Source organism: Pituophis catenifer, unplaced genomic scaffold (assembly GCF_029215685.1).
Source record: "Pituophis catenifer annectens isolate HBS135680 unplaced genomic scaffold, rPitCat1.0.hap2 SCAF_8, whole genome shotgun sequence".
Taxonomy (NCBI): domain Eukaryota; kingdom Metazoa; phylum Chordata; class Lepidosauria; order Squamata; family Colubridae; genus Pituophis; species Pituophis catenifer.
Window position 1 is genome coordinate 56,705,233 of NW_027256888.1, and position 60,948 is coordinate 56,766,180.

Below are 60,948 nucleotides of genomic sequence, written 5' to 3' on the forward strand. Positions count from 1 at the left end.
ACTGGATTGAACCCATCTGAATTGAACACGTGAAACTTGCTGCTCCTCCAGACCAAGTAGAAATTCACAGTATTTTTGCTTAACACACTAAGCCATAAAACCAGATTAATAAATGCATATGCATCTCTATATTACAGTGCTTTAATAAGTTTTTTTTAAATGAAATAAATATTTGTTTCAAGCTCTTTTTTTTTTTTTTTTTTTTGCACAAGGTCAAGTAAATAGTCCATTTTAAAAGACACCCAATATAGATACTTCTCTTCCTCCTTGTTTACCTGCTAAAACAATAAGCTTCATTCTGCTATTCTTTGCATGTTAGGGGGAATTACTTTTGACTTCCTTGCTTGCTTCCTTCCGTGTCTTATTTTAAAGATCTCACAAACCCCAGGACCTAATGGGGAAAAGTAGAGGTGGGGAAGGAAAGGGAGATGTGGGGAAGCTCCAGTTTCCCCCATGAAAAACAATCTTAAACCTGTGGCACTAGGGACTACTTTAAGCCTATTTATCCTGGATCAGCTATACGTGAACTTTATCTCTGCATGAGAAGTGAGGATAGGTGAGGGGTTAGAATTTCAGGCAAAGGGTGGAATCTCAGATGAGGTAGAATGGGAAGAAAGGGAATCTTCTAAATCAGTGGTCCCCAACCCCTGGTCCGCGGACCGGTGCCGGGCCGTGGAGTACCTGGCACCGGGCCGCGCAGCGGCCGGGGGACATGAACGCTGCAGCGCAAAGGCTCCTGGGCCGTGCGCAAAAGCTCCTGGGCCGTGCGCAAAAGCTCCTGGGCCGTGCGCAAAGGCTCCAGGGAAGAGAGCCCCGCGCAGGTACGCACGTGTGGCCCAAAGCCCCCACCCCTGCGCGCGCTCAGCGGGCCACGGTAAAATTATCAAAGGCTGATTGGTCCGCGGCGATAAAAAGGTTGGGGACCACTGTTCTAAATGGTTTGTAACCCAAATGGGTAACCTTCAGGTACACCTCCAATAGTTGTTCAGTTTGATCCAACAGATCAATATATGAAGTGTGTTTCATCATGGAGTGACCCAAACCATGACATTGATCTAATTCAGGGATGTCAAACTGGCGGTCCATGGGCCAGATGCATCACGTGCAGCAGTGGTGGGTTGCTCCCTGTTCACCCTGGTTCGGGTAAACTGGTAGTGGCGGCGGCGGGAGACTCCATCCACCCGCCCAGATGTCATCAAAAACTCTCTGCGCATGCGCAGAAGTACTGCATGCTCACAAAGCAAATGCATGCACCTGCACGCTACCAATAGCAAACCGGTAGCGCTGGGATTTGAAACCCACTACTGATGTGCAGGCAACGCCCATCCCAGCTCCGTGAAGGAGAAAAATATTGCGATACATCACATGACAGCAATGTGTCACCATGAGTTTGACACCCGTGAGCTAATATATTTAAGCAGTTTGATGCAGAGCAATGCAATGGTATTAAACCTTGATAACTTGAAAATTTTGGGCTCTTCTTATCAAGGCTTTTCACACTTCTCTATTCTGATACGACATACTCTTCAGTTTTCATAGAAAGGCATATACATTGTGTCCCTGTTTGCATAAACTATCTTGATTTGTATGTCAAATAATCTTTATCCATTTTAGAACTCGCCTGAGCAAGAATTGCATTTTTTTGTTATTCTTTTGAACGTCCCTTTTTAAAGACTCTCCTTTAACAGTTTAAAAAGTTTACAAGCTTATAGTATCTTTCATAAGAACGTGGTGATAACATGGACAAACATTTATATACTCGGTCTTTATATAGTCACTTGTTTATACTATACCACTTTGCAAGTGCAGAGAATGGAGAGATTCACGTCAGGGGTGGGTTCTACTTACCTTTGCTACCAGTTCGCAATTGGAGCGTGCGCACTTCTGCGCATGCACAGAAGCTTCTGCGCATGCGCAGATCGTCCATAATGATGTCCAGGCGGGTGGGTGGAGCCTCCCACCACTTTTACTACCGGTTCGCAAGAACCAGACCGAACCAAGAGCAACCCACCACTGATTCACATATGATAAAAGCTACTGTGAATGATAATTAAAAGGTGACAAATAAAAAATATCAGATAAGTATTTATGACCTGAATGTTATATTCTTAATTTTAATTAGTTGTGAGTGGCCAATGGGTGGGTGTGAACATCCTGCCTCTTTCCATTCCTCTCTACCTTCCTGCTAAATTAAGAAACAAAATGAATGTGTAAGAATACTGTGATAAGGTGACTAATTCAGCTTTTAAATCTGATTTAAGCTATTTCACAAAAAATGCGTCAGAAAGTTTAGCGCCACCAATTGCTATGATATCATCCCGTCAGAAATTCCGTTCTTGTAACCTTCCAGAACTGCTGTTTCTTACTTACTTACTTACTTACTTTATTTGATTTATATACCGCCCTACTCCCGAAGGACTCAGGGCTGTGAACAGCCAAACAGTAAAAATACATAGATACAAAATTTAAAAACAAAGTAAAATCGAATTAAACAATTTGGCCCAGACAGATTAAAACACCCCAATCATTTAAAAACCGATTAAAATTTGCATAATTAAAAAGAGGGAAAAGATTAGGCCAGGCCTGCCTGGGGGAATAAAAAGGTCTTAAGAGCGCGGCAGAAGATGCGTAGATCCGGGATCCTCCGTATCTCCGGGGGGAGCTCGTTCCAGATAGTAGGTGCCCCCACAGAGAAGGCTGTCCCCCTAGGGGCTGCCAGTTGACATTGTTTGGCCAACGGCATCCAGAGGAGCCCCTCTCTATGAGAGCGTACCGGCCGGTGGGAGGCTATTGGTGGTAGTAGGCGGTCCCGTAGATAACCAGCTCCTAAGCCTAAATTTCAATTTGTACAGTGCAAGAATAGTCCCAACTACAAAATAATTGTCTACATAGCATTAGGGCTACATGCTTCGATACTGCTTTTATTCTAAACAGCAAGCTTAGACGTGCAGAAAGTAACTCAGCAGGTAAGAATGATGACATCTACAGCAGTGAAAGACATGAAGCCGACTGGTATATTTTTTTGTCCTTTGCAGTAAACTTTTAAAGTTTTTTCTTTCTTTCATAACAATTGAGAGGTAAATCTGTAAATATTAGGAAATCAAATGTCTCATCTAATTTAGGCATTTGCTTAATGTAGGTATAGTATATTTAGATAGCCCTTTTATAGATAATTGTTTTAAAATTAAAAGGAAAAGCAAATAATTAAGATTTTAATATAAAAATGTTTGGTCCAGCCTTCCCAACCGTTATGATCTGCACATTTGATTAGATTAGATTACATCATTCTGGCCACAGAAGATGGTGTTTACAGTGTGTTGCTTTGGAAACAATTTAGAAAAACTTGGTTATGTATATAATTCTACATATATGAAATGAAAAGAATTTTTCTAATGGTTTTTATCCGGAACAAAAACACCCAACACATTTTTGTTGTTCTTTGACAGAGTGCCTCTCTGAAAGTTAAATAAACATCTTTTAAGTTATACTATCTTAAATAACACAGCTTCATCTTATATATTATTTCAGGAACTTGATCCTTCCTTACAATTGTATATGTTCTACCGATAATGTTAGTAGATTGTTAGTATTTTGTTTCATTTGCCTCTAAAATATAAAACATTACAATGTTTCCTAGAAATCAACTTAGAAAAAGAAATTACTTATATTTATTAAGAGTGTATTATAATAATAGGAATACAGGCATTATTGTTTAAAAAAACATCCAAGTGAATTAATACCTTAAGCACAGTTAACAATGGGTCAGAAACACAAAATTCATTCACAGATTAACACACCTTGGATTTGTAGTTCAAACTGGATCCATGGGAAAGAAAAGTCAGCGTGCAGTTGGGAAACAACACTGAAAGAAATGGTGCAGGCTTGTGTAGCCTTTGCAGGGACCAGATTTTCTGGGTGTGACACATCAAAAACAGTTCTATAGCCTGGAGCATAATATTGTCTGCATGGTTATTCTTAACAATGCAGAAGGCATGTTCCTACTTACCGTGGAAGTCAAATACTCCACTCAGCAACAGAAAGGACAGCAAGAAGTTGTACTTATACATGTTACTTCTCTAAAGCAGATGTGATACTGCTTTCATTCTTTTGCACATTTCCTGCTTACTGCTTCTGTGGTGGATGTGTAAGATGACTTAGGAAGATGGGCTACGTTCGGTTACTTTTAGGAAGTGATGTAATTCAGTTTAGGCCTATCAAACCAGCAAACAATTGCAAAAGGTTCCTGGAAAAGCACTGATTCAACCGAAAAAAAGTGAACAGTAAAACCTCCCTAGGAGGATGTCTCCGTCCTCTTGTGTCTTCAGAACCTGAATACTATCCAGATCCTGGTATTTAAGACAGAGAAAAAGGGGTAAAAACTTTTTAAAGTGAGACCAATATAATGTGGGTCACTGTGGATATAATACACTAAAGTTGAGATCCAAAAGAAATTGTATAAACACCAATGCAGGAATGTATGGGGCTGCGTGCTGGTTTGTTATCCAGCTCCTTCTGTACGATTAGATTCCTTCTCATTTGTTATGCAGGAGGCTACCTTATAACAAGATAGACCATTAAGCAATAAAGATAGATTAGTAGGTGCAGGAAAGCATTTTCTGGTCCTGCCTTGAGGCTGACCCTGGATCTGTTGCATGACATGCCAATGCTCTGCTTCTGAGCTATATAGATTTGTCTGCATTTCCCCCAGTTTTGATCATCAATGAATTGGCTTGTTTGCGTATTTCTCCCTCCCCTCTCCTTTGATCTTATTATTGAAGTTGTATCATCTAATTAACACCACTGTAAGCAAAGATGCTTTTCTTTTGTTAATCAGTTGAATGCCAAAAGTATTTTTTTTAAAAAAAACATAACTAAATCTAGGTTCCTTTTGCACATAATTTAGAAGTCAAAATCTTCAGTTTAGCATGTCCTTTAACTCCAAGTCAATTGCCATTTGGATTACTGGAAACCAGAGATTTTAAGTTTAACATTGGTGATTTTTTAAAAAGTTTCATTAAATATACACAACATCAGTTTCTTTTGATTTATGACAGGTTACAGGAAATGCCCAAAGAGAAGATACTGCTACAAACAATAAAAGACCCACAATAAATATAACAATAATATATTCATAATAATATTAAAATCCTTATCGTGGGATTATGTGATAGATACTCCACATCTTGATCAGGACACAATGACATTAATGACAAGAAATCATTTAACTCCTGAGAGTATTATGGAATAATTCTGTTTTTAATACTTTCTGGATGAATACCACAAAAATATTACTCTACTCCAGGGAGGTCAAACTCGATTTCATTGAGCACCGCATCAGGGTTGTGTTTGACCTTGGGGGACCGGGGTGGGCATGGCCACAGGTGCCCACTTGTACCGGGGGCACCTGTGGCAGCTCAAGCATTCTGCCAGTGAAAACGGGCTCCTGAGCTCCATTTTTGCCTGCGACCACAACCCTCTGCCAGTGAAAACGGAGCTTGGGAGGGCCCCCCACGGCCCTTGTGAGCTCTGTTTTCACTGGAAGAAGCCCCGCGGGCCAGTCCTTCGCTGTTTCCAGGGCCGACCTGCAGGCCAGATCTAAGTACCCCGTGGACCAGATCCGGCCCCCGGGCCTTGAGTTTGACACCCCTGCTCTACTCATAGTCTTGGTGCTGCCATTGCTTGTCCTATAGTTTTCAGTTCCCTCCCTCCCTCCCTCTCCCTCCCTCCCATGACTCGTAAAAATATGAGATTGTCAGCAGCTTTTTTGGTGATATAAAGTATTTACAGGATGCGCTGAGTCTTGCCAGAGAAGGGAGTCCTGAAACTGCTTTAGTGCAAGCCCTTAATCCTACCAAAGGACTTCATAGATCGAAACTCAGCATTCTGATTTGTATTCAGAAGCCTATTGTAACACATGCAGAGCCTTGAGTACTGGCATAATAAGCTTTTAGACATTAATCCTTGTCCTGTAACTGAGCTGATACACTTTGCACCACTTGCAGTTTTCAAATGCTCTTCAAAGGCCAGTGCAATAGCCTGTATGTAAAAAGGACACTACAAGGTCTTAGTGCTTCAGACAGGGGCACAACTGCTGCAGCAGCTGAAGATGGGCATTGACATGACCAAGGATGAGATGGTATTATCAATTCCCACTAACAAAACTTTTGGGCTTAGTGGTGCCATGCCAACAGGCCTTTGTTGTTCTTGCATCTCTTTTTGGCAGTTACGAACAATCAGATCCACACCTGAAGAGTTCAATTAGCTATTTTATTGCTCAAGCTTATAACACAGGAATCTTCTCAGACTGGCTTTTGTCCAGATTATATAAGGTTTAATAGCATTCAAGGGGTGGTGGTGATGGTCAGACTTTGCCCTCTTATGTCAATGTAAGGATTGCAGACTAATTCCCCATTTAACTTCTCCCCTTGGCTCGGCCAATCTCTCACCAACACTTTTCTGCTTTAATCAGCTTTTGCTTATTGCTTTAGTAAAAGGTTTTCCTGAAAGTCTGCATATTCATTACAAATACATCAATCAATAACTGCATTCAGCAACCACAAGATTAATGAGATTGAAAGATGGGTTCAAACCACTGGCTTAATCTATAATATGATTAGTTTGATTTTGGCTTAGCAGTTATTGCCATCCCAGTTATTACGACGTGTAAGTTATGTTTTACAGCTTATTGTGTAATGCTAAATTAACTCATTATGGTTTATTCAAAAAGCAATAGTTAAGAAAACCATGTCTTTGTAGAAAGGAATTTAGCTAATAATTTGCCCATTTCAAATATGATCATACATGATCAAATATGCACTCCAATGTTGAACTGTAAATTTCTCTACATTCCTCAATAAACATCACTATTGTCATATTTATGTTCACTACTATCCCTAGAATACAATTCAGAGTTTAACTGTTTTGATTGTTTTTGGATTTTGTAAGCCATTCAAGGTCTGCTGAGGTGGATGATTACAATAAATTTAAATGATTAAATAAACAATATTTCATTTGAGGTGAAGCGCTTCCATTTCTGTAGTGGGAAACTGAACAAGATTCAAGATACATCCAATGGTGTTGAGTAGATAGCATAGATAATAGCACTCATAATTTAAATATGTAGCATTTACAAAATATAATTTTAATGATAATTAATGCTGATACATTTCAGATGCCTTTTTATGACCCTGTAAAAAGTAGGTAGAGTCAGAGGGACTCAATGGAGCTGAGCATTTACTGGCCAGATGCCTTTCCTGATGCAATGTGGAGTTTGCAGATTTTTTTTTTCTTTGCTCCCTAGGAGAGAAATATTTGCTGCTACGTAGGATTGAACTGTCAACTTTCCAAGGAGCGCAACTTCACCACTAGGCCACCATGCTGCCCAACATTTCTGCTGCATTAATGGTATACAAAGAGATGTCTTACAACTTCAGTTATACTGTTCAAGTTTATGCTTAAAAGGACTAAAAATTAAAAGCAGTACTATCAAATATTCATGTATTATTATTTTTTTTTACAATAATTAATCATCCAATGTCTAAATTAGTATCTTTTTATGGTTAATTTAAGAGAAACTATACTTAAAAATTTCAAAATAAAATTTCTAGATCAAGCTTACTTTTTATTCAAACCATATGAAAACAATTACATCTTTCTTGTTGTACAATAGAGCAAGGTTAGGAACTGTTTTGATCCCTGCAGAACTCCTGCAGTTGAGTTCCACAAGTGGGCCACAACACACCCATGCTGGATTCACACATAGCACTAGCTGTGTTTGTTTTAACAATGGCTGTTGACTAATTTATAATAGTGAGATTCACTACAAATCGCAAGATTTGTAAACCACAATCTTTTTATTCGTATAACTAAGCCAAAACCAAATAAACTATATTATGGCTTAAGATGGTGTTTGAATCCAAACATTTGAAGTTAAACTGAAAACTGGAAGACAGATATTGTTACATGATTGTTATTTTTTTCAAAAGAGTACAAAGTTCATCGAACTTTCTGCCAGGTTTTTTGGGTGGGGAGGGTTATGCATAATATAACTGGAGAATAAAATTATCTGTTCGGATATCTGTAAATATAAGTCTCTGGTGGTTGTAGGGTTCTTTTTTTTCAACAATATAGTAGACTGATGAAGTATGATAAGAATGTAGCTGCAAGTACATTCAGCCTTACAACCTATATATTCACAATAGCCTTACTGTTCTTTCCCTGGCCTTCTCCCTGAAATTCACGTTGTGTACTTGGGTATTTCAGGTTTTCTTTCATATTTATCTGTTGAGCATGCAGACTGCTAACAGTACAAGTTTCAGCAAGATTGGGATCAGAATTAGGGTGGAGTTGTGAAGCATATTCGCTAGAGGTTGAATTTAGGGACAGAGTTACTTACAGACTGTAGGCTCTTCGGTGTGACAGCACTGAAGTGTTTTTCTCCTAGAAAATAACATTCTTAAAACTTCTGTTGCTTGCATTGCCCTCTGCTGTTTTGCTTCAAACTCATCTCTTGAGATGGAGGGCAGGAGAAGCAGATCTCCCATTGTCAGTTCATTTTACAAGGTTGGAGAATAGGGACCAAAAATGCTGTCCTTGCTCACTTCTATCTCTTCTCTTGCCATACATGATTTAACTGATAGGAATGGTGATTCAAGAAGGGTGAAAATATGGGAAGCAGATCTTGGTGCTAGGGAACTGCTCCTAAAAAGCCTCATTTCCCCTCTTCTTGCTCTTCTCTTCTCTAAGTTTAAATGGCCAGAGAAGCAGTGAGAAGAGCAACCCCTTTGGTGCCAGTGCTTTTGTCCTGTGAAGTGATATCTCGGTGGGACCAAAGAACTGCTACCTGAAGACCCTGCACCCTCTTTCTTTAATCTAGCTGATACCCTATATCCGTGATGGCAAACCTATGGCACGCATGCCTGAAGTGGCACGCAGAGCCATCTTTCCGGGTATACGAGCTGTTGCCTAACTCACCTGCAGCTGCGCATGCGTGCGCGCCCCAGCTGGTGTTGGGGCCTCCAGTGTGCATGGACACAATTCAGGAGACCCAGCTGGTCTTCTGAGCTCTCGTGCGCACGCACGCGCGTTTTCGCATGTGCATGAGAGTACTTGCGTGCAGCATGTGTATGCATAGACAGTGTTTGCTTGTATGCATTGTGCACGCAAAAACTGCATGCATGCGCAGATGGTGTGGTTGCGCACACAGCGCATGGGGGTGCACGAAAGCCATGTGCATGCACAGATGGTATGGTTGCACACACAGCGCACGGTGGAAGAGCCGCACATTAGCATGGATAGCACACACGGGCACAAAGCACACGAAGAGCGTACCTGTTTGGCACTCTGTGAGTAAAAGGTTCGCCACCACTGCACTACAGGATCGCCTTATCCGGTCTGAACCGAGAGCATTTCACCCCTGACATGCGCGCTCTTTGGGCACTCGGTCCGGAAAAGGTTAGCCTTCACTATGCTAGTCGTTCCCAACTCTAGGGGTGGTGTTCAGTTCCATTTCAAAGCCGAAGAGCCAGCGCTGTCCAAAGACATCTCTGTGGTCATGTGGCCGTCATGACTAAATGCCAAAGACGCATGGAACGCTGTTACCTTCCCACCAAAGGTGGTCCCTATTTTTCTACTTGCATTTTTTACGTACTTTCGAACTGCTAGGTTGGAAGAAGCTGGGACAAGTAATGGGAGCTCACCCCATTACGCGGCACTAGGGATTCGAACCGCTGAACTGCCAACTTTTCGATCGACAAGCTCATCGTCTTAGCCACTGAGCCACCGCATCCCTAACCAGGTCCAATTCTGTTTAGCTTTCAGGATTGCCCAAAGTCATCAAGATGCTGCTTACCATAATTTAAACCAAAAACTATCTGGCATCATTCCAAATAGCTTGAGGACTACGGATGTGTATTGTTAATCAGTTTGCTTTCTGTTTGTTGTAAATTTTAAGTTTTAGGATGGCACTAACTAGCCTGGGAAAACAACCAGCAAAAGTTCTGGTTCTAAAGAACAACTTAAAGATTAAATTAGAATTTGGCAAAATGTTACTACCATGAAAAAAAAGAAAAGAAATAAATGTTCTGTTCAGCAGACAGAACAAATTTGAAGACAACATGAAGCATACACGACACAGAATTGACAAAAGAAACCCAGTAAATTTCTTGGTTTTATCAAGTTGAAGGCAACATCTATGTTTAGCTCTAATTAGGCTTTCATCCCGAGTGATCCTAAGGATTCCAAAAGGTGTAACATCCATTATGATTTTTGCTTCATCAACAAATATCCAAAGATATCTCAGTCAGTGTCCAGCAAGCTCTTTACTTCACCTGGCTTTTCCCTTCTTTTTCCCTTTTCTTTTAAAAGAAAACTTTCGGTTCTATCCTAACAAGATCCCTGCTGTCCCTTAAGGTCATAGACCATGGGAGAGGATCAGAAAATGCAAGATGGCCAGTTATAACTCAGCAATCAGAGTTCTACTCCCTATGAGAATAATGGAGACACATCTTATACTGGATGGGATTAATTGTATTGCCTGAATTTTCCCAGTTTAATAGCTCCTTGAACTTTTCAGTCATGGAGCTAAATAAATTACCAATATTTCTGGCCTGAGAAACTATGTAAATGTAAGTCTTACACCTTTTTTTTTTTTTAATTTGATTTATATGCCGCCCTTCTCCGAAGACTCAGGGCGGCTTACAATGTGCTCAGCAATAGCCTTCATCCTTTTGTATATTTATACAAAGTCAGCTTATTGCCCCCACAAACTGGGTCCTCATTTCACCTACCTTAGAAAGGATGGAAGGCTGAGTCAACCTTGAGCCTGGTGAGATTCGAACCCTGCAGTAATTGCAGGCAGCTGGTCTTAATAACCAGCTTAATAACAGGGTGCCTTAAACCCCTGTACTACCAAGGCTACTACCTTGATCACAAATATTGCACCTTGATTATTTTGGACCTTCCAGATCCCTTTTTCTACTGGCACTTAAAGCAGGATACAATATGGGTTGCTGTGGATATTTTTGCTTCCGTGTTATTTTTATGTTCTCTGTGAAAGGCGGGTGCAGCTTTTCACCACTCTGTAAAGCAGACTTACAGTTCCTTCAAAGGGCTACCACTGAACTCGCTTGCTTAACTATTACCAGGTGCGGTTTCAGAGACAGATTTTGCAGAAAGCTGAACTTACGAAACAATGAAATGACTAATGGTAGCCTTTCTGACCTCGTAACTAGAGGAAGTTGATCTTTATGTTTGTCACGGATGTAGACCTGCATATAAACTTCAGCAACTCGGCTCCTATGTAATCATGGTCACTGCCTAGTGCTGTGATGGCAAACCTATGGCACACGTGCCAGAGGTGGCACACAGAGTCCTCTCTGCTGGCATGTGTGCCGTTGCCAGGTCAGATCTCTGTGGTGTTTCTTTCATGAGCTTCTGTTTCCCTGCAAATGACGAAACAGAAGCTCACAAAAGAAAAAGATCTTGCCTCTTGCCACACTGCCGGTGTTGGGATGCCCCACCTCCTGCGGGCCAGCTGGTCTTCGGGTCTCTGCTGCGCATGCGCACATTCGTGCATGTCTGTGCATGCACATCTGCATGTCTGTGAATGTGGATGCACATGTTGGTGCACGTGTGCATTTGCACATGCACACACCTTTCAATTTGGGCATGCACATGCGCTGTCAGCACGTCAAGATGCATTTATCCTAGTGCTGACATAAGAAGGAGAATGCAGGCGTCTGCAACGGGACGGTTGCCTTTCTCCTACTTATTTTCTCTGGATATAATGCCCCCTAGGAATTGGATGGGAGGGTGGAAATTCTTTGAATTGGAGCAGTAGATTAGGGGTGAATGATTGGGAAGATGGCCAATGAATGCAGAAGAGTGGGGGAAGGAAGAGGAGGGGTTTGGGGGCAGCACGTCAGTGCCGGCTGCAACGAGTCAGTGTAAAAAGTGCTGTGCTTAATAAAATGGAAATTTGTTTTATAAAAGACTTTGTTTGTGGTGCAATTTATTTGAAGACAGCCTGAAAACCTGACAGGCGCACAGTTTGGGCATTCACTGTCTAAAAGGTTCGCCATCACTGGCCTAATGCCTTTAATAGTCAAGAGGTAGGGAATAAATTTTCAAAGATGTCAAGCTTCAGATGACAAATCTGCCCCATTCCATATTACTGTCATCACAGGTTGATGTTTTTTCCACTCACTGGTGGTGTTGAGAGAGACACGGGCAGTGGTATCACCAAGTTAAACCAATCTTTTTGGTTAACACATCATACAGATGCATAATCAGGCCATTTGACAACAAGCCAGAAGAGAGGCAAAAGAGGCAAAGGGGAAAGCCAAAACGTGTGTGTTTATTCCACATAATTGTGTCACGTGTAGCCTGGGATAATCAGTGTTCATTTTTTAAAAGCATTTTCCATTTTATTTAATATTGCCCATCCTTTTTATATGGTTTGCATGGGTGGTTTCCATGGCGCTTCTCTTTTATTCTCATAACAACTCTGATCTTCTGAGATTAGATTGAAAAGGTCATTGTTAAGCGTTGCATCCCAACAGATGTTTTGAACGATCCAGGAAGCCTTATCTGCCTATGCAGGCAATGCTTAATGAAAATGGAACAGAAAACAGAGGGACTGCTAAGAAAGATTTACTTGGCTATGGCATAGGAATTTTACTCCACAAAACTCAGTGATCTGCATAATCCATTCTACAAATACAGTAGAATAAAAAAGATGCAGAATAAGAAAAAATTTGTTTTTAGTAGTCACACAGTCAATATTTTCTTGATAAGGAATTGTAATATACAGGTTCAAATTTATTATTATTTTTTTATATAGTATAAACTGCACCAACACATAGTGCTCAGATTCTGTTTCCTTGATGGTGGAATGTTACAGATAGCTAAGGATTGCCAAATAGCAAAAGCTAGGAAATTATCTGTACTGCAATGGTATCTATTACTAAAAAGAAATAAATGTGTTTTAACTGCAGCCTCAGATGTCCTGTTTCTTACCACAAGTGCAGATTTCCTGCCACCTCAGAAGATTGCATTTAAATGTACTCTAAGTCAGTGGTGAAATTCAATTTTTTTTACTACCGGTTCTGTAGGCGTGGTGTGGCTTGGGGGGCGTGGCTTGGTGGGTGTGGCAGGGAAAGGATACTGCAAAATCCCCATTCCCTCCCCACTCCTGGGGGAAGGATATTGCAAAATCTCCATTCCCACCCCAATCTGGGACCAGCCAGAAGTGGCATTTGCTGGATCTTCAAACTACTCAAAATTTCTGCTACCGGTTCTCCGAACTACTCAAAATTTCCGCTACCGGTTTCCAGAATCTGTCAGAACCTGCTGGATTTCACCCCTGCTCTAAGTTATGATTTTCATGTGCTTCCCATCTGAAGAAGGAAGAAAACCCCAGTTCTGCAACAAGGTACTGCATTCTGTAGCTGAAAACAATGAGCTAGGAAGAGGGTTTGGAGAAGAATCAGCCTAGAAGCCGCTCATACCTGAACTAGATAACTTGCAAAATCTGATTTAGCAAGAAAAACATAGCAGGATCACGTTCCACATGGATGAACTGTTTTAAGTTATCTAAGTGAACACCTGTGCATTTGGGGGAAGTGTCCTTCATCTGTTGCCTGCATGTTAGTTGAAGAAAAATAGAGACATGTAGACTCATGTACAAAGAGTTGCTCGTATTCTGAATATGGGGAAAAAGTATGTCATTTCCAAAACTAACTGACCTGCCACACTTCACTATTTTTTGTTTACTGCTACGTAAGATAAAGATCAATGAAGTTGGTCCCCCCCACCTCCCAGCAGCCTGTGGTAGAGTCAGATGCTTCATTGGAGAGAACCCTATAGGACAGGGGTCTCCCAACTCCCAGAATTCCCCAGCCAGCAAAGAATTCTGGGAGTTGAAATCCACCAGGCTTAAAGTTGCCAAGGTTGGAGACCCCTACTATAGGAGACTAAAAGACGATTTCAGTCCAGCAGTGATGGATTCTCGCACAAATGTTATGAGAGAGGGGTAAGTGAAGGAGACAGGAGGGGACAGGTCAACTCTTATCTATGAGCTATTATAGCTCATATAGTAAGATAGAATAGCTACTCAGAAATGCAGTCTTGATCCCCCTTAGTCTCAGTTCAATTGCTGATTGTTATTACCAAAATCAATCCTCCTCCCCCTCTTTTTTCCCCACCACATAGAGCCTTGGTTGGAAGTTTATACTGTAGTTGCCTGGGCAGCAGCATATTCTTCAGCTGCATACATTGTGAGAACTGTCTTAGTAGACTAGGGAAGGAAGGGTACCAGAAGTGTTGTTGTCTTGGCTTTTGTAGGAGATGCCCAGGCTAAGCCCGAGGGAGGGGTCAAACGTGCTATCAGTCATGAGTCCCTTCATGCCCACAAGAGATCTAAGTCCAGCCCACATTGAATTCCATTGACTCTTATCTACCACCAACCTGCTTTTACTGTTAGTAGTTCAGATTCTTGTAGAGAGCTTAATCTTGCAATAAATCTTTGTATTCATTTGAAATGCCTGGATTTTCTGATTTCCATTGGCTTGACATCTTTCTCAATATTGCTTTGATGGCAAGGAGGTTACCAAATGGAATATTGACTTCATGGCAGGGGGTTGGGGGAGAGGCCCTTCTGCTTTTATGCCAGGAAAAACCCAACAGGTGAATGAGGGTTGGAGAAAGGGGTGAGGTGGTGTAGGGAGGAGCAGGGTGGCAAAATCAGACTCCGGCTTGGTTCAACCCTGCTGGATCCTTTCCTTACAATTTCCAGGCTGTTCCAATCAACACATGCAGCCGAGATGGTTTTTTGGTGTGCAAGGCAGGGTGCAGGGCAGCCAAAGTGGGGGAGAGGCAGTACATCTGCAAGCTTAAATGTGGGCAGGCTGCCAAATGGCTAAAATTTTGGTTGGGAGGATGGGAGCTCACCCTGTTTGGGACCCTAGCCTGCTGCTCAGGTCCCAAACCCAGGCTGCTGGCTTTTCCAGCAGACAAGCCCAGTGTCCTAACCACTGAGTTACTACGCTGCCATTATGAGGACATACCATGAAAAAAACCCATAGGCAGCTTGCCTCAGAACTAGGGAAAGGAGGGTATGTGGATAAGCCTGTAAAAGAGAATGTTTTATTTATTTGTCTGTGTGTTTAATCTTAACATCTGGCAGAACCAGCTAACTTACTGTAGAGGGAAGAAGGAATAACCTTGAAGGAGAGAAGGAAAAGCTGCTACCAAGGCAACAGTCAGATAAAAAAGGCCTGAGACTGGGCCAAGAACATAACTGAGAAAACATCAGGTAAGTCTCACTTAGTTCACACAAAGATAAAGTGATGAAGGGGAAAGCACGTTCAGATTCTCTTGTACAGCTATTATAATAAAAGCAGTAGTGACCTACATAACATTGATTTCTTTGTCTGGTTCATCCTGTACTGGACGATACCTACTCTGAGAGTGAAAGTTAAGTACTCACATGGGAAGTTTTCTGGGAATATAAGTACTGGAGACTAGACCAAGAGGTCAAAAGCCATCCTACAAAAAGGCAGCAGCAAATCATTTTGATATTGTTGAGAAGAAAACAATATTAAGTGTCCATGAGTTCAATTCAATATTGAACTCAATTCAAAAGGGATTTAACTTTTTTTTCCTGTTTATAAGAAAACTCTGGAAAAACAATTTAGTATATTACAGTCAATACTCTCGTACACATTTTTCAATTAAATCACAACCATGTGCTATGTGACAATAAAAAACAATAGTTTATTGATTGATTGATTGATTGGTTCGATTTATATGCCGCCCTTCTCCGGAGACTCAGGGCGGCTTACAATGCGTTAAGCAATAGCCTTCATACTTTTGTATATACCTGCTTAGTAGGGCTTTCGCCCCCCCCCAAAGCGGTGTTCTTTTTTATACAAAGTCAGCTTATTGCCCCCACAATCCAGGTCCTTATTTTACCTACCTCGAAAGGATGGAAGGCTGAGTCAACCTTAAGCCTGGTGAGATTTGAACTTGCAGTAATTGAAGGCAGCTGGTGCTACTTAACAGCACTTTAGTCTGCTGCGCCACCAAGGCCACCAAGTTGGAATGTGGTGATCGCATTTGAGATTTATGTAAGGCACCCCAGATAAGAAGCCAAGTAAGTTCATTCAAATAAAGTTTGACTGAAAGTTTTCATGAAGTCAGCAAAGATTGAGCTTGACTCAGAGCTATATCTCTGTCTAACAATTAAGAAAATGAATCCGCATTCATTTTCTGCATACTGAATGCAGAAAGTTTTGATCTTGAATTTGGATGGCATGCTTACTTATTCTACGACGACAAAGTAGATAAAGTATTTAAAAGTCATATACTTAGAGATTCTTTGATGAGAGTTTGGAAGAAGCACCGATTCAAATGGGATTATAAAATACCGCTATGGCTGGATCTTGGTCATACTTTGTGGAATACAAATATAATGTCACTCGGGGGGTTTTTATATAAAGAGGTTCTTTTTACAGATGCGGGCAGATGGCAACTGAAGACATTGCAGACACTGTTGGATGAAGGGATTAATTTAACTTGGTTACAATATAATCAATTACAACTGAGATGGAAAGAGGACCAAAAAACTGGTATTATGTTGCATGAGGAAGAATTGGTTAGACATATAAGAGAGAAAGGTCCAATGCATATCAAAAGGCTTTATAATGTTTTGCTAGAAAGAGATTCAGAAACTGAATTAGTTAAAGACTGTATGATTAAGTGGGCACAGAATTTTGAAGAACCAGTGATGTTGGAAACATGGGAAAAAATTTGGGTTCAGAATGTTAAATTTACACAGTCGCAGAACCTGAGGGAAAATTTCTACAAAATGTTTTATAGATGGCATTTAGATCCCAAAAAGTTGTCATGTATGTACCCTAATGTTCAGCCAAAATGTTGGAGATGTGAATGTTTGGATGCTACGTATTATCATGTTTGGTGGACCTGTAGGAAAGTTAAGGCTTTTTGGATAAAAATTTGGTGGGTCATGCAGAATGTTTTGAAGAAAAAAATTCAATTTTCTCCACAACTGTTTTTATTGGGTATAGTTAAGGGTTTTACATCGGGTGAAACAAAATTGATATTGTATATGATAACGGCAGCAAGATTGTTGATAGGTAAATATTGGAAGAATGAAGCTTTGCCCACTATTGAGGAATGGACTTTGAAGATGGCCAGTTTTGCAGAGATGGCGAAGATTTCAGCATATTTAAAAGACTGTTCACAAGAGACTTATGAGTGGGAATGGAAAAGGTGGATAGAATATGTTCAGAACAAATATCAAACTAGAAAGTATCAAATAGCTTTTATTTGAAAATAATATACTAGAAATTTTTTTAATGTAATGAGACAAAGAGAAACATTATACAGGGGAGGGAGGGGTTTAAGTCTATATATAAGTGTTATATTAGGGTTCTTTATGAGTATGAGTATATTATAGGGAAGTCTGGGGGGAGGGGAGGGTTAGGGAGGGTTAGGGAGGTTGGGAAGTTTGGGGGGGAGGTGGGGGGGGGAAAAAGGGGTGAAAATGTAATTGTAAAACTTTTGCAATAAAAAAAAAAAAGAAAATGAATCAAAAAGTAGAATTTTCAAGTTGCGCCGAGGCTGTGAATATTTTTACTGAAAAATGCAGGCAGCCACCCCCCCCACCCCCCACCCCCCACCCCCCACACACTTGGGCTGATTAGGGAATGCAACTGAAACTGCACATATCTGTAAACCATTAGGTGATGAAGAGTGCTGTAATGGTATTTACTTTAAGCACTGAGATGGAACTCCCACTAGGAATATCTATTCTATTTCATTGTTGTACTTTTTATTGCAAGGACAAAGTACCTCACAGACATAAACAAATGTCTCACCACATAGGAAACTACTCTTTTGTTTACTTCTACAGAACCTTAGCTTTAGTGGTCAGAAATGGAGTTGGCATAATCATACTAAGTTAAATAGATGCCACATAATTCAGTGGTGAAATCCAATTTTTTTTACTACCAGTTCTGTGGGCATGGCTTGGTGGGCGTGGCTTGGCGGGCATGGCAGGCAAGGATACTGCAAAATCCCCATTCCCTCCCCACTTCTGGGGGAAGGATATTGCAAAATCTCGATTCCCACCCCACTCTGGGGCCAGCCAGAGGTGGCATTTGCCGGTTCTCCAAACTACTCAAAACTTCCGCTACTGGTTCTCCGAACTACTCAAAATTTCCGCTACCGGTTCTCCAGAACCTGCTGGATTTCACCCCTGATATAATTCAACTTGACTTCTGGAGACAATATGAATAAACGCTCACCATTTTTACTCTTATGACAAAATCGAGTTCTTCCACAAACTTGCCAATAATAACCCTAATTTTGTCCACTGGTGTTTTCTCTCTTTTTTTTTACTTCTCTCAATTTGTTTTTTCTATCCAACATCCATTCATATTATATATCAAAATATGTGACTTCTGATTATGATCTTAATGGAATAGTAATATTTTATTTCTTCCACGATTGACTGGATTTTCTTGCAATCCATAGTAATCCTATTAATTTAGGATTTAGATAATCTCTAAATGGATAATTCAAAGGCATCTTTCTTTTTTTCTCTTACCCTTTCTCAATATGCAGCTGTCCTAGATTTACCTTACTTCTAGGTACTGTATATTAACTACAGGGTTGCTCTAGTGGTTTTCACTTTTATTTACAACAGCATCCCCATGGTCACATCATCCCCATGGTTCAAAATTCAAATGCTTGGCAACTGACTCATTTTTGACAGTTGCAGTGTCCCGGGGTCATGTGATCAATCACCGTTTGTGACTTTCTGACAAGCAAAGTCAATGCGGAAGCCGTAACAACTGTGTTACTAACTCAACAACTGCAGGGATTCATTTAACAACAGTGGCGAGAAAGGTCGTAAAATGGGGCAAAATCCACTTAACACGTCTCACTTAGCAACATAAATGTTGGCCTCGATTGTGGTCGTAAAGTCGAGGACTGTAGTTTTCCATCTCTTTGAAGCTCTTTACAAAATCTCAGGCGCAGCTTCTCTTCTGCAAAAGAAAAACGTGCAGCCTTAACATTTGATCCCCTTTGAGACGCCGCCTTAGGCGAAGCTCAATCACTGGATCCTTTCTAGGAAAGTTCCTTTCCACTCGTTTCCTTCAGATTCGGAAGCATCTCTACCATTCCTGGAGTCTATGACCCTTCCTACTTGGGCTCGTTCTTCCAAAGCACAAGTCCTCAAACTTGGCCGCTTTAAGACTTGTGCACTTCAACTCCCAGAATTCTCCAGCCAGCATAGCATAGCATAGCTGGCTGGAGAAATCTGGGAGTTGAAGTCCACAAGTCTTAAAGCGGCCAAGTTTGAAGACCTCTGTTCCAAAGGGACTCCCTTAAGAAAAGAGCGCATGCGACTGGGGAAGACCCGGATGTTGTTACCGCTCCGCGGAAAGCCGGCTGTGCCACGCGTAGCGGTCTCCTAGAAGGGTCCCACTCGGGAGGGAGGAAAGACGATAGAGTTGAGTCTTGAAGCTCCACTTCCGTCCACTCAGTTCCGATCTGTGCCGGACTTCTGGGCGAGAAAGGATTAAAGGAGAAAAAAAAAAAGGCGGCCTAAACTGAGTTTTCTCAAGGTTTCTCTGGCGCTCCCGGCAGAGTAGCAGGAAGGAAGGAAGGAAGGAGCGACGGTGAGAGAGAGAGAGAGAGAGAGAGAGGGTGGAAGGCGAGCCGGTTAGCGGCAGCCTCTGCTCTTCGCCGGGGATGATGGGAGCTGGGAAGGGAGAAGCGGATAGCCGGGAGGGTGCAGGGCAGCCACGAAGTTTTTCCCCCCGTGTCTTGGTTGCTCGTGGAGGCGGCCCGTCGAGGGACGATATGGGGATGGGGTTATTATGCCCTTCCTCTTTAGCACCTGAATCGTATTACCTGTAAAATCCCCGAGAGGTTATCAGGGGGCAGCTTTCTCCCCTCACCCCACCCCCAGCCTGAAGACGGACAGAAGGAGGAAGTTTGGCTCATTTTACAAACAGTGAAAGTCGCTTCTCACTTTCCTTTTTTTTTAAAAAGAAAAACACAACTGAAACTCAAAAAAAAAGAGGCGCAATCCTGCATTCACACCCGGATTCATTATCTACCGTGAAAGCAGGCGGGGCGGTATGGATGCAGAAACAGGAGGAAGTACTCTCTGAATTTCAGCTTATTTGTGAATCCCTTGAATAGTTGTTGTTTTTTTTCTTCTTCTTCCTCCTCATCTCTTTCCTGCTTTTTTTTAAAATTGTTTTTAATTTATTTTATTTGTCAAGCGTGTATTAGATAACAGATATAAGTATAAACATGATTGTGAATATATGAAATGGGTACAAATAAAAGGGGACAGTAGGACAGGGATGGTAGCAGTGGTGAAATCTAAAATTTGTTACTACTGGTTCTGTGGTGATGAGGGGTAATGTGAGTGGGTGGGCGTGGCCATTTTAATTTTTTTTTTACTTTTAAAACCATTTTTTCTATAACCTTTTCGGCGAAGAGATTGTTAAAAAATGCTTTCAAAAGGCTCTGACGATCCCAACTGAGCTGCCTGATGTGCAGAGGCTTTTTTTCTTTTAAATGCCTCTGACGATCAGGCAACTCAGCTTGGATCGCCAGAGGCATTAAAAGAAAAAAAGCCTCTGATGATCGCGCGGCTGAGCTGGGCATGGGGGAGGCAGGGATTTTTACTACCTGTTCTCTGAACCACCCGCCTCCATCGCTACTGGCTCAGGTGATCTGGTCTGAACCGGGAGCATTTCACCCCTGGACGATAGGCATGTTGGTGCGCTTATGCACACCCCCTTACAGACCTCTTAGAAATGGGGTGAGGTCAACAGTAGACAGTCTAAGACGAACATCGGACATAGATATGACATCTCTGGTTCTAAATATCTTCTAACACTTTAAACTAATACAAATTATGTTAAACTTAATACTATAATATAATTCTTTAACCTTATATGTTATTTATACATAACATCAAACTAACAATCTATATCATATTTCTACACAATTATACATACTTGTCTATTAATCTATTTTTAATTTTAATTTAAAATTAAATTTTTGCATCGAAGCAAAGAGCCTCGGTGGTGCAGCGGACTAAAGTGCTGTTAAGTACTAGCACTTAGCTGCCAGCTGCCTGCAATTAGGGTAAGTTCGAATCTCACCAGGCTCAAGGTTGACTCAGCCTTCCATCCTTTCAAGGTAGGTAAATTGAGGACCCGGATTGTGGGGGCAATAAGCCAACTTTGTATAGAACAACACTGCTTAGGGGGGCCCGAAAGCCCTAATAAGCAGGTATATAGAAAAAAATATGCAGGCTATTGCTATAATGCATTATAAGCCGCCCTGAGTCTACGGAGAAGGGCGGCATATAAATTGGACTAATAAATAAATAAATAATACATTTTGAATGATTAATAAAAAACTTTTTGAAAAAAACAATAGACAGTCTAAGATTAAAGTTTTGGGGATTCAGGGAAGAAACCACAGAGTCAGGTAGTGCATTCCAGGCATTGACCACTCTGTTGCTGAAGTCGTATTTTCTGCAATCGAGTTTGGAGCGGTTTACCTTGAGTTTGTATCTATTGTGTGCTCGTGTATTGTTGCGGTTGAAGCTGAAGTAGTCATTGACAGGTAGGACATTGTAGCAGATAATTTTGTGTACTACACCTAGGTTAGACCAAAGGCGGCTTAGTTCTAAATTGTCTAAGCCCAAAATTTCAAGTCTGGTGGCTTGCTTTGCTTTTCCATTGCTTGGTGTTCAGGCAGTTCTGATCAAACGTTTGGGACTGGAATGTGTTGTGGTCACCTAAAAGTTGTCGTAAGGAAAGCTGGCAGTAATATTTTTTTGTTGAAAAGTGCAAAAAGTGACAGTTGCTTAAAAACGGAATATGCTGTAATCTTACACCCAGTCGTTTCTTTGAGTTTGGATAGCTATTGTGTTAATAGGGTCAATGTTAGCAAAAGGTGGAAAATAAGTGCCTGAGATATTCTTAGATAGTTTAATTACACTTTCACAATATGCCTGAATAGCATCTTGGCTTTGAAATGTCCACTCTCTCCCTTTGCAACAATGTAATACTTAAATGGCATACCCAGTGAAATGTTCTAAGTCAGAGGTTCTCAACCTTTTCTTTATCACGGACCTTCTTCAAATACCTTGACCATGGCCACAGACCCCCAAAACAACACAAGATTTGAATCATAACATTTTCTCAAGCCTTCACAGACCCTCTGTGATGACACTGTAGTCCTCCAGGGGTCCACGGAGCACAGGTTGGAATCACTGCAATATATTGCAGTATATTTAATGGCAAGGAAGCATGATGAAAACATCCTAGAAAGTAATGCTAGATAAATGGGTTTATTTCAAAACATCAAAATTTCTGAATGAAATTGCATAAAGCTGTAATTTTATCAGGCTGTGTTCCTTTAATGCCTTAAACTGATATACTATGGCTGTAAAAATTACACTGTATGTGTGCTTTGAATGGAGACTTAAAATTACTTCCTGAATTGTCATCTGCTAAACAAAGTAGCATGTCCCAGCTGATACAACACAAAGCACATGTATCTATTATAACTTCTTATTTACCTATAGACAGTGATTGCTACATTCCATTATAAGATGCAGGGTGATCACAATATATTACAAATGCATAGACATTGCTAGTCCTATGTGTTTACTTATATAAAAACAATCATGGTTTCTCATTCAGTTAAAAAACAGCAGTTTACTATTAAATACAGTAACAAAGAACACGATCAATATTTGTTAATGATGACTGAAAAGTTTTGTGGGCATGTTCAGGCAAATAAGGCTTTAGCTTTCAGTATATGCAAGACTAAGCTTGGGGAGAAGACAGGATACAGTACCAGATGCATACCTGTAGTAGAACAATATATTGCTGGTTTTCAGTGTTTGTTATATGACTTAATCTTATTTCTATGAATTTAGTATGCATAGCATTATTAAAATCCCACAAATAAATGTCCTAAGTCATTAGCACAGTTTTGCTGAACATCCTGTTTTAAGATGTACAGAAGTTATTTACAGTTATTAATTTCATTATTATTGCCATTTTTCTTCTTGCAATGAGAATATGCTGACTTAGCACTATGCAGAGCCAGATATTTTTTTTTAAATGTTGATAAGAACACCAGTGACCTTGTTTAAAATGTAAGTGACTGTATTGTTATGGTCCTTCACAATCAAAATAATAAAGAGTATGGCATCAACAGAGCATGGGTGTCAGCCCTATCGGCTAGACCAGCAGTCTCCAACTTTTCCGGCTTTGAGGACCGGCAGCGGGAGGAGAGAGAGAGGGGATAGTTCTGCACAAATGGTGGCCCAGCACGCATACAACTCCATTTGAGCAAGTGGCGAGCGCACACACACACCTGCCACTCACACAAATGGAGTTTCGCTCACTTGCCTACCTGCTGTGTGCACAAGTGGAGCTATGGGCTGGTTCTGAACTAAGAAACAGACACTGTGTAGAATTAAACTACTTCTATTAGAACCATTGGAATGATAGAATATTGCAAGTCTGAATATGCTACCTTTCCCCCATCTTTTATCTGCATGAGAATTTGGAGGAGATAGACAAAGCCATTTGCACAGAATACAGTACTAATACTTTATAGTGTTATAGGCCCTTAGTTCCTGAACTCTGTTCTTTAGCTGGCAATTTAATTTTTAAAATGTGCAGTTCCTGTAATATACTTAGAAATGGGGACAGAACAATTTGTGACTCTTAAAGTATTTGTTCTAACTTTTCCAGCCTAGAATAAAGGCTTATGAGGGTGCTCAGAAATTGTATAAGAGCGAGTTCCAAATGAGGAAGAAGAAAATAGGGATTTTTCTTTCTTATTCTTTTGAAACCTCATTTTCTTCTATTTGTAGGCCTACATACAACTGAAAGACTCTTTAATCAAGTTGATAAATATCAACAAGTAAAGTTTGGAGAATTTATGAAATCTTTCTGTATTGTGTAGAGCAGTGGTCCCCAACCTTTTTATCGCCGCGGACCAATCAGCCTTTGATAATTTTACCGTGGCCCGCTGAGTGCGCGCAGGGGTGGGGGCTTTGGGCCACACGTGCGTACCTGCGCGGGGCTCTCTTCCCTGGAGCCTTTGCGCACGGCCCAGGAGCTTTTGCGCACGGCCCAGGAGCTTTTGCGCACAGCCCAGGAGCCTTTGCACTGCAGCGTTCATGTCCCCCGGCCGCTGCGCGGCCCGGTGCCAGGTACTCCACGGCCCGGCACCGGTCCGCGGACCAGGGGTTGGGGACCACTGGTGTAGAGCACCGGTATCAAACTCGCACAGTCATGTTGCTGTCATGTGATGTTTCGTGACGTTTTTCCCCTTCGTGGAGCTGGGGTGAGCGTGGCCTGCACATGATGTATCTGGCTCCTGGGCTGCCAGTTTGACACCCCTGGTATAGAGGAAAATGCAAACTTCTTAGGGAGCATGTCTTGATATAAATTCTCTCTCCAATTTATTTCACTGGTTAAATAGTATAAATCAGAACTCCATAATCTGTCCTAAGTTTGAGTGAGAGTTTGAGAACTCACAGTGGGAACATTACATAAAAAATAGTTAAGCCCATCTAGGAATCAAAAACCCATATATTAGGCAAAGTTCCAGGGGAAAAAGTGAGAAATGTTGGAGCCAGCCTTTGAAGAGTTAATTGCTGAATTATTGGCTGAATTGTTGGAGGATTGTTGGCTCAATAGTCAGTTGTCTAAAGAATTATCTTCAGATGACTCTATGATAGGAACTATCAACAAGGCCAGGCCAGCTGTTTGCAGTGAAACACTGGATAGTGGCCAGATCAGGAAGTTTTTATGACTCATTTCAGACAATTTTTTTTGTACCTTTACCATAGTTGAACTACCACTCCCAAAATTGCTTTTTGGGATTCATTCATTATTTAACATTTAATACTTAAACTAAAAAGATTTTTAGAACTAACATAGAGCAGAAATCATGGAAAAAAATTAAGCTCCTAAAATAGTAGACTATCTGAAGCAGAACATTATCAACTCTATAATCTTGTATTTCTTGTATTTGTTTAGTCGTTTTGATATACAAGTAGACCTTGAATTTTTTGGCTTTTTTCCAGTCAAATCAAGCACAACGGGACTGCCATAAACAACTTTCTCTACTTCTTTTTCCCACTTCCTTGATTGCTATGGGTTATGGTTTAAAGGAAATAGGGACAACATCTAAAAAGATTTTTTTCTATCTGGTTCAGGGGTGTCAAACTCAAGGCCCGGGGCCCAGATCTGGCCCATGGGGTCTTAGATCTGGCCCGCGAGCTGCCCTGGAAACAGTGAAGGACTGGCCTGCAGTGCCTCTGCCAGTGAAGACGGAGCTCAGGAGGGCTGCACACAGGTCCTCCTGAGCTCCCTTTTCAGTGGCAGAGGGTTGCAGGAGGCTGTCGCAGCTGAAAATGGAGCTCAGGAATCCATTTTCTCTGGCAGAATGCTTGGGCCACCACAGGCGCCCTCAACATGAATGACATTGAGCTGGCCACGCCCACTCCACCCCCGAGGTCAAACACAACCCTGATGTAGCCCTCAATGAAATCGAGTTTGACACCCCTGATCTAGTTTGTAAATATTCTCCCTCCTCTTAGTCCCCTCAGTCATGACGTTTCCAAGAAGTATTAATTGTTGAAATGTATAATTATTATTGTTTATTAGATTTTTATCCTGCCTTTTTATAAATTATTGAAGATGATGAACACACTTTCCTCCTCCTATTTTCCCACAACAATAACCCTGTGATGAGTTTTGGGCTGAGAGAGAGAGCTTTTATGTACTTTTATACCTAAGGGAGGCCTAAAATTGACTAGGCCAGTACCTTAACCATTGCACCAAATTGGCTTTCAATTTGTTGTGTTGTGGTGTGTGTGTTATGTTATGTTAATACATATTCATATATGCATAAATAAATATAATAAAGCAAAATATAAACTCTTATAGGAGCTTCATTGGAATACATTTAGCTACTTTTAAAAAAAAAAATAATGCATGCTCAACTTGTTTCATTTCAGGTATGTCAGAACACAGCAAGAGTTTCCCAACGATTGATGAACCTCACCAGGCTCCAGAAGAAATCCAGTCTGACTCTGAGGTGATTGGGTGATACTTATAGTAATAGCTATTCAGAAATCAACCAATCCTTTAACAGCCTCAGACTGGAAAAACAAATTGAATTCCATCTCTATTATATGGATGCTAATCCAAAAATTGGATTGATCAAAAATTTGTCGATCGAAAGGTCGGCAGTTCAGTGGTTCAAATCCCTAGTGCCACATAACGGGGTGAGCTCCTGTTACTTGTCCCAGCTTCTGCCAACCCAGCAGTTTGAAAGCACGTAAAAAATGCAAGTAAAAAAATAGGGATGGTGGGAAGGTAACAGCGTTCCGTGCGCCTTTGGCATTTAGTCATGCCGGTCACATGATCACAGAGATGTCTTCGGACAGCGCTGGCTCTTCGGCTTTGAAACGGAGATGAGCACGACCCCCTAGAGTCGGGAACGACTAGCACATATGTGCAAGGGGAACCTTTACCTTTACCTTTACCTTTAATCCAAAAATGATTAGCTAAAAATATTCCTACATTTGGGGCAGGCACTGTTGGTATTATTTACCTAACAGGTTTGCAGAATGGGTGCATACTGATCCAGATTGTTTCAGTGCTTACCAATGAACTCATTTGTGCATAGGTGACCCCATCCTTTCTCCTACCTCGACAGGATTAATGTTAGTTACTTGGAAAAATATATAGTATGTAGTGCATGGGCTGCTTGTTCTTCTGGGTGCCTTCTCATGAGGTAGTTGGTTAGCTTGTAAGTGTGAAAAATGGTCAAAAATTACTTTTTTCATGTTAATTTCAAATAGTCACTAAAAAAACTGTTGCATGGCAAGAATTACTTGTATCAGTTGTGCTCATTCTGCCTAAATGTAAGGATAGAGTCTCTGATTGTGGTATAATAGAAGACTTTTATAATTGATCTACTTAGGCTTAAACATATAGCATTTGGAAAGTTCTGGATTTCTTTTAAACATTCGAAAAACATATACTTTTAATAAATGTTAGTAAATGCTGAAAACCATGGCTGGTTAAACTAGGACTGATTAATAACCCTGAGTGTTTTTGTTATTATGAAAAAGCTTACCATCAGGGACCCAAATAGCTCTTGCACTATTTATTTTTAGGAAGGCCATTGCAATTATTCTGTTTCACCAAACATTTGTAGTTCAAGTAAGAGTTAAGAGTTAGGCTGCCCTACAGTGGCTGAAGTTTTATTTCTTAATTTCTGATTTAATTTTTATATTTATTTTAAGTAGTATACTTTTTAAGATTTGGGGGGTTAGAGTTTATGTACTGTTTTAATTGTTTTTTTTTATTATTTTGAACTTTGAAACTTATCACTGTGAAAAATCTTGTGACTCAGGTGAATATAAATATTAAAATTAATTATAAAACATGTTTCCATTATTGTGGAAATAATATTCCTCGTGTCCCACATTATATCCAAGTTTAATTGTTTGAAATAAGATATAATTTTTTCTAAAAGCAAATCATTTGGGCATATGACCCCATGTTTAGAAATAATACTTGATTTACCACATTCCTTCTAACATGGTAAGTAATTTGGAATAACTGGATAGGTAGAAAAAGCCAACAAAGGACTAACTTGCACAGTCTTGTAAATTTAAACACTTAATTAATTGGCAGTTCAAAATTCCTTCTCTTGGGCATTGTAATAAGCTCAGGGATCCACCTTGCTGTTAATTTTACTGAGAGTACCATGGATCTTAAAACCATGTAAACAGCCTAGAATGTCTACAGTAGCAAGAAGATGTACAGGGAGTCTCCATTTTAAGAGCAGGTCCGTTCCTAAGTCTGTCTTTAACTCAAATTTGTATACAAAGCAGAGTTTGTACTTATGAAGTGGACTGCCTGTTACTAAAAATGGCAGACAGAGTTCTCCTTCCTTGAACTACAAAACTGCTGAAGTCACACAGTGTTTTCATAAATTGCTGAAAACAGGTTGTGTATTAAAAACGTGTGACTTCAGTGGTTCATGAAAAGATTGCATGGCTTCAGCAGTTTGTTGGCTTGAGGAAGGCGAATGCCATCCACCATTTTGAGTAACAGGCAGCCTGGTCATATGCACAAGTTGTCTGTAAATCAGATGTTCTTAATCCAGGAACTGCCTGTATTATAAAGTATTTTGGAGGATTCTGAATTCAAGGCAGGTTACAGTCTCCTAGTACCATATTGAGAGCCAAGGAGAAATGCAGTTCAAAGACTTGAATGCGATCCAAAAGTTTTTATTTAATTACAATATTAAATGTAATAAAATAGGAAAATTATTAACTAGAGCGGGAATAGTTTCATAAATTGTAATACATATTATTCCAATAAATTCTTTGAATACAGATTCTAATATTCTCCTTAGCCTGAAAAAGTTTACCTTTGCTTTGAGTCGTCAGTTCTACCAATCTGAATTGTTCATTTTCTTTCCATTGAAACGTTACAACTTATATTTTTAATGAAAGCCCTTGAGTGTTCAAGAGCTTCCACATGAGGGCACTCTGGGACCATTTAAATGGTTTTCAGTTCAATATTCAAATGTGTTTTAGCTGGTTTCAGCCCATTTTATATATATAAAAAATACAACATACAGTATTGTTTGTGTGACATAAATTGTGTACCAGTCTAGATCCTACATTCTTGTAGAATAGTCAGACATTGAAAGAGGAAAAAAGAATAGTAGCAATAATAATGATTGCTAACATGAGTTATAACACACTTGTATATTTTTAAATTTTAAATGTAGCTTCATTTCAGTAATAAATTCAAGGGCATCCTCAATTATTATAAGAATGTCAGTTCAATATTTTTGAGTTGTTGAAAGACATGTTAAGCACACACAATCTTTGTCATTAGTTGCTTATCTAGAGCAAATAATTACTCCTGGCCAAGTAATCTGCCAAACTATACAAACTTCTGTAATACATTTCTGCTTAACACTAGGAAACATTGTTTTCTTTTGCAAACAGGTTGGACAAACACATCTTCTGTAATATGCAGTTTGTTGCTAACACATATTTCCCCAATAATATTAGGATGGCACTGAACAATTTCAAATGATATTTGTAGGGAATTGTAGCACAACTGGATTTTTTTCAATCTGCACTTCTGTAATATATTCAATTGTATTGTATTTAGAATTACTTGTTTATAAGTTTCAATATATTTAAATGGAATATTTGTTTGTTTGTTTTTAAAGCAAAGGTCTAAAAACTTGAGCACAGAGATTCACTTGCATGAAAGGGGTGGCAAGATAACCCTTCATGATAGCTCCAAAATTCTACAGGTACTGCAAAAAAAAAAAAAAATGCTTAACAGAGTAGACTCAAAAGATAATGACTTTTATCTGATTAAAGCTATAATAAGGTACAGTACTTCATCCTATTCTTGGGAATGTTTGTCTTCATATGGCATTTTAAAGAACTAAGTGTGACCGCTGTTAGGACCAGGGGATTGGAAACTCACACAAACTTTATTTGTATATATAACTAGGTATCATTCTCAAAACTATAGTAGATACATTAGAGATTATCATTATTTCAGAGGGGAAAAATAACATCCATGTTAAGGCCTGGAATGAAGCAGGGTTTTGCAAACAGGTAAAACAAACAATTGGGACAAGCAACTTGGTTATTAAGCAAAGTCACTAAGTGAAAAATCATGTGACCAGGACTGCTTACAATTTTGAGCTTTCTTTTGCTTTACAATGTCAAAAGGATGTGACCCAAACAGCTTAGTGAGTTCAAACAGCAGCAACTCAACTCATGAGGAAGCTAGGTAAAAGGGCAAATCGTATAGCCCCTTTTCCCAACCCCCCCTGCCTTTTGGAATGCTCATCCCAGCATTGGGATAATTAACAAGAAAATAATAAAATGTTTGCATTTACATTCATTAGAGAGAAAGGGATTACAAGAGACTAAGGCATACAGTGAGGTATACACATTGAGAAAAGTGTGCTAGCACCAGTTGCTTGCCTATGTGCTTGCAGCTTTGAGCAAAAAAAGCCTTTAGTATGAAACTGGCAGGGGTGAAATGCTACCTGTTCGCTCCGGTTCAGCATGCGCAGTACGCACCAAAAGAAGGCTTGGGAAGGTAAGTAGAATAGCGAGGGGTGGATCAGCTGTGCCGTGCGGTTTAGCTTCACTAGAAAGAAGGAAATCCTGCTTTCTAGCAAAGCTAAACCGCACGGCACAGCTGATTGTTGGATCGTAGCTTTTTTTAACTACTGGTTTGACTGAACCAGTAGCTTTTTAAATGCGCAGCGCATGTTTGGTGCACACTGCGCATGCACACGCAGCGTGCGTTTGGTGCGCATGCACATGCACAGTGTGCATTTTATTTTATTTTATTTTATTATTTTTTTATTTTTCAATTTATATACCGCCCTTCTCCCTAAGGACTCAGGGCGGTGCACAGCCAGAATTAAGAACATGAAATACAAATATTAAAAATAATTAAAATATATATAAATTTGGCCCAAAAATTTAAAAATCACAAACCAATTAAAACATTTAAAAAATTTAAAAAATTTTTCCTAAGCCAACCCGGCTTGCTGGAAAAAGTGGGTTTTAAGGGCATGGCGGAAGGCACTGAGGTCTTGGATTCTCCTTATCTCTGGGGGCAACTGATTCCAGAGGGTAGGTGCCCCCACAGAGAAGGCTCTCCTCCTGGGGGTCACCAGCCTACATTGTTTGGCTGATGGCACCCTGAGGAGGCCCTCTCTGTGGGAGCGCACGGGTCAATGGGAGGTCGTTGGTAGCAGCAGGCGGTCTCGAAGATAGTTGCACAGTGTGGACTTGGTGCGCATGCGCAGCCAGCAAACCTGTAGCAAACTGGTTCAGATCTCACCATTGGTTGTAGGTAATCCTCAGTTAATCCCCTGCCATAATTGGGACAGGAATTCTGCAACTAAGTGATATTATATAGCAAAAAAAAAAAAAAAAAAAATCACATGACCACACTGACTTACAATGGCAGTTCTGGTTGCTGCTGTTAATTGGTCCATGGGTTTATTAAGCACGATGCCACATGACCATGGCTTGCAACTTCCTGCTAGCTTTGCCTTTTGGAAGCTGGCTATGAACATTGCGAATAGCAATCGTGTGAGTGTGGGGCACTGCAAGTGTTGTAATTGTGCATTGGTTGCCAAGTGCCTTAATTTAAGGATTGGCCATAAGATTCCACATTCAGCACCATTGCAACTTTGAATGGCCACTGAACCAGCAGTCACTTAAGTGAGAACTGCCTGTATTACTCCAAAAATAAATATCAAGGGAGTAACAGGTTTATAATTAATGTAACAGAACATATCAACCACAAAAAAAGACAGAAAGAGTACACACCTTACCTGTTGTCGTTATCTTGGTTTTCTATGTTTGTAATCTTAGTCCCATTTTTTTTCACTGTGCTGCTTGATTTTCTGTCAGCTTTATTAGGTCATCTTCCTTACTCTCTATCTTTTCATTACTAGAGCTTGCAGATCATTTGCATTTTCATCATCAGCACAGAGCGGGTTATTGATGTTTTGCCTCCAGTGTTAAAACCACGCTCATCTTCCAATCCAGTCTTCCTCAATATATATTCAGCATATAGGTTGGATAAATAAGGAAAGAATATGTAGTTGTAAACTGGTATATGCTTTCATAGCCGCCACCAATTAAGTAGTAATGAGTTTTCAGGCTGCACGGCTGTTGTCTAAATCAGGGGCCTCCAACCTTAGCAACTTTAAGACTTTGCTGGCTGAGGAATTCTGGGAGTTAAAGTCCACAAGTCTTAAAGTTGCCAAGGTTGGAGACCTCTGGTCTAAATGGCCAAACTAGACCATGGCCTTTCAGCCCAAAAGCTCATCACTGCTTAAGTATGCATTCTTTTGCCAACGTGGAATCAATCTGTGTTGCCGTTTTCTGTCCAGACTGTGGTTTCCTGACCTATGTATAAGTTTATACACGAGGACGGGGATTTATGGGATTCCCATTTTCATAAGGATAATCCATAGTTTGATGTCAACATAATTAACACCATTCTGTAATCAATTTAGCACATGTTTACCTTTTTTGTTGTTGCTCTTTGGCTTTTCAATTATCTAGTGTGAATCTACAATACTGTCTTTTGTTCCTTGCCCTTTTCTAAAACCATCTTGAACATCCAATATCTGCCTTTCCATAGACGGATCTAGTTTGCATTGGAAGATAAAGGTAAAGGTAAAGGTTCCCCTTGCACATATGTGCTAGTCGTTCCCAACTCTAGGGGGCAGTGCTCATCTCCGTTTCAAAGCCGAAGAGCCAGCGCTGTCTGAAGACGTCTCCGTGGTCATGTGGCCAGCATGATTAAACGGCAAAGATGCACGGAACGCTGTTACCTTCCCACCATATTTTTCTTCTTGCATTTTTTACGTGCTTTCAAACTGCTAGATTGGCAGAAGCTGGGACAAGTAACAGGAGTAATTGTAATTCCAAGTAATTCCAAATAATTCCAAGTAATTGGAGGATAGTAAGCATTATTTTGATCCCATGTGAAATTAAAAATATTGTATGGTAGTTTGCACATTCTTTTAAGTTTCCTTTCTTTGGATTGATACATAGGCTTCAATCTTTTAATTGATTGGCCGGACTGTCAATCTCCAGATTTGTTAGCATAGTTTGGTTGGAACTTCGACTGATTCATGTTCTGTTGCTTTCTGTATTTCTGTAACTTTTGCTAATTTTTGTTGTGAGCTTTCCAGAGCTATGCTCTTGAGATGGGGTGATGATCATACAAATCTAATAAATAAATAAATTATGACTAGATGTTAATCTAACTTTGTCTTCTGGAACTAGAGCTTCTTGTAAATAGGAAATATCTTTTAAAGTAGAGTTTCTAAACTTTTTACCATCATATCTCCCTTTAGTATAACCTTCACATATACACAGTCCCTAAAAATCTAAACACCAAAATGAGCACAAATGAACAACGGGATCAATATAGTTTGGGAAACAAACTTTGGGAAAAGTGGATTTATTATAATAATGTACTAAAAGGTTCTTCACACTTCCCCTGGACTCTGTCTGCATCATCTCAAGGAAGGTACACCTCACAGTTTTGAAACCTCTGTTCTAAGGAATCTTGAAAGTTAACAAATTTACTGTACAGTAAATTCCATCTTCATTTCGTCTTATTTGAATCCCTTACAATCTGTCTATTGGTGTTCTTTAGAATACCAATTTGAAGTTGAAAGGTCTTTCTGAGTTCGAGAAATCTTTTGGAAATGTTTCCTGCTTCTATATTTAGTATCTTTACTTGTCTCTTGTAACAGCTTTCTGAAACTCTTTGTAAAATTCCTCCTTGTGATCTTTATCTTTCTTGGCTTTGGTTTCTCTTCTTGGCCATTTTCCTAATTTGTTCTGATATTCAATTTGCTCTCTTCTATTTCTTAGTCTTTTGCAATCTCTTTTTCATATTCATCCTTAACAACCTTGATTTCATTCTATGGTTCCTCTGATTCTCTAATAATGAATTTCAGGCCTGGTGTGGGCTTTCAAAATGCTGTATATTGGTAACTAATCAATTTTGTCCTACTTTTCTTTGACTTGGAAGTTGCAAATGATTACTTCATGATTTTATTCCACAATCGGTCCCTGGCCCTGTTTTTACTGCTAAAATAGTATTTCTACCTTCTTCTACCACTAATATTGTCATTTTTCTTTCTGTGTATTCCTTCTTGTGTGTGTGTGTGTGTGTGTATGTGTGTGGGGGGTATGTCACTTTGATTGCTTGAATATTATAATGCAATGAAGAAGTAATTGAATTGGCTTCATTTCCGTTTCCTACACCATACAACCCATCTAGTTTCTTCCCTATTATTTCAAATTTTGGTATTCCAGTCTCCAAATACAAATATCACTTCTTGCTTGCATGGTCTGTTGACCATAAAACTTATCAACCTCCTCTTTTCCATGAGTGGCATATACTGAAGAGTTGTCCACACAATCTCTTTGATATTGTTTGGTCATTGGCTATATTGTCTCCAAGTAATGCCTTACTATATTCCACCTAATTATGAAAACAATGCTGTTTAATCTTTATTTTTCAAGTTCTGAATAGTGAACTATGAACTTCTGAATTAATAATTCTGAATTCCATTCTGATGTCATTATATAATTGATTCTTTTCATCTTAACTATATTGTCCAGTGGTGTCAGATTAATAATAAGCCATTCTTATCCCTAAAGGTCCTAAGTTCTTCCTCAGTAGCATATTGAGCAATGGAGAGGCCAGTCATCTGGTATTATATTGTCAGTTACTTTAACTCATCTATCCGTGTAATTTTGTTAGTAAAATACAGGATCACTTTCTCCCATTAATGCTGCCTGGTATAGGTGCTGCCTGCTTTAGTTGTGTACCTAGTATCACCTTCATGCCTTGGGTGATCATGTTGGGAGTATCTACTCTTGATTTATATTCTGAGTATTTTTTACTCATTCCAGCAACCACCCATCACAAAGACAGTGAGGTAACATTTGTTGTAAACATTACTTGTTCAGACTGGGATGCTAAGCCCTCCTGATATTTCTAATGTATATCTTTTATCAGTACTAGTCAGAAAAGCTAATGATAAGGGATGCTGGTAGTTGTGGTTGATTCTAAGCATTCCTAGACTCACATGGATGCAAGAGAACTATAACGACCATCTTTTAGTCCTCTGTAAGTTTGAAGGGAGAAATTGAGCAATATAGTTTCATGTGCCATTGAGACTGTCTATTTTGCATGATCAGATATGCTTATAATATATTAATATTTTAATTAACATATGACATTAATACTTATTACTTAATAAGTATTAAGTTATTGATACTTACGGTGTGATTCACTTACATTCTTTCAGCATCATTTATTCATACCTACTGTGCTAGATTGTAATTTTATATTGTGATTATATGTCATCCTACATATGCCATATGCTAGGGTTAACTTTAGACTATACATTTCATAAATAAATAAATATACTGTTGTGGTGGGGAACCCTGACAATGAATGCATAGTTGCTTATTTAGATTCCAGTAATATAATAACAGAGAGCCAATTTGGTGTAGTGGTTAAGGCAGGTGTGTCAAACTCAAGATCTGAGGGCCGGATCCGGCATGCAGGGTGCCTAGATCTGGCCCATGGGGCCAGCTTGGAAATAGCAAAGGACTGGCCCACGGTGCCTCTGCCAGTGAAAACAGGCTCTCAATCTCCATTTTCGGCTGGGACGGCTTCCTGCAACCCTCTGTCAGCAAAATCAGAGCTTGAGAGGGCCGAGTGATGTCATGCTGGCCAGACCCACACTAGCCCCCCCGAGGTCAAACACAACCCTGATGCCGCCCTCAATGAAATCGAGTTTGACACCACTGAGTTAAGGATCTGGCTAGAAACCAAGAGACTATGAGTTTAAGTCCTGCTTTAGCCATGAAGCCAGCCTGGTGACCCTTTGCCAGTCATTCACTCACAGCCCCAGGAAGAAGCAATGGCAAAGTACCTCTGAACAAGCTTGCCAAAAAAAATAGTAGTTGGTGACAACTAGTCCAAGTTGTCACCATGAGTCAACACAGACTTCAAGGTACAAAAACAAAGCTTAGTAACATCATGTTTCATAAAACTCTTATATAAGAGTCTCAAGATATACCTTGGATATATCAAGATTTTCTCCATTTTCTGCCCTGCCCAGGAAAAAAAAATGTTGAATGTCCAAAAACTGAATATTGATTATGTTTGAGGAAAGCTAATGCACTTTTTTCATATTGTAGGCGTGCTCAATGGCTCAAGAGTCCCCCAAAACTTCAGCAGCAGAGATTTCTGTGACAAGCAATGGAGAATTGGAAGACATTCATGAGCACAACTATAACATGGTATGACACTATACGTAAGATCTCCGACCTCCGAGTGTTTCGCTGCGCACTGAAGACCCTGTTGTTCCGCCAGGCCGGGCTATCAACATAATAATTTTAAATTGGGGTATTTTAAATTTTTGGGGTTTTAAACCGGCCAAATCTATTTAATTATTTTAATTTTTAATCATTATTGTGTCTTGTGTTTTTAAATTGGCTGTATACCGCCCTGAGTCCTTCGGGAGAAGGGCGGTATAGAAATAAAATTATTATTATTATTATTATTATTATTATTATTATTATTATTATTATTATTATTATTATTCCCTAAATTGCTTGGCAGTAATCCAGGTTTACTAATGATTAAGCAATCCAAGAAATGGAGAACTTGTGTCAGGGTAGCCGAGATTTTCCTGATGGGAGAAGCCTTATTCATTAAAAATGAGTATTTCATTTCTAGAGCTATACATAAAATAGAATAAACTAAAACTGGACAATCATTTGTATCCGTTTAGTTTTTAAAATGTAGAGGGTTTAAAAAGGAAGCTCAAATCTAGCAGCATGAGTGAAATTTAAAATAGAATTGAGGACGATAAAATTGAAGTGAGAAATGCTAGGCAGACTATTTTAGAGATTTGCATTCATGAGATGTAAAAGAGTGGAACAGAAATGAATGTTATAAAAGTCCAAGGGAAAAAAATGATAAAAATTAATGACCTATGAAAATGTTGAAAAATGTAATGTTTCACGATAGATATAATTGGTACATTATTAAAATATGGATATGGTTTTTATGGGGTGTTTATGGGCTGTGCAAGTTATTGAACATGCAAGTAAAGACTGTGGCTGTGACTGATTATTAGAAAAATGTTGTTTCCGATGCAGAGTGAAATATAGCAAGAGTAAGTAACAAAAGTAAAGAAAGATTAGTTTGTTAAGTCTTTAAAAAATTTAAAAAGCAAGTTACAATTTTAAATTCTGCATCTCTGATGAGTAGCAAGATTTATACAGAGAGTATGGCCCAGGATGAAAAGTTCTCCAGAAGAAGTCAAAAATTATCTTATACCTCACCGTATGTGCAAACCAGGTCACTAGTAATTAATGTTACCTCAGAGGCAAAGTGATGCAGCAGATGTCCTTCTAGTAAATATTGGTGTTAGAGAAGAGGTAAAAAGACAGATATAAATGAAAAATTAAGATAAAGCGCAGCTTCAGCATTATGTACCAATTTTGAATATTGCATAAAAGTTTAAAATGGAATAAATTTAAGCCTGGAAAGTGTTCTGTGCCAACCAGACCTTGGGGAAAAAATAGTGAAACTATATATATGTTCTAATTTTTGGAAGCAGTCAAATGAACAATGAAGGCAGACTTCTGGCATATTTTCATGCCTATTATGGTCATTAACATTGGGGCTTTGAAACTAAAGCTGACAGCTTTTCTATAAAGACTGAATCTTGTAAATGATTAAAGCTTTATCCCTGCTTATTGTTCATTGCTGTAAAACTTCGGCACTTTGTAGGAAATAAGAAAATATTTTGCAGTTGCCAAAACATGGGCGTGGAAAGGGTTGAGAGAGAATCTGGGATATTTATAGAAATCCCCAGACAGCACAGAACGCTAACTTTAAAGAAATACAAAGATCTAGGGAAGTAAAAGGATATATTCTTATGCTGAAACTTAAAAAAAAATATTTAAAAAAACCTAATACCAACCACACACCTATATCAGTGGTGAAGATATGTGCTAGAGACACCTTAATTCGACTTCAATTAAAAAAATAAAAAAACCTCAGTTCAGTTGGGATAGGGGAAGTGTTGCCCTTCATATCTGAAAATCAGGGAGTTCTAGGGAAATTATTTTAGTTCAATGCAAGTCCAAATAGTAAGTATTTTAGTCAACTGAACCAGAAAGTAACATAACTAAAAAAAGAGAGAAAATTCCTTGTTTTAATTATTCATTAATAAATGACTGTTAGGATTTATTTTAAAGACATCTTTTCAGTGTGCCATAATGCTTAATGGCAGAAGCTGGTTTCAATGCTATCTTTACAATATTCTCGTTTCTGTAAATTTTATGGATTTCTCTATAGTTTAACCCTGTTGTAAACATTGTTAATGTGCATATCGTTGTTCCATCTACATAATGATAATTTCTTGACTATGTAATTAAATACACTTGCATATACAATTTGGCCATAACTATTTAGTTTTTAGAGAAATTCCAAGAGATGTCTGCACATATCACACACTGGTAACTTATTACACATGACTGAATGGAGCCTGCCCGTTAAGGTTGTATGTTGCAATGATCATAAATGTTGGTCACGGGACCTCCAAGGGGGCCAAACCATCAATTTCGAATTCAGATCATAAATTCCCTGTTTTGACTTGGTTGTATGTCAAGGACTATCTGTACATAGAACTTTGTTTTGCTATGTTTCTGTCTTCATCCTCCAATGAAATGCTATAATATGGCATTTATGGATTTCATTTATTTATCCAAGCAAGTATAGTATCAAAACCTGGTTTTGCAAATGTGCTTCAAACCAAAATGTCATGTTTTGCTGACCTGCCAATTACAAATGGTTATCCATCATTCAGTTAAATATTGTTTTAGTTTGATGACTGGCTTAAATATTATGGAACAGACAAATGTAAAGTTCATTGTATGCGTTGTATTTTATATTAAGTAAACAAATGTAGAATTGCTTCAGTCTCTAGTCTTTGCACCTTCCTCTCTCACATATATATATATATATGAGAGGAGGGAGCAAAAGCTAGAGACTGAAGCAATTCTATATTTGTTTACTTAATATAATATATATACATAGAAAGAGAAAGAGATTTCCACTTTTTGAACCTTCTCTATCTCTATCTTTTTCACAAAATCTCTGGCTTGATCTTTGTCTTCTAGTGATATTTCATTAAATGGACGAAATAGCAAAGTATGCAAATAAGGCATGAATGTATCAAATTAGAAGCATGAAATGGGGAAAAATGAAATTCTGAGGCTCTAATGAGTTAATAACGTTCTATGGCATGAATTTAAATTGAAAGGGTAATTTTCCAGTTTAATTTTGAATTGTGTCCGAATAGGAACTTCAGATTTAATTTGTTCAGTTCATTGTCCTCATTGCTAGCCCCCAACTCTTAAGAAGTCAATGACTAGGAGTACTGATAGAACTTGCCTCACTGCCATTTTGCTGATGGAGAAATTTCACCAACAGAAGCAAGAGTGCAGATTATGTGCAAGGATGGCTAGTTTACTGCTCAAATACTTATTTTCAGAACAGCTGAAAGAAAAGGACTGTTAAAATTGACGCTCATTGTATTTTAAGTGATCTAAGATTTTTGTATCTGTAATTTACATAAGTTTGCAATGATTTTTGATACAAAGACCTAGTTTAGAGGTTTAACTTTTCTATCTAAGCAACCACAGTTGTTTAATTAAACTATTAGATAATAGAATTTTTATCCATAAATGTATCTGTGATCAATCTCAGCTCTTCAAACAGTTACCCCTGTATTGGGAAACTCTTCCTTGTAGAAGGCTTAGTATCAGTCTTGAAAAATGTCTTCCAGTTTGGAATCAATTAGTCTAGGTTACACAAGGGGGTCTCTTAAACCTGGGAACAGTTGTAATTGAGCATTGTGTTGTCATTAAAATAGAACATCATGACACCATAAAATAGATTCCAAACTGTAGAACACATTTTTCAAGATGACTTAAAGACTGCTATTATGCCTAAATGTTCCCTTATTTGGGATTTTTACATGGATATTCCCTTTTATTCAAACATTTCTAAGGAGTTGAAGCATTCTTTGCCAGCTGGACTTGGTTTGTCCGAAACACAGATCACATCTCATGGCTTTGACAGTACCAAGGAGGGGACTATTGCAGTTGGACCTTTTCAAGGTAACAGAATTCAATGTGTACTATTAGTAAATATATGTATAAAAACATAGAATAAGGCGTATTCTGTAGCCTTCCATTTACTACAGTGATTTCAGCAGTAAAATGTACATGCTACCAATAATTGGTAACAAAACAGTGGTTGAGAATCTAATGGGTAAACACAAAATAGCTCTGTGATTTAGTCACCATATGAAGAATGTAATTGATTGCCTTTTGTTTCAAGTAGTCATAAATTCAAAGTCTAATTCACTTTAAGATTTGCTTCAGTTTCACCAATATTTTGTGCATTAAAAATATATTGATTAAATGAAGATGGATGTTGATGGCATATGTCCCATTTCCAGGTCCCTCATCATTACCCATGTCTCCTGTTATATCGCCTAGCAGTGCTGCAGCCTGCAGACTGGCTGGACAAGGGAATGATTTAGTTATTCCCAAAGGTATTCAGAGGTCTAAGCAGTTAATGGCTTGCTGATACAATACTAACTCCCATCTTTGCCAATACTTCCTTGACTTGTGATTAACTGCTATGGCTAAGTAGAATGCTGCCTTTTATGCTGCTTGGCTTGTCAAATAATTACCTTTTCTTTTCTGCATACTATCTTCCTTCAGTATTAAGCATGTCCACAGAAGCATTCAGTAAAAATGAATTGTGAGAAATGTTAATTAGAATGATTTTTTTGTGTCAAATTTTATCATCATAATACTAAATAATGATTGTGTTGAATAATCCATTGTAATGAAAATACGATTTACAAATCTATATCGACACAAAATTGAAAATTTGTGCTAGTGTTTGTACCTTTTTTAAAGTAAATAACAGAATGATTCTTGGTTTTATGAAAATTATACTACCATTGTTGAAATGCATTATAAGATGAATAAAAATAGATTCAAAAAGTTACTAAAACTACTGATATTTTAAAAATAATAAAATAGTGAAGTTTGAAAAGGGTAGGAAAATAAAAAAAATTACTGGGGGTATGCAAAATATTTCAAACTCGAATTCATGCAATCATTTTAAAGGGTCATTTTGCAGTTGACTAGTTTGGGAATATTTCAAGCTCAAAACAACGAGTACTTGCAGAAATGATAGTTAGTTTTGCATTCAGAACAACTTCTTCCAATTCAAACTGGTTGTTTGGTGTTCAAAATGATTTGTACTTCTCTAATATATTTTGGTGTTGAAAAGTTTATAATATACGTGCCAAGCAAGCTTTTCTGGATGTGCTGGTACCCAAATGTCAACCACCAAAATATTCTGTATTGTAAGCACAGACTTAACTTTATTTGATTCATCACATTTGGAAAAGAATCTTCTAAGTTTTAAGTAAACCTTTGAAATGGCAGAGCAATGGTGTAGTATAATCACATTGGCAGGTGTCAAGTTAAAAGTAACCAGGATGTGAGTATTACGGTTAGGTTATCTCTATACATATATCAGTCTAAACAAATAAAAGGACTTGCAAACTGCTACCAAGGTAATTTGTGCTTCCTATGCCTGCTGGATTTAACATTCTCCAGATGTCCCTGAATTGGAACCCTCCAGAAGTTCTGGGCTTGTGTTTCCTAAAAGACCTAGCCATTATAGTAAATAGTCAATGCTGATTGGAATTATAATCTGAAGCATCTAGACATTATCAATTTGGGAAATGCTGCTTTAGATGGAATTCAGACACTTCCAAAATAAATTATTAATTACATGAACAGAGAAACCATCTATGGCAATATGGATTATTGGTGTTTTTTGTATCTGTCATCATACCTAAACATTTTTTCAAAGCACCCAGTCTTTCTGATAAAATGAAAAAAGAGAAGCCACTAGGCTCCCTTTAGATATTGATGATATTTTAGTCACTAGTTTTATGTAGATACTAAACAATACTGGCAGGAGGCACGATCACTCTGTGGTTCAAGATCCGAGCACCTCACAATGGGGTGAACTCTCATTACTTGCCCCAGCTCCCGCCAACCTGGCAGTTCAGAAGCATGCAATGCAAGTAGATAAATAGGTGCCACTTTGATAGGGAGGTAACCTTTCTGTGCATGTTGGTGTATAGCCACATGACCACAGAAAATGTCTTCAGACAACACTGGCTCCGTCAGCTAAGAAATGGAGATGAGCACTGATCCCTAGAGTCAGACACAATTGGACAGGAGAAACCTTTACTTTTACCTTTTAAAAAATATTGAGAATTAAAATACACTTTTTTGGAATCCACAATATACTGCTAAAAATAGAGCCATAATACCTTAATATTACATTGGAATCAGGCATTCAAACAGTAGCTTTGCTACTAATCTAATTTCATATTTGAAACTTCTTAAGTTTGTAATAATACTGAATTCTAAAATGATATTCTCAACTTTACTTGTATTTTTTCATTGACTTCTGTGAATAGCTGGATTACACTGCTATCTTTTAATTTTGAGGATGATGGAAAACAAATTAAAGGATATTAAGTCGTAAAGAAGTATGAATCTGGTTTGGAAAACACAATTATTTTGTAATTGTGCTTTCAATGTTTTCTAACAGAATAAATCATAGATATTTTCTCTTTCATAACAATGTATTTGTAGCGGTCACTGGAATCCCTTTGGAACAGAAATATCTCCAGCTTCTTGTGCTTTGAATGACTGATTCTCAATTCACACCTGAAATGATGAGCTTTAAAAAAGAGCCCTTCCTTTTTAAAAGTGATTTAAGTGATAAATGTTTGTTTAGAAAAATCTCAGAAGAGATAGTATCTGAGGAAGGAGTTGTTAATCTATGACTCTCACCTAAAAACTACTCCTTGGCATCAGTGGAACACTTGAGTAGATAAATGCACATAAACACTTCAGTGGATAATTGCACATATGTATGTTGGGAGGGAATAGGATTGCTGTATCCACTTGTAGGTTGGCTTTTGCTTCCTTGATGCCTGCCATGCTCAGGATGAAAAAGGTTTCTTATCTATGTGTATGTCCTATATGTCTTAACAGAACATAAAAACACTAATGTGGAATAATTGGATCACCCACAAAAGTATGATAAGCAAACTTGGAAACTTGATCTGAAGTAAAGTCCAGGTTTCCAACATGCATTCCAAAATGTTGTGATAAATGATACATTTCCATTAATGATTTCTTCATATGGGGTTGGATTTATACATTATACTCAATCATTAATACTGTTTTAACCATAGAGAGGCATAAACCATGATTGACAAATCACTAATCACGTTGGATTGAGACAGTTTCTCAGATAGTCTAGACCAGGGGTGTCAAAGTGGCGGTCTGCAGGTCAGATGCGCCATGTACAGGCCATGCCCACCCCAGCGCCACAAAGGGAAAAAACGTTGCAAAATGTCACATGAATGCAACGTGATGCTGCAAGTTTGACACCCGTGGTCTAGACCCATGCCATACAGGGCTTTAAAGGAAATTACCAACACCTTGAATTACATCCGGAAGAAACTGGTATGTAGCCTGCAGAGCGCAGCAGTGTGACATGGGCCTGTCTGTGAGCCCCAATAACTTTCCGTGCTGCTGCATTCTGCACCAGTTGTTGCTTCCAAATACTCTTCAAGGGTAGTCCTATGTAGAGCACAGTACTCCAGGTCATAGATGACTAGGGCTTGAGTGACTGAGCGCAGGAAGTCCCCATCCAGAAACAGATGCAACTGGCACACAACAGGAAGTTGCACCAAGACTCCTCTGACTCTGACTGCCACCTGCTCTTTGAACAGAAGTTGAGAGCCCAGGAGTACCCCCAAGTTGGGCACTGGGTTTGTTTGGGGTAGTGCAGTCCCATCCAGAACTAAAGATGTTAAAGAGTCTCAGAACTTGGAGCTCCATGCTCCCAAAGTTGTTCAGTCTTGCCAGGGTTTAGTCCAGTGATGGCTAACCTTTTTGCCATCATGTGCCAAAAGTGGGGGGAGTGGGGGGGACTTTTGGCACGGTGGGCCCGATAGGCCTGTTTTTTGCTCTCCCCAGACTCCAGAGCCTTTCTAGGAGCCTGGGGAGGGTGAAAACGGCCTTCCCCGCCCCACTGGAGGCCCTCCAAAGGTTGGAAACGGCCTGTTTGCCGACTTCTGGTGGGACCGGAAATCCCGTTTTTCTCGCTCCCCAGGCTCCAGAGCTTTTCCGGGAGCCTGGGAAGGGCAAAAACAGCCTCCTCCCCCCCCCCCCGAGGCCCTCTGGAGGTAGGAAACAACCTGTTTCCCTACTTCCAGTGGGCCCAGAAGGCCTGAAAATCAGCTGGCACGTGCCAGAGCTGAGCTTGCGTGCCCACCGATATGGCAACGCATGCCAACTGTGGCACGCATGCCATAGGTTCACCATCACGGGTTTAGTCGAAGCTTGTTGACCCCCATCAAGGCCCCCACAGCTTCCAGGCATTGTGATAAGGTAGCAACAGCATCAATTGGTCACTAAGGGTGGAGATGTAAAGTTGAGTATTATCTGCATATTGATGATACCTTAACCCCTGGTAGTGAATAATCTTATCCAGCAACCTCATGGTGATGTTAAAAAGGAGTGGCAAGAGTACTGAGCCCTGCAGAATGCCACAAAGGAGTGGCCATGGGCTGAATCTCTCAGTCCTTATCACAAAATATAGCTTTTAATTCATGGTTGCTTTACATCACTGTGAAGGAGTGGCCTGTTAGTTCTGGTAAAACATGAGCATGTGATGAAAATAGAAGAGATGATGTGCCTTTCTGTACATTTCTGGAAGAATTACTTATATTTAATATTTAATTGCAAACAAAACATGAGAATCCTGCAGAATCTTTTGCAGTTGCTTAATTCTAATTTACTGCTAGTTGTGATTTAAATGCAAGCAATGTTAATTCTCAGACTTTGCCATAATCTAATTATTGTGCTATTTCCTTTAGTACGATGCTGAAAATAAAGTTGCCTTATCTCTCTTTAATACATTTAAAGAGCTCTAAATAAGCTTTGACTCACTTACCTGTGATTTCTAAATAGGCAATCCAAGAATGCAGCAGAAAAGTGGACCCGTTGTTCTAGCAGAGGAAGTAAAGAATCCAGCTATGGAAAAACTGGAACTTGTAAGAAAATGGAGTTTAAATACATACAAGGTTTGTATTAGTTTCGTTGTAGTAGCCAAGTGATTCAGGTATTTCATCTGCCATGAAATGTTGCATTTTAGCACTTTAAGGCTATGCAGTTAAAATAATAATCTTTCTCTACTACAGTAATTTAATGGGAAGAAACTTTTTGCAGCAGTGGTATTTAGCAAGGAAAGCAATTTGTTTCCTATAGTTTATTTTTCTAAGGTTATTTTTAAACTGTGTCACTCTCCTTGGATTCAAATGAGACATTGAGATATTACAAAAAACTATGTTACTGAGCAGCCCTAAATAAGTGGGTCAAAGCAAGACATGGGGTCATTCTAAATATTCACCTGACAATTCCTGAATAGCTGAAACTTGTCTCATTGCTCGTATTTGCTTGTGGCTGCCCTTTCGTGGTACCTGGAGGTTGTAGGAGCCTGGATGGGGGACTTCAACTGAACCCTAATAAGACAGAGTGGCTGTGGATAAGTGGAGTCTTGGGATCTGGAGGTTTATCGTTAGTTCTGGATGGGATGGTACTACCACAAACAGACCCAGTGCGCAACTTGGCGGGGTTCTTCTAGACTCACGACTCCTGCTTGAAGAGCAGGTGGCAAATCATGGCTAAGAGACCTTTTGAGCAATTTCATTGGTGCACCAATTACTACCTTTTCTTGATCACTCTTTAAGAATATTTGGAAGCTACAATTGGTTCAAAATGCAGCAGCAACACACACAGTTTTGAAGGCCCTTCTGGTAACACATGTAATACCACTGTTACACGAGCTGCACTGTTTGTCAATTTACTTTTAGGCACCATTCAGAGGTCTTGGTTATTACCTTTAAAGCCTGTTATGGCATGAGTGGAACCATCTTTCCCCAATGAGATCAGCTCATCCCACTTGGGCTGGCAGAAGGGACCTAATGCAGATCCATTTGCCAAGGAATTTCGGCTGGTGGGATCCAGAGAAGAGCCTTTTTTACTATGGCTCCCACCCTTCGGAATATCTTGCTGCAGAATGTAAGATCCCCCTTCTCTTTTTTAGCCTTCAGGAAAAGACTTAAAACCTGACTATGCCAGATGGCTTTGACTCCTGAAGGAGAAGCTATTGGCTGGAGGTCATAAAATAGGGCAAACTTCATCTCACTTAGCAACAAAAATGTTGGGCTCAATTGTCATCGTAAGTCGAGGATTACCTGTATAGAGAGAGACAAGATTACAAAATGCAAGTCAATTTGTGTTTCTGTGTTAATAATTTAGGGTGGAAAAAAAATTATGTCACCATGCAGAAGATTTCCAGTGAGGTTCTTTGTCGTTACTTTAATTTGGAAGAATTAGTTCTTTATGATAACTATCCTACCCTTAAGGTACCTATGTATCTACAATCAAAATGGGCGAAAAGCATTTTATTTCTTCAGATGTTAGTCTTATGTAGCATAATTGTCATTTAAATTCTTAATGGAATGGAAATATTCCTCTCAACCTGGAAATACTTTGTTGGGTTACTAAGTATTTCATTTTAGGAAGATATAGTATAAGCCACAAGTGGTGTTTTTAGCAATAGCATTTAGACTTATATACCACTTCACAGTGCTTTACAGCCCACTCTAAGCATTTTACAGAGTCAGCATATTGCCCCCAAAAATCTGGGTCTTCATTTTACTGATCTCAGAAGAATGGAAGGCTGAGTCGACTTTGAGCCAGTGAGAATCGAACTGCCAAATTTCAGGCAGCCGGCAGTCAGCAGAAGTAGCCTGGAGTACTACACTCTAATCATTGCATCACTACAGCTCACCACGGTTTTGTTTTGTTTTTGTGGACTTGGAGAAGTTATGGTATCTATAGATAGTCCTTTACTTACACTATAGTTTTGTAGAGGATAAACCAGGGGTGGGTTCTACTTACCTTTACTACCAGTTTACAACGGGATTTCACGCATGCACTCACTTTGCTCACACGCGCGCCTTGCTTCTGCGCTGATTACGACATCCGGGGCGGTGAGCGGGGCCTCCCGACAGTTTTACTACCGGTTCTTGCGAACCGGTCCAAACGGGGCAACCCATCACTGGGATAAACCTTTGAAAAGTTTAATACTGGGTGTTTGAGAAAGAATCCCTCTGAACAGAGGGAAGCAAACTACTCAGTTGATTAACTGTAATGCCCTTCTATTCCCAAATTGGTAGCAGATTTGAAAACAAGATTCAACAGTTCTTCCCAATGCATGGTCAGTAATAGAGTGATTAAATGGTGCCATATGTCCTACAGAAGTAGGTGATTCTTTTAGCCAGTGCTTAGAACTACATATTTTGCTGTCAAATACAGTTTTCAGCCAGATATGTTGAATTTGAAATTGGGTATAGCTTATACTTCCCATATTTTAAATGTTCATATTTATGGCCTGCAACATATTATTTTAGTGACTTAGGAATTGTATGTGCATTCATTACTAGAAGATTTTATCAGTAACTTGTTCAGTTGATTTTCAGCACAGCTTTTATTTTCTTATATTAGATTAACTTACTCTTTAAAATAGTTAAACTTTAGGAAGGTATGTAGAGAATTTTTAAAAAGCAAGTGCAATATTTTTAGAATCAATTTATAATAACTCTGTAACATGAATGATGTTAATTTAAACAATTCACATAAACTATGGGTGAGAAACCGAAAAACTTAATTTAAGATGCTCTCTCAAATTTTACAGTGTACTCGTCAAATTATCTCAGAGAAGCTGGGCCGGGGATCACGAACCGTAGACCTTGAATTAGAAGCTCAGATTGAAATATTGAGGGAGAACAAAAAGAAGTATGAGAATGTCCTGAAACTGGCGCAAACTCTATCAACTCAACTTTCCCAGATGGTGCATACTCAGAGACAGCTTGGAGAGGCTTTTGCAGACTTAAGTTTGAAATCATTAGAACTCCATGTAAGATTTCATTTATTAATTACCTTCATCCTCTGCTGAAATGCCTACATTTATGTTTAATCCAACTGGTAAAGACATTGGATCCATTAACTGGTAGCTTAATGGAAATAAATCCAATAATGCCTGCCTTCCACATTGCGTACCAGTATGAATTAATACTGCTAATTTCAGCGCTCTAGGATTGGAGATGGTTATTTTGAGACATTGACTTCACTGTTTTGTAAATGTATTCTGTATTTCATGAATTTTATACCCAGAAAAAAAGCAACCCATTCATGCTCTATTGAAATCAAGAAGCATGTGCTATGCCCTTGGGAGTACTGGGAGAATGAAAAGCATAGTTGCAATGAGGTAGACATATTGCAGATCAGTAAGCTAACTGGGTTGCTTTCATATTGAGGATTAAAATATCTTGATTACTGTTATAATGCCAGTACAATTTAATAAAGAAGAATTAAGTATTCCAAAATTATATATTAACAGGAGGAATTTGGATACAATGCAGATACACAGAAGCTGCTTGCTAAAAATGGTGAAACTCTGCTTGGCGCAATTAATTTTTTTATAGCTAGTGTGAACACTTTGGTAAATAAAACTATTGAAGATACCCTACTGACGGTGAAGCAGTATGAAAATGCCAGGTAATGGCTTATATATTAGTATTTATTTTAATTTAAGTAGTTATTTATTGAACATTGAATTTACTTCTTAATGCAGCGTAGTATTGGATCAGAATTTAGACATTTCTAAAGCAGTCCTGTTAAAATCAATAAAATTTTTGTAATTTGTGAACGATACAGGTATGGCTGATTTTTGAAGTTTTCATTTTATTTGTTGGCTGCTTCAGTCACAAAGTGATTGTAGGGACCTTACACCACAGGATCAAAACATAAAATAAAAATAATAAAACATTGAACAAGAGTATACATTGCAACAGAGTAGTTTTTGGTCACTACAAGTTTTTATAACTGATATAAAATTAAGTTTGCTTTTTACTAGATTTATGTTCTCCCCAACAAAAGTTCAAAATAAGACACATAACTTTAAATTGTTTTTCCTAATAACCATTTAGAACTTGGTTTTCCCCACTTCTAGCCCAGCACTATAACCACTATTGCATATTAGCTCTCTAATTAAATCTTGCCGTTTGGTGAATATATGTGCATGTTAATTCTTTTATTCTCAGGATTGAATATGATGCTTACCGTACAGATCTAGAAGAACTGAATCTTGGCCCCCGTGATGCTAATACTTTGCCAAAGATAGAGCAATCACAACAACTATTCCAAATACATAAAGAGAAATATGACAAAATGCGCAATGATGTATCAGTTAAATTGAAATTTTTGGAGGAAAATAAGGTAAGGCACTGTTTTAAATTTCTGTCAGAGATTAGTTAATTTTTACTGTTTAAATATGAATAATATGGGAAACTTTATTATTATAACCTTAGCCCTTGAGTTCACTGGGTCTGTTTCTGCTTCAAATAAATTCAGTCTGCTGTATATAAATATTATTAAGCGGTTGGTTGGTTGGTTGGTTGGTTGGTTGATTGATTACCTGCCATTAAGCCATTTTCTACTCCTAATGACTACAGACTATTCCATTTCTGTGATACGTTATCAGTCACTCATGCAATTCTTCAGATATTAATGTGAATTAATTTTGTCTTCCCAAGAAATGTGCACAAGCTGTACACAAATAATGTCAAGAATCCCTGGGAACTATTAACACTATTATTTGAGCCTAATACATATTTTCAGAATTTATGTTTTATTAAGGGCAAATTTCATCTCCATATTTCCAGGTATCTGTAATTCTTCATAGCGGGCATGAAAGAAATGAAAACAGATAGTCCTTGACTTATGACTAGTCACTAAGTGACTATTCCAGGTTATGATAACACTGAACAAATGGTGGTTTTTTACCAGTCCTCACAGTCCGGCCACCTCAGCATCTCTGAAGTCACATGATAGTGATCTGTGTGCTTGGCAATCCATTTGTACTTTCAACTAGTTGCCAACCACCCTACAATCACATGATTGCTATTTGCAGTCTTCTCTGCCAACTACCCCAGAAAGTCAATAGGGAGGTTCGCAAGGAACAGCTCAGATAAGTCTCCCCTTCCACATACCCTCCCCCAGCCTCATTGCCCTAGGTTCCAACCCCTCATGCACTCCATTCATGTCCCAACCCATGCAGCCCCTCTCATGCACTCTCCCTGACCCATGCAGCGATTCTTGAATCTCCCTTGTGCACTCGTTTGACCCACATGATGCCTCTCATGGACCCACTCACACCTTTGCACCCCTTCGGAATGACATACCTCTTGTGTACTCTCCCCAATCCTTCCCCACACCTCCTCATTCTCTTCCCTACTTATCTCTCTGTGAGCTTAGGACTTGAAACCTGCTGCCAGTTTTCCCACTGATTTTGTTGTGGAAAGCAAGCAAGAGGTTACCTTGCCTAATGATCATAGGATTCAATCAACGCTGCCCTCCAAGACAGCAGGAATTGCCATCACTAAATGATATGAGCATGCTTTATGACCACATTGCTTAGAAATAAAAATTCAGGCCCCAATTGCCATCATCAGTCAAGGACAACCTGTATTCTGAAATGCTGAATTCCCACATTTGGTAGAAATAGTTTTCCAGTGAAGCAAGGAGTACCAGTTTAGAAGTTTGGGTATGTACTTATAACTAAGTGTAGTCCTGTGAGGTTTGGCCAAAATCCTCAAAGGGTGTGATATCATAAGACTTTTTAGTGCCAAAGTTTATTTACTTCTATACAAAAGTCTTCAGTGAATTGATGGCCTCAAGACATGTTGAAGTACAACATACTTAAGATCACTGATGTGGAACTCGTTTCTACATATTTTTCTGATGACTAAAGGAGAAGACAGCAGAGGGGGGAAATTCTATCCTAATTTTGTCTATGATATGCTTGATTTTAATTAGTTTCAGAAGGAGCAATTCTTCTTGTAAATCCCTACTTCTAGTCTAAAATAATTATAGATTCCTCTTTTGATATCTAAGGTTGATGATTCGTATGTTAAAAGAAATTATAGGTTTTATTAGAACCTATAATTGTAACTGAAAGGAAGATCCTAACTGCTAAACTATAGTGGATTATTTTACTGGTCTGTGGATCATAAAACTTTTCATTCAAATAAATTTCTTGTGGATATAATGGAACTTGTAGATCTGTTCTTTCCAACCCCAAAGGAACAATGTGTTTTTTGCAGTCTCATCATGGTGAATTACAACTACAGATACTCTGTACATAGATGAAAAATATTTCAGATTAATTTTGTTCCATGGGTTTTGAATAATCAGTTGATAATTTGTGGACTTTTTTGCATATAATTGTTAAATGAAGCAATCAATTTGTTCTTGGTTCTACTTATGATTTTCCCCCCCAAAATCAAAATTTAAAAACTCAAAATGTCTATGGAAATAGGGAGAGCCTGTTTTTCTTACCTTATGCTTGCCTCAAGAGATTTTCTTCCTTCAAACAAGCAAAAAAGTCACGTATGTCCTGTTTTGCCTGCAAATCTACAGGAAATGTTATTTATGTGTTAAGCTTTGGGGATGCAGGAAAGGAAGTCTATCTAAATTCACACCTTTCTCAAATGTCTTGCTTTGACTTATAGTAAGTGCTCATTAGCAGCCAGTGTGTATATAATACTCTAATACTAGAACCTTAATTGACCTGTTGAAGGAATTTTATCAGTATTTTCTTCACAATCAAAAAGGAGCTTGTCAACTGTGTTATGTTGGTCATCTCAGTGAAACTCATAACTAGGTTACTACTAACTGGGTAAGGCTAGATGCAATGTATATTTATGTTTCTCCCTTTCTGATACTTATTTTTCCAGTCTTGAATATTAAGTTTTGTGCTGAAGGAGGTCATAGTACCAAACCAGCTGGTTTATACTGCAGACATAAAAAGTGAGGGCAAGGAGATTCATAGGGTTATTTCCATGCCCAGATCTGTACTTCATTTCATTTCATTATTACGTTATCTTATATTAATCATACTATGCGTAACTTGTTGACAACTATTGGCATAAATTAATGAAGAATGTTTTAGAATAGTCTACCTGCTAGTGTAGGTAGCCTAGTATATTCGTCAAGGTATAGATTGACTTCTCTAGAATACTAACCTTAGAAATTTTTAAAAAATTGACTCAATAATTCAATGCCAAATTTGAGAGTGTTGATTTCATCTTGGGCTATGTTTGTACCAATTTCATTTTCCTTGGTTCAAGTTTCTTACACATGTTTTTGAGACCACTTTGGGAGAAATTATATAAATTATATAAATATCAAGCTTTTAGATATTGACAGGCATCACAAGCAGGCATCACAAACGACTTAGACAAGCTCACCACAGATCCAATCCAGTTTAGCCATAATAGCAAACATTTTAATACCCCTGTGTTTCAAGGCTAAGGCCTTTACATAGGCCTTTATTCAAAATGTCTTCCATATTTTCTCCTTCCTGCCCTATATGACAAAGTACGTGACCTTTTCTATTGGGCAAGTTAAGCTGTTTCTATTTGTTTCTGCAACTGTTAGATTTGTTACGAAGCTATTCTCTGCTGTCAGAAATGCAAAATGTGCACATATTACAATAATTGCTATATTCCTTAAAGAGATAATGTGACCCAGTAAGTAACTGCAAGTATTAATGCTTTATCTTTGAAAGTATCTATAAAATGTGACAATACTATCATGTAGTGTGTGTAAAAATAATTTAGGCTTCACACTAACATATTCCACCTGTTAACTCACTTCCAGTTCCAGGGTGCACATATTTGTGTAATTGCCCAATAGCTCTCTTAGTCAGGGTGCATTGCCAGTCCTGTGATTGGGATACCGCTATCAGCTGCAGCATATTGTTTCCTGTGCCTTGTTAGTTCAGGAATGCCACTTGGGTGACTGCTGTTAAGAGAATGCTGAATGATCAGAGATAAAACTAAGTTGGGCCCTGAAAACCTTTCTAATCAAGCAATTGAATTACGAATCCAAAACTAGCTACGTAAATGTGTGTGTGTGTATATATATATGTATATCTACATGTACAGTATGTATGTTGAATCCATGTTTTAATTATTGCTGGAAAAGGGATAGGCCCTTCCTGATTCAGTGGAAAAGCAGAAGCAAAATCAGTAAAAAGTTGCTTCTAATTCTTCATCTGGTTGGAATGGAATCTAATATTTTCTGCAAGCGAATTATTCACTTTGGTATCACTTTGCTACCTGTAACAGTTTCTGAACTATGATTAGGAAATTGGGCCTTTAGGGGGCAGAAGTTCTTTCAGAAAGCCCAGTAGAATTGCAAAAGCTGTAACTCCACATAACACTGTACATACTGCTGATTCCACGAACTTGCATACCATATGTCTAAAAAAGGCCAGATAGGATACTTTTCCATATATTGGGAAAGCACTTAACTATTGCATGTATTAACCTTTTAAGATAGTTATATTTTGGAAAAGGGTGTTGATGCATTAGATACAGCATTGTCCTGAATGTCCAGAATCTACGGTACTTCTCAAATTGAGTTATATAATTATAAATCTCTTGTAGTTTTAAATGAGAAAGGTTAATGGATACAATAAGAATCTAGCCTATGAACAAGATGAAAATAGAAGTCTGCAGTAGTAGAAAACATTTTTCCATTGTGAAATGAGGGTCATAAAACATGAAATTATGTTGTGAAAATTCCGATTTGAATTTTGGAAGAAAAGGGATTGCATATAAAAAAGAGGAACCAACCTGAAGGAAAAAAAATGAAACAAAAATCTTTCCACTAAATGGTACCTTCTAATAGCTAAAGATTTTTTTATAGTAATATTTAAGTTTATGTTCTCATGCATTGGTATGTATGTACACAAACAAACACACATATATGCACACACACATAATATTTTGAGTTACTAGGTAGTACAGTCTAAGAGGAACAATGTAAGAGGGACTTTATGAGGGTATCAACAACTTGAAATAGCTAAAAAGAATAGGAAACTTTCATTCGATGCCATGAAAATTATTTTAGCTGTAATGGAAGCAAAAGATTAAAATGTTGGAACAGTTGAATTGACTCAAAATTTTTGCTGTGCTATCATTTTATGCCCTGTTTGTCTAGGACTCTAGGTTATTAGACAAACCGTTCATCTTTCATCACCAGTTAGCCAATATTATGGAGGCACCAGTTGTTTAACTGCCTGGAATGTAACATTATAAAGTCACTATGAGCTTTTCACTTGTGTTTTTCCCCCTGATGTTTTGTAGGTATGTAGAAGTATTGCCAGAACTATTATGGGATGTGTCTTAATTGCATAATGCATTATAACTGCATACATATGTCTAATTCATAAAACTGGATTTTAAAATCCTGTTCAGTCAGTAAAACATAGTGTTGTCTAGGTTTGCTGTCTGATTATTGTAATTGCAAATTACTTTTAAGTATGGCCATCCCACGTATTTCACACACACAAATCTGCTTTCCCAGTTTGTAGTTATAAGCATGTAACAGACACGCTAGCAACAATTATAGAAGAAGTAGGTAGTTATGGAGTATAAACATTTTTATTTATTTGATTTATGAACACTTCACTTCAAGACCTTTTTCCACACTTGGTTTGATGTGTTGCAACATTTCTGTAATACCTCTGGTTTATACATGCTTACTAAAATCTTGTAATCAAAACTATTGAAAGCTTTGGGGTAGGTAGTTACTGTACATTGTAACATTTTAGCTTGACATTGTTAAACTGTTAAATTTAAATCGTTAACAGTGAAATTGAAATTTGACATTGGCTGGGGATGATAGGTGATAGAACAATCTCCAGCTCATCCTTCAGAATAGGGAACATTGAAACATTCCAGTAGAATGTCCTGAAAAATTATTTTTTGTTTCAAACTCAGCTCAAATTACGGTTTTTAAGGTTTCAAACAAAGACTGCAAAGTACTCAAGACGTCCAGGGCTGTGTTGAGAGTGGGTTAAAAAATGTTTAGCTGAAGAATTGAAAAGATTTTCTATGGGGTTTAATCTTAGACTTGAAAATGGAGATTGGAGACAATAGAAATGTTCCTCATGTGAGGAAGTTGGCAGGGTGTCTGGATTGAACCAGATTGGCCTGACATGAAGATTTCCCTTGAGTTATGCTAGCAGGGTGGAGGCTTGCAATCAAGCATTTTCAGGTACTTGCATTTCTCTGGCAATTTCTTTTTAGTCTGATTTATTAGAGGATGCACATACTCTTCCTTGGCTTAATCAACTGTGAGAAATATAACAATAACAATTACTGCCTCTTGTTCTTCGGGGTTACATAAGCTTCCTTTTTTTCAATATATCTTATTTTCAATAAGACAAAAAAGAATTTTTTATGACCCAAGAGGCTTAGGTAATTCCAAAATATGCATGAATGGAGAATCAGCATAAATTACATCTGACTAGGTGGCTCAGTGGCTAAGTCACTGAGCTTGTTGATCAGAAAGTTCTGCGGTTCGAATCCCTAGTACAGGTCTCCTGCGTGAGCAAGGGGTGGGCTAGATGACCTCCAGGGTCCCTTCCAACTCTGTTACTGTTAACATCTAATCCAGGGTCTGTCTCTAAATAGGGCAGATCTAATACTACACATGTAGGACAGCAGTATCATGTCTTTAATGGTTAATTTTTTTATATTAATGCTTGGAAATAACGTTGATTAAAGCTCATATTTTGATGATTTGATTATTGATGAGAAAGCTGACCAGCCATGTATTACTGAAACCTGGCTGTGCCCAAGTGGAGCAGTCCCCTTTCTAAAATGTGCCCAGCTGGGTTTCAAATGTGAGATTAACCAAGACCACACAATGGGGTCCCTGTGGATTGTATTCCATTAGTCATAGGCGGTGCTCATCTCCATTTCCAAGCCATTAAACCAGCTCTGTCTAAAGATGTTTCTGCAGTCATATGGCAACATGCCGCAGTGCAAAGCATGCGGCAAAACATGGAGCCCTGCTGCCTTCTCACTGAAGTGGTACCTATTTATCTATTTGCATTCATGTGCTCTTGAACTGCTAGGTTGGCAGGAGCTGAGGCAAATGACAGGAGCTCACTCCATCATGCAGGGATAGGGCTCAAACTGCCAGAATATAAACCAGGGGTGCTTAAATCTGGCCCGCGGGGCTGGCCTGGAAATAGCAAAGGACCAGCCCATGGTGTTTCTGCCAGCCAAAACAGGGAACAGGGAGGCTGCCCTACACCCCATTTTCAGCCTGGATGGCCTCCTGGAGCACTCCGCCAGCCAAAATGGGGCACGGGGGGCTGCACGTGGCCCCCAGTGCCCCGTTTTGGCCAGCAGAGTGCTGCAGGAGCCTGTCCAGGCCGAAAACAGGGCATGGGGGGCACATGCGCCCCCCCACACCCTGTTTTGGCCAGCAGGGTCCATCCTATTTCCACCACCAGCACCACCCAGACAGCCCATGGAGAACTGCAATGCTGATCCAGCCCTTAAAGAAATCCTGTTCAACACCTCTTCTTCAGCATCTTTTAAGCCACTGAAATTGTTAGATGCAAGATCCTATTTGTTAAGTTGGGCTCTAGGGATTGATAGGATTGTTGCTATTGTATGTATGCTCCTGCTGCATAGTTCTCCCTGCCTGAGCTCTTTGACACTCTGGCTGGGTTGGCAGTGGGATTTCCTAGACTTATGTCTTGTCTTGTTACTTGAAGGGCCATCTCTCCCCAATTATTTCTACCCATTCAATCCAATCAGGCAAGATAAGCATGCTTGGGGACCCATTGGCCAAATAATGTCAGTTGGCAGGGCCTATACGTGCCTTTTCTGCTGTAGCACCCACCCTATGGGACATCTTCCTTCTGAAGATGGCCCTGACCATGGAGATTTTTTGTAAGGCCCCAAAGACCTGGTTCTGGAACCTAGTTCTTGGTTAAGCGATCTTGATCTTGATCAACTGCTTTGTATTTTAACTTTTGAAACATATATAATTGTTTGTATTTTATTTTAACTTTGCTATCTGCCCAGAGTCAGTTGTTAAGATGAGCAACCATATGAATAAATAAATACATTGGATAAATAAATACATAATGTATTTTTAAGAAATTGGGCATGAATTTGAAGGGAGTTTCGATGGTAATGTGTCGGTGCCCATTGATGATATTGCAGTGCACTTTTCAGACTCGAGAAAAGAGGTTGTAGTTTGGAAAACATTCAGTATTTAGTACATCTGCAAAATATTAAAAGTTGAATACATTTCTTCTACATCACAAAAGCAAACAGACAATTCCAAAAGGAAACTATCACGAGGATGAAGGATTATGTACCCTAACCAATTTAAAGATAATTAGGATAGTAAAGTAAATATATTCATTTTACAAAGATTTTTGTAACCTATCATCCTTTTTGTCCTTTCAGTAAATCTGGAGAATCTAGTTTATTATTCAATATTACAACATACACAAAGACAGTTTTTCCCTGAATGCCATCACTCTGCTAGACAACTAATTCCCACAACACTGTCAAACTTTTTACTAAGACTGTATTACTACTATTCTTCTCATCCTTCCTATTATCTATCTCCTCCCACTTATGACTATAACCTTGTTGCTTGTATCTTTACCATTTATATTGTTTTATTTAATTTCCTACTATGATTTGATAGCTTATTTAGTATCCTATGACTATCACTAAGTGTGGTATCTTATGATTCTTGATTAATGTATTTTTTATGTACACTGAGAGCTTATGCACCAAAGACAAATTCCATATGTGTCCAATCACACTTTGCCAATAAAGAATTCTATTCTATTCTATTCTATTCTATTCTATTCTATTCTATTCTATTCTATTCTATTCTATTCATTAGGTAAAAAACTACACCATCAAAAAACCTACGTAATGACTTAAGACAATATATCTTCCCTATCCAATGACTAGCCAAGAGCCTAACTAGCAAGCTTCATGACAGAGTGAGGTTTTATATCTAGATTTCCTTAGTGTTACTCAAATATTCAAATTACAGGTAGTCCTCGACTTACAACCACAATTGAGCCCAACATTTCTGTGATTAAATGAAACATTTGTTAAGTGAGTTTTGCCCCTTTTTACGACTTTTCTTGCCACAGTTGTTAAGTGAATCACTGAAATTGTTAAGTTAGTAACACAATTGTTAAGTGAATCTGGCTTCCCCATTGACTTCGCTTGTCAGAAGGTCACAGAGGATGATCACATGACTCTGGGACACTGCAACCATCATAAATATGAGTCAGTTCCCAAACATCTGAATTTTGATGATGTGACCATTGGGATGCTGCAATGGTCATAAGTGTGAAAAACAGCCATAAGTCACTTTTTTCAATCCTGCTGTAAGTTTGAACAGTCACTAAATGAACTGTTGTAAGTCGAAGACTACCTGTGCATATTATAGTGGCTCTCACTATTATAGACGCCACTTTGTGTCTAGATTATAGATCTATTTTGTTCCCACTATACATATATTTGTCTTTATTTTCTTTGGCTGAATTAAAACTTTATCGAAAGATAATAGCGATGTGTTGAAGTAATTGGTACAGTTTCATTATTTACAAATTATCCTTACATATCTCTATCCAACTGATAAGCTTGTGTCAATATTTTCCTTAATTGATTGATGGCTATTAACAATCAAATGCAATAATAAAATACAGTAATGTCCTTATCAGAAAACAAAATAGACAAACAGATGCAACTGACGAAAACAGACACCTGATTAGTGTATCTGTTAGATAAAATAATCAAACAATCTTTTTGACGGGTTGATGAACAACCCTATCTCTTAGAGCAACGAGGAAACAAAACAATGGGCGTATCTGTGTGTGGTGATAAGATATAACATCGATGACTACAAATGAGCAAGATTGCACACATAGCCCTCCAAATTAGCTACGATTTATGTCATTCATAGTTCATTCAGTGCAACCCACTCACAGGAAGAGCCTGTGGCAGGATTCTGCTCATCTGTCACTAAGCCAAATTATGCTTAGCAGGTCATGTGAGTATATAGTCAGTTAAGTGCAGCTATACAGGTAAGGTTATATTTATCATGCACAGCCTCTTCATTTAAGTTGGCTGTCGGTATTAATGGTAATTGATATTTGCTTCTGTTGGTGAAACTGGGTTTTGTTTTGTTTTGTTTTTAATTTGATTGTTTCACTATAGAGAAAATTTGTAAAAACAAAACATTATTCCTTGGATGTCAGCTTTCAATAGTCTGTACATATATTTTCATTTTCGATTTGATTTTTCTCCACAGGTGAAGGTGCTGCACAATCAGCTTGTTCTGTTCCACAATGCCATTGCAGCCTATTTTTCAGGAAATCAAAAACAGCTTGAACAGACCCTTAAACTATTCCATATCAAATTGAAACTACCTGGAGTGGATGCTCCCTCTTGGCTCGAAGATCAGTAATCACCACGCACAGAGATCCATTGTTCAGCCCGGGATCTTCTATATCCTGGAAGAATCAAGAAGCTTTTCTATAAGAAGGACTGTTTGTAGTGATACTTGCACAAGCAGCTTTAATTCCTCCCCCTCTCCAATAATGAATACTATAATAATTTGGCAGGGTGGGTGGATGCAACCAAATTAATGTCATTTCAGAATCAAAATGTTTTGTATTTAAAGGTGAATGGTTTTCTGTAGTAGGGAAGTATAGATTTGCACTGACATAAATATTTGTGATCTTTGGTAACTGTGGCAAGTAGGTGAGAAATTTTTCCAAAGGAGATGCTCATGATTTATACCTGATATATCTGATATTTTATATAAATGTATTAAACCTCTACAGATTCTTTTTCATGTAACTGTGTTCAAAAAGTATTTTTTTAAAAAAAACATTAAGGCCTTTAAACTGCTTCATTCACAAAATCAGTGACTCACTGACAATGTGGAATTGCAAAAAATGCCATTTTTTACACCTAGATCTTTCTATTATACGGTTAGAAAACACTAGAGGTCAAGTTTCCATTTTGAGCTGAATCCATTTTTTATCATTATAAAGGAACCACTTAAGAAAGGAGTCTTAGTTGTACTACTTCAATGTTTAACTTTCCTTGAAATCATACCTTACTTGTCTTAAATTCAAAAGTGCCTTTTGAAACACTCTTTCTACTCTTCTATACAAAATATAACATCTTTACAAAACCCCTTCTAGATTTATGATTTTTTTTAAAGAGACTAAGGCCAGTCTAGCTTGTGTTCTTCTGTTTGACTCGCGGACCATGTCACCTGACAGGGACAGAGTCTGTTTTCAAATTAGTAGCTGTTACAAGTTAGTTACTTTATCATAGCCGTTCAAAATTTATTGTTTTGGAGCATCATTGTTTGCACACTTTCTACTGCTTTTTCTGTTTATATAAATGAAGTACTTAAAATAACTTATCTCAGCTAAATGAATTGTATAATTATGTATTATATGTTGAAACAAATTAAGTTGCTTCTTTAAATGGTTTTGTTTCAATCTTAAAGTAAAATGTTTATCAAGTATACCTTAAATCATTCCTCATTGCATTCTTGTCCATTATGTTTTTGTTGCCAGGTTCTTTCTTGAAGTAAAGTTGGTTGCTATTTCCCAGAATGTGGTTCTTTATTAGCACTTATTCACACCAACAGAAATTAGCACAATACATATATACCTAGAAGTAACATCCATTTAGGGCAGGGCTGTCAATCTTGTGGCCCACAGCCCAGATGCGTCACACGCTACTCACGCCCATGCCTGGTTTAGCGAAGGGAGGGGAAAGTCACGATACGTCACATGACGATGCCATGATGATGCGAGTTTGACATCCCTGATCTAGGGTCTTGCCTAAAACAAATGAAAATATTTTGTAGTTTGTTTCTTGTAACTAGAGATTAAATGCTTTAATTTTTATTAACACCGAAGAACAAGGTGTCTTGTATTGTTTCTGTGATCCTATTAACTATAATAAAAAAGTAAACTTCACCTCACTTATTCTCCAAGTATAAAGCATATTTGAACA

General features: G+C 38.6%; 2 protein-coding genes across 3 annotated transcripts in view; one reads left to right on the forward strand and one right to left on the reverse strand.

Moving 5' to 3' along the window:
• Window positions 1-4,067, reverse strand: part of TMEM154 (transmembrane protein 154) — an 18,387-nt gene extending 14,320 nt beyond the window's left edge. The window contains exon 1 of the mRNA XM_070949157.1: window positions 4,007-4,067. Coding sequence (XP_070805258.1) covers window positions 4,007-4,067 — 61 coding nt within the window. The remainder of the gene's footprint in view (window positions 1-4,006) is intronic.
• A 15,511-nt stretch (window positions 4,068-19,578) lies between these two features.
• ARFIP1 (ARF interacting protein 1) lies at window positions 19,579-60,534 on the forward strand. Of its 2 annotated transcripts, XM_070948142.1 has the most exons (10): window positions 19,579-19,709; window positions 26,114-26,193; window positions 35,927-36,028; window positions 39,817-39,925; window positions 40,270-40,365; window positions 44,900-45,012; window positions 47,691-47,912; window positions 48,396-48,553; window positions 49,099-49,273; window positions 59,219-60,534. In XM_070948142.1, the coding sequence occupies exons 2-10, from the start codon at window positions 26,116-26,118 to the stop codon at window positions 59,372-59,374; spliced, it is 1,209 nt and encodes a 402-aa protein (XP_070804243.1). In that variant the 5' UTR covers window positions 19,579-19,709; window positions 26,114-26,115; the 3' UTR covers window positions 59,375-60,534. The 2 variants fall into 2 exon arrangements, with proteins under 2 accessions (XP_070804243.1, XP_070804244.1); XM_070948143.1 differs by lacking the exon at window positions 26,114-26,193.
• Window positions 60,535-60,948: the final 414 nt, after the last annotated feature.

Excerpts from the sequence above, each read along its gene's own strand:
- ARFIP1 (XM_070948142.1), top strand. The coding sequence starts at position 26,116 with ATGTCAGAACACAGCAAGAGTTTCCCAACGATTGATGAACCTCACCAG. Across the intron at positions 36,029-39,816 it reads ATGAGCACAACTATAACATG|GAGTTGAAGCATTCTTTGCC; the intron begins GTATGACACTAT and ends AACATTTCTAAG. Across the intron at positions 45,013-47,690 it reads GGAGTTTAAATACATACAAG|TGTACTCGTCAAATTATCTC; the intron begins GTTTGTATTAGT and ends CAAATTTTACAG.